Source organism: Pinus tabuliformis, chromosome Q (genome assembly GCF_031772625.1).
Source record: "Pinus tabuliformis cultivar Carrire ecotype Pingquan chromosome Q, CPIR1, whole genome shotgun sequence".
NCBI lineage: Eukaryota > Viridiplantae > Streptophyta > Pinopsida > Pinales > Pinaceae > Pinus > Pinus tabuliformis.
Window position 1 is genome coordinate 329766923 of NC_142296.1, and position 72089 is coordinate 329839011.

The 72089-nt window shown below is 37.7% G+C and overlaps 2 protein-coding genes across 4 annotated transcripts; both read right to left on the reverse strand.

Moving 5' to 3' along the window:
• Positions 1-11353: 11353 nt before the first annotated feature.
• LOC149219526 (uncharacterized) lies at positions 11354-34602 on the reverse strand. 3 transcript variants are annotated; one of them, XM_089384390.1, is made up of 8 exons: positions 34352-34602; positions 33846-33896; positions 31354-31631; positions 30868-31008; positions 30226-30334; positions 29949-30010; positions 12101-12204; positions 11354-11950 (listed from the first exon to the last, which is right to left on the reverse strand). In XM_089384390.1, the coding sequence occupies exons 3-8, from the start codon at positions 31444-31446 to the stop codon at positions 11848-11850; spliced, it is 612 nt and encodes a 203-aa protein (XP_089240516.1). In that variant the 5' UTR covers positions 31447-31631; positions 33846-33896; positions 34352-34602; the 3' UTR covers positions 11354-11847. The 3 variants fall into 3 exon arrangements, with proteins under 3 accessions (XP_089240516.1, XP_089240515.1, XP_089240514.1); XM_089384389.1 differs by having other exon boundaries at positions 33832-33896; XM_089384388.1 differs by lacking the exon at positions 33846-33896.
• On the reverse strand, positions 22101-24653 carry LOC149219527 (uncharacterized). The gene is made up of 2 exons (XM_089382613.1): positions 22559-24653; positions 22101-22434 (listed from the first exon to the last, which is right to left on the reverse strand). Exon 1 carries the CDS (start codon positions 24479-24481, stop codon positions 22793-22795), a length of 1689 nt encoding a protein of 562 aa, XP_089238739.1. The 5' UTR covers positions 24482-24653; the 3' UTR covers positions 22101-22434; positions 22559-22792.
• Positions 34603-72089: the final 37487 nt, after the last annotated feature.

Consider the following 72089-nt stretch of genomic DNA (forward strand, 5'->3'; position numbering starts at 1 on the left):
TGTATAATCATCCCTAGTGGATCTGCTTCTCACAATGATCTTTCCCACCAAATCATTGTACAATCAACTCCATATAATATTAACAACTCGCGGTGAATTAGTCCTCTAATTCACTGTATATTAGTCCTTTAACAACAAACTTTCTCACAGTGATTAGGTCCACCATCATGATTGTACATTAGCCCTTAAATGCATGGTATGCATAACTCCTAGATCTCAAACTTCTTGTCTAGATCTTGATTTCTGTGATAAGATACACGGTCAATCCTCTTAGATTTTTGTCCAAGCCTACCAAACCCATGGAACCCTTCATCTAGACCATCACTGCCCTATTTCCATGTTTGATCTACTACATCACTCTATTCAGACCTTAAGCGCTCTAGATTTGTCCTTCAGCAACCTTGATCTAACCCTTGGAACCTCATATTTGATCCTTTGTTTACCATATTTAACCCTCAACCTTCCAGATTGAAGCTCAACACATTTGTCTTAGCAGCGTCAAGCCATACTAAGCCTTAACCACCTTGCGGCTTTCTCTCACCCGCACCAGGATACTAATATGTGTCTCAACCCTCCAAAATATGCCCTCTACATTATTACATCCAAACTAACTAGCTTGTGACTCATCTCTCCCTTCTGTCTATAGTCTTGAGGAGTCTCAACTCCTTTCCAACTGCCTTAAAAGCCTTACACTCTACCTACAACAAGAAAACTAGGTCTTCGACCCTTCTCCAATACTCAGAACAAGACTTGAAGTTCCACAACCTTACCTTAGAAAACTTGGGATGCTCGCATTAGCTTTCCACCTTCATTAGGGTATGTGGCCTCATGAACAGAATTCATCCCTCCTATGGCACACTTAGCATGAGGGCTATATCTCTCTTGCACACTATGTTTTATGAACCTCACCCTAAGTTTCCTTGGGTCGCTTAGGAAACCTTAATTAAAGGAATTATGAGGTCAAAAATGGGTCTCAAAACAAAAAATGTACTAACAAAATTAAATTTAAAAGAACCAATAGGATTCAAGATGATGATGTCATCTCCAGGGGAGAATATTTTGGAGGCAAAACAAGAAAACTACATTTTTTAATTTTATTTTTGTTTTATCACCTTGTAGGTTTACTCAAATGTCAAGTGCAGCCACCTATTGGATGCGGAATTAAATTCCACATCCAACAAGTCCACACTCGTCATACTTCTGAGTAGACCCACATTGAAAAAAATTGAAAATACATGAAAAAAAGTGTGTTCAACACATTTTTTTTATGTACAATTTTTTCGATGTGGGTCTACTCGTATGCAAAGCGAGTACTCGTTGGATGTGAAATTGAATTCCACATTCAATGGATACAGTTGAGTAAACATTCAAGGAGATAAAAAATAATAATAATAATAATAATAGTTTTCTTTCTTTTTCTTTAAAAATCCATAACTCTTATTTTATTATTTTAACTATTGTTTTATTATTTTTCTTAGGAGACCCATTTTAGACCTCAAAATTCCCCCAATACTAGATCTAGGGTATTAGTCACTTTGACCCTTGAAATAAATAAATATTTTTCCTTTTGGTCATAAACCCACACTTTCATTAGAGCAATTTTGAGATCTAAAATGGGCCTCCTAAGGAATATCATAAAATAATAGTGAAGATAATAAAATAAGATTAGATTACCTTGTCAATTTTTGGAAGGAAAAAAAGGAAAAACTATTTTTTCAACTCGTATTTTCAAATTTTGAGCAGGGGCACTCGTTTGATGCGGAATTGCAATCACGTTTTTTCATGTATTCCACATTTTTTGTCTAGTAGGGTCCATCGAAAATATGCAACATGGGTACTCCTTGGATTGAAAATTAAATTTTGCATCCAATGAGTGCTCTCGCTTGAAATTTGAATAAAATCAAAGGGAAATAAGTTGAAAAAAAATAGTTTTCTTTAAATTATTTTTTACCTTTTTACTTTTTTACTCCAAAAATGATGAATCATCCCCCATGGTTGACATCATCATATTGAATCCTATTGGTTCTTATAAAATTGATTTTTGTTGTACATTTTTGTTTTAAGGCCTATTTTACCTCAAAATTTCTCTAATGGGAAAAAAAACCCCACTTTTGGGTAAATCGCCCAACAAACAACTTATTGGTGGGTTGTCCTCTCTTCGAAATACTTTTCGAGCTACCCAAAATCTAACACTCCTTCTTAGTGAGGAAGAAATTTCCTTCACACTTCTAACTCCGTGACTTTACTTGCATGCCCATGACCGTCCTCGCATGAGTCATGATTTTCCTTGAGTAGCCATATCCATCTGTGTATGTGTCACGACTTCTTTCTACTAGGCATAGCTTTGTCTTGCATGGTGTATAAATTTCCTTACATGCAATATGCTTTTCCAACATTATCCATGCTTGTCCTCGCAAGATCTACAATTTTCTTTACACCACATGAATATTCTCACATGGTCCATGATTGTCCTTGCATGGGCTGAAAACTCCTCTATCTCGTTAGAACCTGAACATTCAGACTTCCATAGGGTAGGAACTCTTTGAATCTAGACTCCCTTTGAGTCTACACAACCTACACTGGCTCACTTTGCTTCCTGCACACTCTGATCTACATGCTCAACAAAATAGCTTTGATACCATGTTGATTTTCCTTAGGCCCTAGATCTGTTCTAAGGCTAATCACACACACAAACACACTAGGAACCCTCAATCTACTAGCACTTTATAAGCATAAATCTTTAGCAGTGAAATCAATTTAGTACACAGAGATTTAATCCCAAAGCTTGATCATTTTATTAGTCAATCAATAAAAGAATCATGGGGCTCTCATACCAAGGATCATGGTCATCGATCACCAGTACAACTAGTATACATAGTATACAACACTAGGGCTTGCAGTCCACAACATTAGATCTGCAATTTGCCCAAAGAAAAATAAACAAGAACAAACACATAGCTTACTTGTTGAAGTAGCCCATCTAGGTCAGCGCTTTCTGCACTTTTTTTCCTTGAACCTTGCATATCATTTTGCCTCCTTAGGTCAACTGCTCACAAGTGTATTTGCTGCTACAAAATACATTGTATACCCATCCCTTGTGAATCTACTTCTCACAGTGATATTTCCCACCAAACCATTGTACAATCAACTCCAAATAAGATTAAAAAATTACAGTGAATTAGTCCTCTAATTCACAGTATATCAATTCTTTAACAATCAATTTCCTCATAGTGATTAGGTCCACCATCATGATTGTACATTAGCCCTTAAATGCATGTTGTTCATAACTCTTAGATCTCGAGCTTCTTGTCTAGATCTTGATTTTAGTGATAAGATGCACAACCAATCCCTCTTGGATTTCTGTCCAAGTCTACCAAACCCATGAAACCCTTCATCTAGACCATCATTACCCTGTTTTCATGTCCAATCTGCTACATCACTTTGTTTAGACCTTAAGCGCCCTAGATTTGTCCTTCAATATTCTTGATCTAACCCTTGGAACCTCAGATCTAATTCTTGGTTTACCAAATCTAACCCTTGACCTTCCAAATCTGAAGCTCGGGACATTTGTCTTAGCAGTTTTAGGCCATACTAGGCCTTAACCACCTTGCAACCTTCTCTAACCCACACCAAGCTACTAATTTGTGCCTAGACCTTCATCTCAAGGCCTCGCCCCTCCAAAATTTGCCCTCTACAAGATTGTGGCCAACATAACTAGCTTGCGACTCATCTCTCCCTTCTGCTTATAGTCTTGAGGAGTCTCAACCCCTTTCCAACTACCTTAGAAGCCTTACATTTTACTTGCAATAAGAAAACTAGAGATTCATCCCTTCTCCAATACTCAAAACAAAACATGGTTAGGTCTTTAAGTTTCACGACCTTGCCTTAGCAAGCTTTGGTTGCTCGCATTAGCTTTCCACCTTCATTAAGGTTTGTGGCCTCATGAACAAAACTCAGCCCTCCTATGGCACACATCACAAGATGGATACATCTCTCTTGCACACAATGTATCTTATGAACCTCACCTTAGACACCTTATATACTTTTCCTTGGGTCACTTAGGAAAATTTCTAGATATAGGGTTTTAGCCTCTTTGACCCTTAGAATAAATAATTATTTTTCCTTTTGGTCCTGAATCCACACTTTAGGTCCAAACCCCCACTTTTGGGTAAATCGCCCAACAAACAACTTATTGGTGGGTTGTCCTCTCTTGGAAGAATCAAAGTCCTCAAAAGAACAAGAATCAGAAGAAGAAGAACCACACACTCTGTTTTGAAGAGATCAATTCGGGAAAGAACGCAGTGAAAGAGGTATAGTCCATCTTATTTATGTTCAAATTTTGATTTATCTTATTATTGATGATGATCCTAAAACTGTCAAGGAGGCAATGGATTCAGAGGATGGAAAACTCTGAAAGAAGCTCATTGTTGAAGAAATCGCAGCTTTAGACAAAAGTGCTGCTTAGAATTTGGTAGAGTTGCCAGTTGGAAGAAAACCAATTAGAAACAAATGGGTATTTAAGAAGAAGATGAATGCAGAAAGAAAAGTGGAGAAATACAAAGTCTGGTTAATAGCGAAAGGTTATTCCTAGGTGTCAGGGATTGATTTTGGTGATATTTTTCCCCTGCTGCCAAGTTAGCTTCTATTATATTACTTGTATTTGTTGTTGTTTATTTTGATTTTGAGGTAGAACAGATGGATGTGTAGACAACATTCCTACATGCGGATCTGGAAGAAGAGATATACATGAAGTAGTCAAAATGCTTTGCAGTGAAGGGTAAGAAAAAACGAGTATGCAAGTTAAAGAAGTCTCTATATGGGTTAAATAGTCACTAAGAATGTGGTATTAAAAATTCAATACATATATTCAAGGACTTGGCTTCACAAAGAGCAGAGCGGATCATTCTATGTACTTTAAATTGATTGGTGATTGTGCTATTTATTTTGTTTTGTATGTGGATAATATGTTGTTGATTGGAAACGACAGAGAAATTATCCAAGATGTGAAGACCCAATTAAATTTGGTATGAAGGATCTTGGTGCAACAAACTTTATTTTGGGCATGGAAATTAAATGAGATCAGACAAAGAAGAAGCTCTAGTTAAACCAAAGGAAGTATGTAGAAACAATTTGCAAAAGTTTAATATGCAAGATAGCAAACCAGTGAAAGTTTATAATCCTGTAAGTGTAAAGTTATCTGCAAAACAGTGTCCCAAGACACAAGAAGAGGAAGATGACATGTCTCAAGTTCCATATGCGAGTGCAGTTGGTAGTTTTATGTATGCAATGGTCTAACCAGACCAAATATTGCACATGTAGTGGGAGTATTGAGCAAGTTTATGTCCAAATTAGGGAAGGAGCATGTTGGGTTGTGTTATATTCTTTCCACAACTAGCCTCTAGGGGGTTTGACGAGGGTGGATAGCCACCCTCTACGAGGTCCGGGACAACGCCCCAATAAATAAATAAAAATAAAAAATAAAAAATTGGACCTTATATTAGGTGGGCGAACCTACCTATGGTTTTGTGCATGGTTTTCGAACATGGTTTTGGGCACGATGGTTTTCGGTCATGGTATTGGATGCTTCGGCATGTATAATAACATTGAAAGGAACATAATGAAAAATCAAGCTGGTAGTCACGATTTTGGGATCCAAAGGAAAATATCTGTATATGTGTTTTATGTGTTATGCTCTCGCATTATTTATTTTCTGCGTTTTAGAATTCGTATGCAGGTAATTTCTGTACGGGTTTAAAACCTATAGAGCATTAGATAGCAGTAAAGCAGGTTTTTTGGTATCTATGTGACACTAGTGATTATGGTTTGTGCTACCAAGGAAAACCAAAATTGGATAGTGTGTTGGGCATACATGGCTTTGTTGATACAGAGTATGTTGGATATTTGAATCAGAGAATATCTTCAAGTGGGTATGTGTTTAACCTATTTAGAGTAGCGGCTAGTTGGATGAGCAAGAGACTGTCTATAGTGGCACTTTCAACTACAAAGGTTGAATACATGGCAGCCACTCACAAACAAGGAAGCAGTTTGGTTGTAGAGATTGTGTTTAGGGATAGGGTTGGTACAACGAGATATAAGGATAGATTATGACAACCAAAGTGCAAGTTGCTTAGCGAAGAACTCTGCTTATCATTTGAAGATAGAGCATATTAATGTTCAGTATCACTTTGTGAAGGATATGGTTGAAGACAAAAAAGTGTTGTTAAATGTGGACACTTTGAAGAAAGTTGTATATGTATTGACAAAGTCTATGAACACTAAGAAGTTTTCTTGGTGTAGAAAAGCAATGGGCGTTGCATCCCTGGAATGATGATTGTGTACTCCTGCGACCCCCTGTGTGCAAAGAAAACAAGAAGTGGGAGAATGTTGCGTATGTGTTATATTATTTGCATGAGTAATTGCAGTCATTGTAACATTGCGCAAGGGGAGGGGAAGAGGTCACAAGGGGGGCACCAGGCCCCCTACTGGGGTGAACTAGGTTCGAAAGAGCGCTTTGAATTTTAAAAATAAAAAATAGCCAAGCGCAAGGATGGTTGGCAGATCCACCCATGGTTTTACACATGGTTTTTGCACATGATAGGTTTTCCCGTGGTATTTTATAGATCCAATCAATGGAACTACAATTATGTTATAATCCAAGGTTAATGGATTTGGGTTTATGAATGCTTAGGCATGTATATAATGTATTGTAACATTGAAAAGAATATAATGAAAAATCAATCTAGTTTTTCCAGTTTTGGGTTTTAGAAGAAAATTTGTGTATATTTTATGTTCTCGTCATTGTATATTTTCTATTTTTTTTTAAGAATACATTTGCAAATAATTTATGTACAGGGTTAAAACCTTTAAGAAAAACATTTGTTTCAAAACTGTCATAATGACCCCATCTAAAATATGATATGGGTTGAACCATATCAAATGAGACCTACATTAGTTAGAAGTGTTCCTGGGTCAATTTTATAAGGTTTTGTAATGTAATGGTGAAACCTATGTTGTGAACATTATGTTGCACGGGGCCCATCCCTCCAAAAAAACATTTACCATCATTTCGGTGTTTAAGGGACTTGGGGAACTCTAGGAAACATCCTCAAATTGTTGGGGACTTTATTGGGGTTTTGGGAACTTGCTAACTACCCCAAAGACATTTCAAGCAGGATGTTAGGGACAAGAATATTCCAAACATGTATTTAGTTTTGATAATCGACATTGATGAATGGACAATTATCATTTTTCCCACCCAAGTTTTTTGTATTATACACTAAATTTAAATCTATTGTACAAGTTGCAACTCAAAACATGGGTTTTGTCTAATGGGTTTTGATTTTGGTTTCTAGTGATTTAACTAATATCTCTTCAGCAACATTACAACAAACAAAGCCTCCATGTCAACCAAAAAATGCAACATTTCAAAGGGTTGATCTTTTTGGTCATTGTTATTGTTCTTCTCAGCTTTTGTATAGGGTCTCCAAGTGTGCCATTCAAGTCCAGTTCTTCCACCCTACCAACCTCGAGCATTGTCAAAACAATCTTATAGTAGTGACTCAGACTGAGTGCTAAATGTTTGAATAAATTCCCATTCAATCACGTTAATTTGAAACATGAATCTATCTCTTTACAAAAATTTAGTGTTTTGTGGTGGTTTTCAACATAGTTGTAAAAATATACAAAACCTATTAAAAAGGGAATGCCTTTCTAAGCTTTAACATGATCATCATTAACAAGAAATATGAAAAAGAAAAGTTGCTATGGAAGACAAATCTTTGTCTCATACACCCTCCATGGACCTTATTGTTAATTCAAAATAGTTACATTATCTAAGGGTCAATAATGAAATGTCACTCAACCATTTTTAAGTTTCCCAAGTTCTCTCAGAACTGCAAAGTGGTTTTCACCATAGTTGTAAAAATCTGAAAAACCTATTAAAAAGGGAATGTCTTTCTAAGTTGTAACATGATCATCATTAATAAGAAATATGAAAAAAGAAAAGTTGCTATAGAAACAATTCTGTCTCATAGACCCTCCATGGACCTTATTGTTAATTCAAAATAGTTAAATTATCTAAGGGTCAATAATGAAATGTCACTCAACCATTTTTAAGTTTCCCAAGTTCTCTCAAAATTGTGAAGTGTAAGGGTTCTGCATAATACTATATAGTATAGCTTATTATACTTATGAGCATCTACAAATGTGTTGTGGTTAATTCTAAATATTTAATATTATCTAGATAGATATTATTGCCATCCCTAGCCTCCCATTTCCTAAAAATTTTGAAAGTTCCCTCTATCACAAGAATGCATCCCCCATCCCCCACCACCTCTGTCATTTCCTTCTCTTAAAAATCAATACAATATAGAATGAAACATATAAAATCAACTTCGATTAAAATAAATTATACAATAGTCTTGAATATCAAGTGCAACTATAATAACATAACGAGCATATATCCATCTTAACCACAAATCTAACATGAGTCGAAAGGGATCAAATTTCTTCAAGTGCAAATTTATTTTAGAGTTCCTAGTTTTTTTGTTATTAATATATTTTTAAGTATACGTCAATATTAATTCATATTTAAATATTTTATTCATAACCCACATTGGACACAATCCTACGAACTAATTAAATATGCATAGCATATTTTTTTTCTTTTTTATTAGAGCTGATATTGCTTTTCTATTTAGAGAATATTTTATTTTTATTTTAAGGACGGACAAACTTACACATCGCCTTCACTCTAAATTGTAAAATGAGCCTCTCAACCCAATGAAACACTTAAATGGAAGGAATACTTGTCTTTGTAAAAAATGAAAATGGGAAATAGTTAAGAAACCCAAAGCCTAATACCGTGTCCTCCACCACAAAATTCAGCCATTTTTGCACTGGGTAGCGAGGTGCTCTATAGTCCAATATAGGGACATGTTTTTATGAACAAACATAACATTAGAAGAATTAAAGAAAGAAATTAATTAATTAACTAAATATGTACATAGACCAGCCAAGATCCATCTTAAATTAGGGTCTATCAAGCATCAAGAAGGAGATATTGTCACAAATAAACGACATTACATTACATTGTAATTTTTTAATAAAAAAATAAAATAAAATATAAATAACGAAACATGTACATTAACTAACCTAGATCCATCTTAAACCCAAATCTATCAAACATCTAAAAAAAATTAAATTTCCTAATATGTTAATATTTTAATCATTTAATATGAATAAATTAAATTAATACATTACATATTAAAAAGTGTCAAGATACTTGATATATCTTCTAAAATAGTTTATATCATTTACAAGAACCCCAACGTAACCAACAACCAACTCTGTTCAATAGAGTGTGGGACAACATATCTTTGCTGTCGAGGTGAAGGGCATTAAAAATGGTAGGCCTTTTAACACAGTAACCAATAACGTATCCATGTAACAATAATAAAGAGAAGTCAAGCGGTCTGTAGTCAAATGATAAAGTCAAAACTGCCTTTAATTAATAGAAGTCATGAGGGTTGTGGTCAAATGATAAAGTCAAAACTGCTTTTAATTAGTATGTCAATAGGGTTATGGTCAAATGATAAAGTCAAAAATTCTTTTATTGTGGAGACCCAGGTTCAAAACCATGCCGAGTGAGGAATTATAGTCATTTTGCGAGAAAGCTGTAAATAATGCTTACTGAGTTAAAGTAACCGGTCCAATTAAAAGAGAAGTTTTGTGCATAAACAATCACAAATAGGTAAATCTGCATAATGATCAATAAATGGAACTCACCCAACTATCGCGAGGATTAAGACGCGAGGATTTCTTAAGATGATCCATTCTCATTGTCGAGCTCGTTGCCATCGCTGTTGGTTGTGGCTTACAACCTTTTTTGCAACTTTATATCCTACTTCTAATACCAATGTACACTACTCTAATACCAATGTACAAGAGTCAATGAGACAATGTCCCTAGAAGCAAGTCCATGTCCTCTCTTCAGCGAAGGCAAATTAATGGCCTTGTATGATTCGGCATACATTTTGGCAGTGGTAATTTAGAATGGTCCCAGGTCACTGGGACTGCTATAAGAGAAATGATGAGCGGGTCAACTGCAACAACTGAAATTCATCAGCAGCCAACATTGAACTTCCAAGCAACACCGAAAAGTGAGTGCCTAATAAGCATGGAGTAATGTTTGAGCCTTGTGCTTCACCAGCTCAAAATAAATATCTTATGCATGCCTTGTACATGACTATGGTTTTGAAAATCTACAGTTGACTAGCTTCTGTACTACAACATCAAGAAGAAACATAATTTTGGAATTAAAAATGGGAAAAACTCACATATCACACCAGAGCTTAGATGTTCTACAGGACACCGATCATTAACATATCTTATTTAAGATGTTGCTCTAATAGTTAAATAAACTTCTTGTGTTTTGTTTATGAACATGTAGCTTTGCAGGAACCAAAAATTGGCATTAAATTGGATTAAAACAATGTCTTTATTATATCTTGCACAATGGTCTGGGCCTGAGAATGTCAATAACAAACTTCTTTAGGCATTGTCTACCATATTTGCTGTTAGTTCTGAGATGTAATGTCGATCAATGAACCCTGAAAAATACACAATTTTGGGAGAACTGAATTGAAGGTATAATCAAGTTGTATGATAACCTTGGAACCTTCAGAACTCATATATCATAACCATAATAAATAAAAATACAAGATATGCTCTCATACTGTTAGCTGCCCTTTAGGGTTTTGCTACCTCTGCTTTGCAAGAAGAAAACAATTAAAGTATAAACAATATCTCACTGCGCTGACAAATTACAATAGTCTATGCCCATCTATATAAATGAATATAATATACATGGGACAAATCATCTGTAGATGAGCCTTGAAAATAAACTTCCAATAAGCATGGAGTAATGTTTGAGCCTTGTGCTTCACCAGTTCAAAATAAATATCTTATGCATGCCTTGTACATGGCTATGGTTTTGAAAATCTACAGTTGACTAGCTTCTGTACACATCATCAAGAAACATAATTTTGGAATTAAAAATGGGAAAAACTCACATATCACACCAGAGCTTAGATGTTCTACTGGACACCGATCATTGACATATCTTATTTAATACGTTGCTCTAATAGTTAAATAAACTTCTTGTGTTTTGTTTATGAACATGTAGCTTTGCACGAACCAAAAATTGGCATTAAATTGGATTAAAACAATGTCTTTATTATATCTTGCACAATGGTCTGGGCCTGAGAATGTCGATAACAAACTTCTTTAGGCATTTTCTACCATATTTGCTGTTAGTTCTGAGATGTAAGGTCGATCAATGAACCCTGAAAAATACACAATTTTGTGAAAAAACTGAATTGAAGGTATAATCAAGTTGTATGATAACCTTGGAACCTTCAGAACTCATATATCATAACCATAATAAATAAAAATAAAAGATGTACTCTCCTACTGTTAGCTGCCCTCTAGGGTTTTACTACCTCTGCTTTGCAAGAAGAAAACAATGAGTATAAACAATATCTCACTCCGCTGACAAATTACAATAGTCTATGCCCATCTATATAAATGAATATAACATACATGGGACAAATCATCTGCAGATGAGCCTTGAAAATAAACTTCCAATAGCATTATGATCAAAATAAAATTGAAGCCATTGCTCCAATAAGTTAAACTACCTTGGCAACTCCAGAAGCCTTAAAGAAGAGATTACGGACCAAACATTCCATATGGCCTTGGCAACACTTGATACATTTCAGGACATTTTGAAGGCCAAATGGTTGGAGAAGAGAAAACAAAGCATTATGGAACACTCTGAAGGAGACACTATACAGCAACAGCCACATCTGCCCGCTGGCTTAACACTTCAAAGCGTTTACTTCTTTCCATAGCATCAACTAACCAATTTATCCCATCTTTGATCCCCATCCTGTAGCAAGAATATTTGTGCAGAACCCATGATATTAACAATAAGCATCCAGAATTTCAATTATTTGATTTTCTCCAGAAGTGGCTGTTTTAACTTTCAACATAGAATCAGGCAAGCCACATGGAGAAGTTTTACATTTGAGACTCTTACCCATCATATGCAGAAATTGCTTGAAACATATATGGCCTTTCATTCAGCTCCTTCAAGTCCAGATATCTTGCCAGCTCTTCAGCAGACACAGCTCCTGGAAGATCCTGTGATGAACATATAACAATAGCTATTTTAGGAAGTTGAATAGTGCAAAAGGGGCATCAATATCACAAACTTAGTAGACCTGGCAAAGATGGCCAGAGAATCCAATTCACGGCCTAATCAATTAATGCACCTAGAAATTGAAACAATGAGTTGTTTTCAGCAAGGAATAACTGTCTTGTACAGATTGCAGCAAAGAAGTTGTTTATCATATATTTATTACAACAGGATAGGCAGCAGCGAAGCAGAGCGAGGCACAGCACAGCAGCATGGAAACCGAAAAGAGCTTCAGGAATTCACAGGTATGCTCGAATCTTACTTCCCAGGAAGAGCTGTTAGCTTTCCTATATGAAGAGGCCAGAAGAGAAGCTGGATCTGAGATGCCCAAGTCCTGAAGAAGAGCAATTGAGAGCCACTGGTCAATTTGGATCCCATGAGAATGGCCAAGGAACAAGCCACATTGATGTCCAGAGACCTCATCTGCAAGCTTATGGGCACTATTGACCTCCAAAAAAACCCTAAAGGTTAGATACTGGAAATCTGGAAGCCGAAAGGAAGCTTTGACATTTCCCTACTGGGGAAATGATACTTCCTGGCGATATTCACATCAATGGCTAAGCAAGAAAGGGCTTTTAAAAACAGGCCATGTTTATGAAGCACTGGACAACTGGTTTTGACACAAAAAATGAAGTTCAGAAAAAAAATGCTGGTTTGGCTACGTATGCCAATCCTCCCCTTTGAATTTCAATTTACAGAATTAACACAGTTTTAGATCCACTGGAGATTGTATCAGGTCTTACTTCAATCATCCCATATAAGTTTCTAAAGGGAAAATCAAATGGCTACCTATGCCCATAAGTGTAAACCTAGAAATTCCTTTGAAATTGGGTACTTGGGTGCACAAACAGGATTTGGATTATGAAAACATCCCTTTCAAATGTAGGAGATGTCATGACTATGGCCATCTGGAAACTAAATGCTCCTGCCAAGCCAGGTGGTGAAGGGTTTTGAAACCTAAACTCAAAATACAGGAAAAACCCTGAGAATCCCCAGAGCTTATGTTTGATCATTGGCCTATAAGTCTGAACCTTTCAAAAGGAAACATGGCAAAGAACATCCCTTTCAGATTTAAATTATGCAGTTTCCACACAAGGAATTTGAAAGTTGCATCCAGGGGTGGAAGAATAGGAACCATGAAGTGAAGAGCTCCAAACTGTTTATTATGTCAAAAAGCTGCGTCACTTGAAAAGCATATTGAAAAAATGGCACAAGTCAGTAATTGGGAATAATTTATGCTGGAATTCTGACCTAGAGTCAGAGATGCAAAATCTCCAAGAGGAATTAGAGTCTAGAGGACATCCTCACGACTTCCTTTCCAAAGAACATGAACTGACCAGTAAAGAGAGAGAAAAGAGAGAACTGAACTTCTAGAGGCAAAAATCCAGAGTCCAATACTTCCAAGATGGTGACAGAAATATTGAAAAAAAAGGTCACACAGCTTGTAAAAAGGGGAGGTCCCATAACAGGACCCACAAAATCATTAATGAGGAAAACAGGGCTATAGAAGAGCATTAAGACCTATGCAAAGAAGCACAACATTTCAAGCTCTCCTCTCAGATGCCAGTTTCAGTCACGGTTATCAGACCCACAACAGAACTGGCTGAACCAGCCAGTCCGACCGTTTTGAGGCCCTAACTAGTCCGACCGGTAGCACAGAACCAGAAGAGGTTGGTTTGGTACCAAAGTGGCCAGTTTCTGTACTGAACCAGCCTTTTTTCATGTAACCAACCGGTTCCATACAATACATCTAAGGACCCTCAAAAATTTATGAGTGGACAGACTAATACTCAACCCTAGGGCCCTACTAATGCTATGTAATTAATGGTAATGTTAAAAGTAAAAGGATTTCAGGATTTTCAGGATTTCAAGATTGGAGGGATAGCAACATTTCCATTAGATTCTGTCATGTAGGATGGTTTGGAACTAGCATTCAATCAATAGCACCAAACTCTCTTGTACTTTGATGTTCATCACATTTATTGTTGAACTCTTCTGCATCCTAGTAAAAATGTACCCATCACACAAACAAACTCTTGTTTTGACATGTTAAGCTTTTTCTATCTTATTTTAATGTTTAGAGGGTGATATTGATTATGAGAATCCCAATATAGGCAATGATTTTGGTGATATGTAGGTATTTTTTGCAGCATGATTTTTTTTGGACTCTAGAGGCCATCTAGAGCCTCTTTGTTGATATATTTTTGGTTCAGAGATGGATTACACTTGGTGCTATTTTGGTTATATGCACCCTTGCTTGCTATATATATGAGAAACTTTGCATATTTGTGTATAATGGTTTGGATTCATATGGATGCACATGAATATATATGTTTTTTTTTTCATGATTTGTATTTTTATGTATTTTTGGCTGGCAGTTTTTTTTCCTGGTTCTGGTCCAGTTCCTAGTTTAGGGGTCGACCGGTTCAATGACCAATCTGGTTCTGATAACAATGGTTTCAGAAACCAGAGTATTGAGAAAATTCTTAAGCTCATCCCGCGGCACTAATAATGTTGCAGATTGCCTCAGCCGACCACCGATCATGGCATTAACCACCGTGGTCAACTCTTGTGGGCACGAGACCTCTGATTGGTCACTTCTCTACAAAAGCGACCTAGTATTCGGCCACACATACCAGACACTCTTGGAGGGTCAGCAAGTTCCAGATTTTCACCTCCAGGATGCCCTATTATGCCACCTAGGACACCTTTGTGTTCCTTCAAGCGAGCGTGCCAAGATGATTTGGGAAGCACACTACAGTCGGGCCACTGGGCATTTCGGGGTCGAGAAAACAGTGGCAGTACTGCATAAGTATTTCTATTTGCCGAATCTTCGACAAGATGTCGAGAAGTACATCAGATCCTGCACTGCCTGCGCCATTGCCAAATCGACCATCAAGAAGCAAGGCCTTTATACTCCGCTACCTACCCCTAGTCGACCTTGGGAATCCATCTCCATGGATTACATGTCGGGCCTTCCTTCTAGTAAGCATGGCAACGACTGTGTTTTTGTGGTCGTCAACAAATTATCAAAGATGGCCATTATGGCTACCTGCAAGAAGAATATCACAGCGGAAGCCACTGCTAAACTCTTCCTTGAACGAGTATGGGTACACTTTGGGATCCCAAAGTCTATCATCTCAAATCCGAATAGCAGGTTCTTCAGTACATTTTGGTCCAATCTCTGGTCGATGATGGACACCAAGCTCACTAAGTCCACAGCGATCCATCCCGAAAACTGATGACCAGACAAAGGTCGTCAACATGATGATCGTACACATTCTGCGCATGTACAGCTCTAAGCATCCATGCACATGGGATGAGAGCCTCCCCTATGTCTAGCACAGCTATAACCGGGCTCTCCACAGCTCGATTGGCCACATCCCTTTTCAAGTGGGCTTGGGATTCCAGCCACTATGTCCCATTGATGTGGCCATGCCATTTGCAGCTACTCAGGCATATTCGGCTCATGTCCAGTCCGAAATCGATAAGGCAAACAACTTCATTGAGCACATCCAACATATCCGCCAGCAAGTCCATGACATTCTGGAGAAATCAAATGCCAAGTACAAGCAGCGACATGATCAACATCGGGTGCCACACAAGTTTCAGGTGGGCGACAAAGTCTGGTTGCATTTGCAAAAAGAATGCCTTACCAGAGCCTATCAGAAACTCAGACCACTCTGATATGGTCCTTACACCATTACCAAGGCTATGGGAGACAATGAATTTGAGCTCAGCATTCCCCATTCCTTGGCCTACACCCAGTGTTCAATGTGGACTGCCTTCGACCATACTTCCCACCATTGCTAGACACATCAGACATTGCAAAACAACTCACACCTACAGAGTTAAATCCAGATTGCATGGAACAAGCCACAACTGATCAGATCATGGACATGCAGATCAAGAACACTCACCAACAAAAGATCCAACTGTATCGAGTTGTCAAAGCAGGCCAACTCCTTCACCAGGGCAAGTGGCTCACCAGGGACCAAGTTCAGCAGAAGCTTCCCCATCTCATGGAGGAACTCAACGCAATGGGGAAAATTGCTTCCTAAGGGGGGAGGAATGATCCAGGTAGATATTGGTGGCCACCCGCCAATTCCACTTGGACCCCCACCATTGTTTCTTTCAATTTTTCAATTTCCTTAATTGTAGCACAATTTACTATTTTTAGCAGTTTTTCGGATCCTAAACTTTCGGAGCCATTTTGAGGCCCTAAACGACATTTTTTAACAATCTTGTACCAACGATTTTCTATCTAAAATCGCCTTTTCCATCGTAGTCCTCAGAGAGATCTTTCCAACGGGGTATCATGCACGTCAAACGAAGATAATATGACCAAGTCGCGACCTCGGGAAGTTGGTTGTCCAACTAACCCCAACAGGGCCCATAAACTCTTGGTGTTACATCTCCTCGGGTTAGGGTTTTGGTTGTTTAGGGTTTGCTCTTATTGTTCAATAATAAAAAGGCCCTTGAACCTCATTGTAACACAATTCAGAGGCATGTAGCCACCACATCTCTTCTCAGAGATAAGCTACCATCCCCGAGCTAGTCTTATTTCCATTCTGTTTGTAAGCATATTTCAGTATTTGATATTAATGAAATGAAGTGTTATTTCTACTGCATCTTTGTATTTATGGTTATATCTGTAATTTGTTGTGTTCTTGTTTAAATCCGGATCAGATAATCGTGCCTATCTCATTTAGGATTACAAGGTTCAAGGTGTTTTTGTACAAATCTTTGTTTGTGCATCAATAGAATAGCACCACTTCCAAATTGATCTAAGAGTGGCCATGCCTAAAGAAATTAAATAATGCTTTCATTCTCAAGAAATATAGGGCATGAGTTTCTCTTTAAAAAGAAAGTAACAAAGAGATTTTATGAATACCTCTTCCAATGTAGCTGTTAACACCTAATCAGCAGAATTGGGTGAATATAATGTAAATAAATAATAAGTAATATGAACAGTCATCGGGAGATGAAGTGAACAGTCTCTCCCTCGTGTATATAATAAAGACCAACCTGAAGGAATGATATACGAATCAATTTGTTTTGAGGAGTTACTGCCTGGCCCGACATGGTATCAAAGCCAGCTCCCAAAATTAGTTGTAACTCCCTTCTGCCAGTTTCTTGCAATCTATCCACTATTTTCCTGCTGCCTAAATTCAGAAACCATTACTGCGCGGCGGGACGGTTGGCTGCATGGTTTTCCGCTGTTGATCTTGACCACCTGTCTTCCTCACCTGGGCAGCACTCTCTCCCGAAGGAGACTGGAACTTCAGCTCCATCTGGAAATCGATGCCAAGCCCTTGAACATTTCACGACAGATATAGAATGCGCCTGCGCAGTTGGATTCGAACTCACGACCGGGGAGCGAGCGTTTCGCTGCGTTAATCTCCATGACCGTGAGAGTTTCGGAGCTGCATTCTCTAGGCGTCCAGGGAGCTACAATTTGACAATCCAGACTGCACCGCATACGCCAATTTTTTGAAGCCTCTCGCCCATTTCGTGGTGTGGAGCTCATAATTCTATATCCACGGAATTTATGACTAAAGATCTAGGGGTACGTTTTTATTTTAAATCGGTTTTACATGACGAGATATTGTTGGATATGGTGATTTCATTGTAACGTTGGTCCGACTTGCTATCATTGTATTTACGCTAATATGGTGATTTCATTGTAACGCTAGTCCGACTTGCTATCATTGTATTTACGCTAATATGGTGATGTCATTGTAACACTGGTCCGACTTGCTATCATTGTATTTACGCTGATATGGTGATTTCATTGTAACGCTGGTGATTTCATTGTATTCACGCTGCTATCATTGTAACACTGCCCCACTTGTGTATGCGTTGAAGTTTTTTGGCATGTAAAATGTGTTGAATGCCATGTGTCAAATAGAGTTTTTTAAAAACTAGGTCGTGGGTCAAAGCACTGTGGCATGAAGTGTTGAATGCGCTGTACAAATTTGTGTATTTACAGTCTTGGGTATTGACATTTGCTGTCAAGTTGAGTTTGTTGTCCAGTCATATCAGAATTATATTTTTTCCCATTAAGAGTAAAAGTTTTGCAGCAGAAGTTTTTTTGTTACAGTATGCATTCAATCATATCCATTGTGGGAATAGTTCTCACTGGCAAGGAAAACTATCCTGAGTGGTCCTGGATGATAAAACACACCCTCATTTTCAATGAGTTGTGGAAAGGAGTGTGCATTGGAGACGGAGACAAACAACCAAAACAACCTACATCAAACAAAGAGCTCGCCATTTGGGAAAACAAGAACAACAAAGCCTATGCATTAATTGCAGCATCTGTAAGTGAAGAGGTGAGTCGCCATATTACGCCATTTTCAACTGCTTTCGAAGCCTTACAAAAGCTGAAAGAACTCTATGACTCACATTATGCACTTGAAGTTGTTCAACTCATGATTAAACTCTTCACTCTTGAACTGCAAAATAATGATCCTCTTGCTCTTGCATCTGAAGTAAAGTCTATAATGCATGATATCCAAGCCACTAAAATTGATTTGGATATTCCTCTTATCGCTTTTCTCAAGGCACTTTATCCTACTTACTCCAATTATCTTGAGTCATTGCAAGCAAATGGAAATCTTAAAGACATTACCTTTGACTCTCTTGTGAAAAAATTCGCTGAAAGAGAGAGCTTTTGGAAAGAAGACAACCCCTGAATCTTCTGAAGAGGTTGTGTGCCTTGCTCATAAAGAAAAGCATCCTTCTCAAGATTCTTCAAGAGGAAGAGGTGGTTGAAGAGGAAGAGGAAGATATTTCAGAGGCAGGGGGGGCAGACACTCTCAAGGAGAAAAGGCAGATTTGCACTGCATACGCTGCAAAAGAAATGGATCACATGAGGCCTTTACATGCAAGTTACCATGGGACAAAATCGAACAGCAAAGAAACCAACAGAAAGGTAAAACTGATGATACAAACAAAGGTAAAGCACCTGAATCTGCTCACTATGTTGTGGCACAATGTAATATTGGAGTAAATGAAGATTTATTTAATGCTTCACTTGCTTCTTGGAAAAATGATTGGTTGCTTGATTCAGGAGCAACCTGCCACATGACTCAGAAAATATTTTTTTGAAGAATTTACTGACAATGTTGATGGAGCAGTATACTTTGCAGACCAATCAAAAATCAAGCCATCAGGGCTTGGCACAATCAGACTTAAACTGCCTGGTCTTCCAGACTTTCTTCTGCATCATGTTCTATATCTCCCACAGCTCAAGAGAAATCTGTTGTCCTTGGTCCACATCCGCCAGCAAGGTCACTCCATTCATATGTTTGATGGCAAGCTTGAGGTAAGAAAAGCATCTAACCACTCACTTGTCATGAGGGGAATAAAAGAAGAAAGGCTTTTCAAGCTACAAGGAACCTCTGCTCGTGCACAACATTTCTCATACAATTCTCATTATGAAGAAGGTACACTTCCATCAAGTTGATTATGGCATGCTAGATTTGGACATTTGATCTATGACAGCCTCTGCTTGTTGAAGAAAAATGGTGTTGCTGGTTTGCCTACAATTCCTAAGAAACTTAAGCAATGTGATGCTTGCATTCTAGGAAAGCATAGCAAACAGTCTTTTCATGATTCACATTCAAGAGCACATAGAAAACTTGAACTCATTCATTCAGATTTATGTGGTCCAATGCCTATTCCTCTACAAATGGAAATAAGTATATGATGACATTTATTGATGACTACACCAGAATGTGTTGGGTTTATTTATTGAAGAACAAATCTGATGCTTTTCAAACATTCAAGAACTTTCATAAATGGATTGAAAATGATGCACAATCTCATATTGGGTCTATTCGCACCGATAATGGAAAAGAATACACATCAAATGAATTTGAAAACTATCTTCGCCAACATGGGATCAAACATCAAACAACTGTGCCTTATAATCCCCAACAGAATGGTGTAGCTGAAAGAATGAATAGGACAATCTTAAATATGGTATGATCCATTCTCTTCTTCAAAAATGTAAAGATAATGTTTTGGGCTGATGATGTTCTATGTGCTGCATATATAAAGAATAGATGTCCATATAATGCTATTAGAAACAAGACTCCATATGAAATGTGGTATGGACATGTTCCTTCGGTAAAGCATCTTAGGGTCTTTGGTTCCACATGTTATGCCTTGATACCAAAGGTACATAGAAACAAACTTGGTGCTAGAATTCATAAACGTATCTTCTTGGGGTATTCAAAGTCAAACACCTTCCAAAGCATACCGTCTCTAATATGAAGTAAATAAAAAGTTTGTTGTATCTAGAGATGTAATTTTTCTTGAATCATCCAAAACTGACAATGTTGTTGAGCGGCAACTTGATCGCTTGGATAGATTCGCAAAAGCAAAATCATTTCAAGAATTTGATAATCAGATTCCACATCTTGAAGGGGGGATTCCTATACTAGATCAACATGTGGAATCTTCTTCTGAAGAACACTCTCCCCTGCATGAAACTCCAACAACGGATGATGCTTTAAGTGATGTGATTGATAGAATTGGGAGACTCAACCTTGATTCAGTCCCAACTCAATCAGCGGAGCAGCCTGGACCATCTGAGAAAGGTCCCCCAAAGTGGCTGACAAAGACACTTGAAAGTGTTCATCCTGATGAGGTTGGAAAGACAAGAACTAGAAATTCAAACCGACAAAATGGAGGTGATGTAGATGACTCTAATTCACCTGTTGATATGGATGTTTCTTATGATTGTGAATTGAACTTGTCTACAGATTTTGAACCAACTTCCTTCAAAGAAGCTGCTTCTCATGATGAATGGAAAGAAGCGATGCAAAAGCAATATGATGCCCTCATAAAGAACAGCACTTGGAAGCTGATTGATCCTCCATTAGGAACCAAACCAATTGGTTGCAAGTGGGTCTACAAGAACAAGTATAAAGCTGATGGCTCACTTGACAAGCACAAAGCTAAGCTTGTGGCAAAAGGTTTTGCACAGAAGAAAGGGGTCAATTATGAGGAGACTTTTGCCCCCACAGCAAAATGGGCTACCATCCAGACACTCTTTGCCCTAGCAGCTCAGAACAATTGGAAAGTCCATCAAATGGATGTAAAAACTGCTTTCTTGAATGGAGATCTAAAAGAGAATGTTTTATGTCCCAGCATGAAGGATTTGTTGTGAAAGGACATGAACATAAAGTATGCAAACTTGTGAAGTCCTCGTATGGCCTCAAACAAGCACCGCGAGCCTGGTATGAAAAACTAACTGAGCATCTTCTAAAACTCAATTTCAAACATTATGATCTTGATGATGCAACTTTATTTGTCAAGAGAGTTGGTAAAACCAATGTTGTTAAAAGCGCGATCGGGATTTAATCGGCGCCGGGAAAAAAGCGGAAAAAATCGTTAAAATCGGGAAAAAATCGGAAAAATCGGGAAAAAATCGTTTGGCACAAAAATATTCATTTTTTTTCATTTTTTTTCAATTTTTTTAATATCTAAACCATCTACAACATAAAATAAATACATTGACACATAAATATGATAAAAAAACTAATATATAAGATGTTTAATATCATTTCTAGCGCTAAAATCACACATAACATTGAATCATGTCCTGAATAGTAAGTCCTGAGTCCCAACTCAGCCTCAAAATATCAACAAAAAATATGATAATGTATCTCATCATGTCATAATGTCATATACAATAAAATGAAAGTCTAAGACTCTAATCCTATTGATTTCCTCTGCCCCTCTTGCGAGAAAATGTCACTGCTTTCCCTTTCCCCCTAGATGAAGATGTCGGTGCCTGTGGTGGTGGAAATGGCAGTGGAGTCTGACGTGCTCTAGAAGCTGAAGAAGTAGCTGTAGAAGTAGCAGCTACTGTAGGTAGACAGAGACCACGTCCTCTAGTGGTAGCCCGGGTAGGCGATGTCACCTCCTCCTCCTGCTCCTCCAACTCCTCCTCCTCCTCCTCCTCCTCCTCCTCATCCTGCACTAACCAATCCTCAGTGGGATCCATGAGAGGCCTCTCGGTCTCAACCCTCCATTCAGCAGTGGTGTCAATCTCATCCAATGAGATGGCATCCATATCAGGTGTCTTGTCTAGTTGCCTCACCCACAATCGAAGATTGTAGTAGACATAGACCATGTCATTAAGTCTACGGGACTCCAACCTGTACAAAGTTCATGAAATAATAATTAATAATTAATATTATAAAAAAAAATATTGTTTAATGAATTCAAAAATTTATTTGGAAATTTGCAATATTTTAAATGTTTAAGTGTTAAGTTGTTAACCTATTGCGCTTCTTGTTGTGTATTTTTTCAAATACACTCCAATTGCGCTCACATCCCGAGGAGCTGCATGTTTGGCTGAGGATACGTATGGCAAGCTTTTGCAAAAGGGGTACTCTGCCACCATACATCTTCCACCATGCGGCTACAACAAAATTACAAATAAACATAAGAAAAAAATGGAATTTGAAGAGACAATGAAATTTGAAACAAAGTTACAAAGTACAAAGTTACAAACTAAAAAATACCTGGCATTTTGACTGTCCTATCAAAGATAGCCATATCAAAGCCAAATGTGCCACCTGACATCTTATACGTCTCAATTTGTTTAGAGATCTCCATACGTTGTTCTGGAGTTCTCACCATCTTCTGGACACAGGTTAATAATCCATCCATGATTTCAGCATCAAAATCAAACCCACATGCATAAGAAAATGCAGGGTTCAGGAAAAGCCCAGCAGCATGAATGGGACGATGGAGTGTGTTGTTCCATCGCTCATCAATGACGTTCCATAGAAGGAGTTGTCTCTGGAACCCATCATCTCCCTTGTCATCATAGTAGGACCGAATGGCTTCTTTGGCCCTGTCCATGGCTTCATACAAATAGCCCATTGCGGGCTTCTCACCATCTACCAACCGAAGAACCTTTACCAAAGGTTCAGTGACAGCGCACACCTCCTGCACTCCCGCCCAGAAGTCTTCTTGGTATGAAACAAGTCTGCAGACGGCCTCTCCTTCTGGTTTGCGGCTCATTGGCAAAGAACGCCACTCCTCTGAAACAAACATTCTCTTCAAATCCCACATAGATTTCAAGAGGGATTGAAGAGATATGAAACTCGTCGCAAACCGTGTAATGGCGGGGCGCACCAACTCTTTGTTGTTGGTGCATTTTCTCATCAAGCTAAGCACAGATGTGTGATTGTAAATAAATTTTGTGATGGTTTTTGATGAGTCAACAGCCTCTTTGACAAAGGGAATTTTCCCTATGTCCTCTAACATCAAATCAATACAATGGGCAGCACAAGGTGTCCAAAATAAAGTAGGATGCCTGTCCATAAGCATTCTACCAGCAGCAACATAATTTGCAGCGTTGTCCGTTATGACTTGGACAACATTTTCTGCACCCACCTCCAAAATAAACACATCCAGCAAATCACATAAATTTTTTGCATCTTTGATTTGATGAGTTGCATCAATAGATTTGATAAACATAGTCCCCCTGGGACAACTAACCAAGAAGTTTATAAGGGTTCTCCCCTTTTGGTCAGTCCAACCATCTGACATAACAGTGCATCCTGTTTGTGCCCAGGATTCCCTAAAATCCTCCAATCTTTGGGTGCAGTCACGCTTTTCATCTTGAAGAAGCCGGCCTCTGAAATCATGAAGAGAAGGGATTTTGTACCCCGAGCCAACACTGGCAATAGCATCAACAGTAGGTTGGAAAAATGGATTATTCCTTACAATGCTGAAAGGAATATCACTCCAGAGGAGAAATTTTGTCATCAACTTGTCAGCTTGTTCTTTTTCAGTTCTTTTCATCATTGAACCGATAGTTGGTTGTGCACCAGGTGTGGTTCGAGGAACAAAAAATGATGATGTAGCTACTGGATTGACTGACGCTGCAGTAGAACCAGTGCCACTTGGCCCACTTCCTTCAGCTGACCTTTTTAGTTGCCTTTTGAGTTCTTCTTTGGCCTCTTTAGAGTGCTCTAATTCTCCCAATGCTCTCATGGCTTTTCGGATAATTTCAGCATTTGTATTAGGACAGGGCACCACATCACGTCCAGGGATTTTTGCAAGGTGGAACTTCAACCTGTACACCCCCCCGAATATCTCCTTTCCACACAACTTGCAATACAAGTTTTGTCTATCATTCGGAGTTTTAGGGTCACCATATTCCCAGAAAGGATCCAATTTCCTTGGCATGTTTGTTTTTGAATTTTGAATTTGCAAACCTATGGAAAAAATTAAAAATAAGGATTAGGAAATAGGAATTTAGGATTACATAATACAAATTACAATTTAGCATTTGCAAAATTACAAGTTAATTATTTCCAAAATCCCAATTTCTAAACCCAAGTTACCCAACCAAATGCCAATGGCAAATGCAAAAAAACAATGAAAAATCAAAAAAAATAAACAATGTTTAAAGAAAATGAGAAAATAAAAATAAAAAATTGGTTCTCATAGTCATAACAAATAACCCATCCCAAATCAATGAAAAATTTCCAAAAATTCTTTAAAAACAATGAAAAACAAAGTTTTTATAGAAGCAAAACAAAAAAAAATTAATCTACATACCTGGTTTATGGACAAATTGGTGATCTTGGCTTGGATTCCTCCTAAAATCGCTTGGATTCGCTCCCAAATCCGACGGCAACCCTTCAGCTCCTCTCCCTCACTTCTTCTCCTCCTCCTCCGCGCGGACTGCTCAATGAAATAAAAAAAAAATCGAATTTCCATATAAAACGCCCGCTGCCCCCGTGCCCTGCGATTTTTTCGCTAAAAATCGCGATTTTTTCGAAAAAATCGCGATTTTTTGAAAAACTCTAAAAAAAAGTGGCGATTTTTATCGTTAAAAATCGCGATAAAATCGGATTTGCGAAAAAATCGCGATTTTCCGATAAAATCGCGATTTTATCGCGATTTTAACAACACTGGGTAAAACAGTTGTATATCTTGTGGTATATGTAGATGATCTTTTGATGGCAGGGAACAATGAAAGCTACATTGCATCCATAAAGAAGGAATTGGGGAAAAGCTTTGAAATCACTGATTTGGGCTATGTTCATTACTATCTTGGTATTGAAGTAACCCAACATCCGAAGTCCATATTTCTTTCTCAAAAGAAATACATTGGAGATCTGTTGAACAGGTTTGGCATGACAGAATGCAATCCTCTTACTACTCCAATGGAACAAAACTTAAAGCTCACATCTATTGAAGAAAAAGAATTTGAGGATGCAACAAAGTATAGACAGCTTGTAGGAAGTCTCAACTACCTAACTACTACTAGACCAGACATTTCGTTTGTTGTTGGAATCCTCTCCAAGTTTATGCAAAAGCCTTGTGAGGGACATTGGTCTGCTGCAAAAAGAGTTCTAAGGTACTTGAAGGGAACTCAAGACTTTGGAATCAAGTATACATAGGTGGACGACTTCAACTTGATTGGATACTCTGAGACTTCGATGGAGACAAAGAAACTGGGGTATCTACGTCAGGATATGCTATGAGTCTTGGATCAGAGGAGAAAGATCACGCAAACAATCAGTTCCAGCAGATTCCACAACAGAAGCAGAATACGTGGCAGCAGCGAAAGCAACAAAAGAAATTGTGTGGCTCAAGAAAATTCTTGAAGATTTGCAGGTAAAACAAGTACAATCAACTCCACTCATGATTGACAATACCTCTGCAATAAAGTTGGCTAAGAACCCAAAGTTCCATGATCGAACAAAGCACATCAATACTAAATATCATCTGATTCGACATCATGTTGAGGCCAAAACAATCCATCTCTGTCATTATTCCACTAATGAGCAAATTGCAGACATCTTCACCAAAGCGCTTGGAAGAGAAAAGCTTGAACGATTCAGAATGATGCTTAGCCTCACTAACATCCCTTTAGATTAAGGGGGGAATGTTGACACCTAATCATCAGGATTGGGTGAATATAATGTAAATAAATAGTAAGTAATATGAACAGTCATCGGGAGATGAAGTGAACAATCTCTCCCTCATGTATATAATAAAGACCAACCTGAAGGAATGATATACGAATCAATTTGTTTTGAGGAGTTACTGCCTGGCCTGACAGTAGCAATACTACTTTATGGCTGCCAAATTGACTCTAAAAATCCAAACCTACAATTTAAGCTTAACAATATGCACCAAGAATTTCCACTACACATCAACAAAGTTGTACATCCATTCTCCAATAGCCTAGACAAAGGTAAAGCAAATTTTATTCCAAAGCTTGGAATCACTTTCAAAGTTTCAACTCATACCCTAAGTCACCATGTTCGGTGAACAAAATCCTTGAAGTTCGAAATTTGCCGAATTTTAACACTAGCCGAATTTATTCGTTTCAATTCATCGAATTCCAAGGCGATCACAAACACGAGCCTTGAGCTGAACTCGAACACAATTTTGAACATGAACATAATAAAAAAAATGTGTTAGAATCAATTAAGTTTGGCTTCCTGTTCAGTAAATCTCAGCGATTGATAATTAAATAAAAAAATTAAAAGTCAAAACCCTAAATCTACACTGCGGTGCGTGCGCTCGCAACCTCGCACTCCATTCTCAACCACATCCACACAGCAACGGCAAATGCATTACGCAAGTTGACTTAGCTTGCAACTGTGATTCATGGAAAACACAAACGCAAACAGGCTACAGCATCGGCTCGCTATACAAAAAAAAAGTAAACATCATACACTATTTATTGATTCGATTGATCGATTTGGCTCTCATTTCCTAACCACTGATATGCAATCATGTTTTGTTTTTTACGAAGATCATGCCAAAACAATTATTACACAAATATTTCAACCAGCATTACTAACAATGCGGTCAGGCCCAACAAATAAACAATGAAAGGAAAAGCCAAGTTAGGTGAGAAAGTTAGGTGGGAAATATATGAAGTTGCCAGTTGTGTATAAAAATATATTGGACCATTCAATGAAGATGTGGATGTGTGCAGTTTTCAACAATTCAAAGAAGTGGCGACGACTCACAAATAATAAAAAGGCCAGGAGATAGTTTACACCTTTGGGTATAACAAAGTAGTGGCATGACCCTAGTGCACTATTTTTATTCAATGCTTTGTTTACTGACATATGGCGTTCTTGGTTTTACTACTAGCCAGTCTCCTAAAAATGAATTCTTCAAAATATATGTATTCAAATTTTTAATATGTCGAACTCTATCGCCAAAATTTTGTGTCGAACTTTTTGAGAACTTCAAAGTCACCGAACTCGAACACAAACACGAATGCAATGACTTAGCTCATACCTTACAAATGGAGAGAGAAAACCCTTATATAGGTTGTGTTCAATTCCTTTTACAATATACCAAGGTTTCCAGAGCATGGAGCAGAGCAAGAGTGTCAAAAGTGTCATTTTCCCAAAAACCTTGGGAGTGGCATGTCTCCGAAGCATCTATTTCATATGTATGTTTGTGTGTGTTATAATGCATTTATATTCAAAAAACATGGAGAATGCCAAATTAGTTGTAGAATATATTATAAACATGAATATTTGTGCTACTTGTAGATGGATCCTACATTATTATGAAGTTAGAAAAGTCATTCATAGTATGTTAATGATTAATCATTCAAGCCTCAACTATCTAGTGTGTGTGTGTGTTATAATGCATTTATATTCAAAAAACATGGAGAATGCCAAATTAGTTGTAGAATATATTACAACATGCATATTTGTGCTACTTGTAGATGAATCCTACATTATTATGAAGTTAGAAATGTCATCCATAGTATATTAATGATTAATCATTCACCTCTTGTATAGACTTGCCTCTACCTCAATCCTCTAGGAACATGAATCATCACTACCTTAAAATATGGTAGAAAAAGCTTAACATGCCTAATCCAAGCCTTGAAATATGGTAGAAAAAGCTTAACATGCCTAATCAATGATTTTGGTTTGAGTGAAGGGCACAATTTTGCTAAGACCGTGATAAAGGAGTTCAACAATCAACACCACAAACATCAAGGTACATAAAGGGATTGGAACTTTCAATTAAATGCTAATCCCATACCCTCATATATGATAGAATCCAATGAAAATGTTGCAATCCCACCAGTCTTGAAACCCTAAAAACTATGAAATCTACTTAATATTGAATGGGATATTAAATTCTACTTTCTCCATATGAAGTGAGGATTAATTGTTTTCCTAGACCCATTAATTCTCCAAGAAATGACAATAAGATAGTACATTTCAGATCTCAACAAACTTCTTACTAAAAGTAGAATAATTTGTTGAGATTCCCTTTACTTTCCTAAATGAAACAATAAAATTGTCATCCACCATAAGGAAAACAATACAATACTATTTTTATCTTAACTAACACTATGAGAAAGATTTAAATATACTAAAATAGTGAGTTAGTTATGCACAATTTCTTAAGAGAGGCAAAAAGCTAACAACCTCCTTAATATAGTCAATTGACTTTGACCTCTAGAATGTCCATGATCTAGGGAGATTGCTCCACTAATCGCTAAAACCATCCATAAGTGGATGCTCCATGCAACAACTAGCTTAATCAAACCCAATGTCCAAACATGTATGAGCCCCTCCATCCAATGATTGGTCCATGAAGACCCATGGCTTTGATGATGTCATCATTTGAGCTCTATACAGTACTACACAGCTCCATATGCCATGTCAAATGCATTTGATATTGAATGATAGCGAAGCCATCACATGAATAGGAAAAGGGGGCCCCATACCCTTGCCACATATGCACTCATGGATGATCCATATGATTAAATGAACTAAGTGGTGGCCAATGAAGATAAGGGAGTGCAGCTTTAATATGGTGACTCCATCTTTGGCATATTAAATGAACTGCTGCCATGATACTCCAACACAACTCAAGCATACCTCAACTGCATGTCTCAAGAGTGGCACTAAAATGAAAGCACTACGATTAAGGCAGTTCTTAAAAACTATCCAGCTAAAATGTAATCATCTGAAGTTTCCAAAGTATGTGGAGTGGAATCAATGGGGTTTTACCATTCATCTTCTCACAAAGGAAGACTATCGGGAGCATAGGTCCAGAAGCTTTATCTGTCTGAGATGTCTGTACCAGCATGCCTCCTGTCCACGGAGAGAATGCGTGCACCAAATAGGTTCAGAGTTATATTTAGCCATAAGTCTCACTTTACTACTGCTGTATCAGCAGTCATCTGTTAGCATTTATAAATGAACTACCAAGTAGCTGAGCTTTCTGGCAAGTGACTCTCCACTCTCAGTCTACCACATGGATGAAGCTAACACTTCTTGAGTCTGGTGAGCGTGCAAACCCTATATTCCTGAAAGTATGAGGATTCATAATCTCCTCTTAGCCCAATATAACAAGGATAACCTACCTAACTGCATGAAGACATCATCCCCCTATTACAGAACACTAAACCAAACCTATAATTTTATATGAACATCTGCTATATCTTTTATAGCAAAGTCTAACTGAGAAGTTGCAAGTACTGCTCATTGGTTCCAACCAGAGGAAATTATATATCACATTCAGATGGTAATGTATTAGTAAAATAAAGATGCTTAATCTTACACTTCAATTAGAGTTAAATGGGAACATAGATAATGGAAAGCATGAATTGCAAATCAAATATAAATTGGAATATCTCACAGACCTGCTTATTTGCATAGATCAAAATTGGAGCACCTTGCAGATCTTCATGCCTCAGTACCTTTTCTGCTTAGTTACACAGAATAGGTCAAATAACAAAACAAAAATGTTAAAGGCTAGCCATGAACCATCCCAAACCATACAAATACCAATAGGTATCTCATTGAGGACTCATATCATGCCATAGTCAGCACCCCAATACTAGAGTGTGGCTTTTGAAGAAAAAAAGAACAAGAAAACGATAAACCTGTAAAAAAGGATTAATGAACTCTGACTCTCACCTAAAGCAGACTTTGTATCTTCAAAACGTGACTGGCATGCTGCATCAACAACATATATTACTGCATGTGCCTCTTCATAGTATTTTTCCCAAATTGTACGTAGGCCTATCTGTCAAGTGAAAGATGAAACATTGATTACTTGACATGGTACTACAAGAGATGGACGTCAAGGACTCCCATGGAAGTCCACTGTAGCTAAATGTTGGAAACAAATTTCCATTATTTGAAGAATGGACTAACTTATAGACCACTTCCATTGAATAGTAGAGCAATGGAACCAGAAAAACAAAATATAATACATAAGTTACTTTCTTTGATAAGTGTGCAACAATGGAAGTAAAATCCTCCTTTCATGCACACCTAGGAACCAAAATATAGAGAATTGGTGACATAGTTACAATTATTCAAAAATAGATATATGTGCTGCCAGTTACAAGATAAAAATCTCACTGAAAGAGATGGTTCAAGTTAAAAACTAAGAACGGTATTGTAAGTGTTACATGAAAAATAAGCTAGGAAAATACACTTCATCAGCAAACTCTTTTTACAATTATTCTTAAATATATTCTTCATTGCTTGTTTGAAGTTTGAAGTTATTATATTAACTTCCAGGTGAATTTATATAAAAGATTTTAAACATACCTGACCTCCTAAGTCCCAAAATACAAGCTTTGATTTCAAAGCCTCTGTACGACCAATGTTGAGTCCAACAGTTGGAACAATTCGATCTGGTGGGAGTCCTTCAGAATCTGAATACATTGTTTTCAGCTTTTCCAGCAATGTCTGTCATCAAAACATGAACACAATCCAAGACAAACATCCATAAACCATAAAATAAGAACATAGCCTTAATCAGAAGTTCTTAAACTGGACAAAGCAGTTTAAGATAACAAAAACTTAAAAAGGAACATCATCAATATATTACTCCTAATCTACTGGGCAAAACAGTAAGATCAATAGAATCTTGTCTGGAATCCTATCATTCAGTTCAAATGCAACTCAGCGGAACCTTTTACCAGTGGATATGGATCTTTAACCAAAACACATAACCAGGGTGTTTGTTAAGGCCACCACATCACTAGAAATGGAGTCTAAAATTGAATTAATTAGGAAAGAAGGAAAATGTACAGTTTTGCCAGCTTTATCGATGCCGAGAATAAGAACATGAAATTCTGTTTTACTGAAGAGGTACTTCCACAGTCCATAGAACAATGAAAACATCCCTTTTCGTCAAGATACTCTATCACCTTCTGCTTTCAGCTCTTAGCTTCTAGACTTCATGCAGAACTCGTTTATAAGGTCCAACACGAAATTTCTTGTCCAACCATGGTGTGTAATATTCCAGCTCCCAAAAACAGGAGCACTATAAGGATGCGTGAGAAAGCTGAAGAACCTCTCCCTTTAATCTGCAATACATAAAAGCAGAGAGGCAAAAGAAGTTTAAAACAAAATATCAATACAAAGGAAACGACTAAATTTTTCATCTTTAAATAATTACAATCAGCCAACAACTTAATTATCAAGAAGTAGAGATTAATTTGTAATAATACATGGAAACATCTACACTTCCCATTTGCTTGCACACAAGGTAATCGAAATACAAGTGAGAATTATTTTCACATGTTTCAACTTTCAATAAAAACACACCTAATGGAATGACCTTTTCATTTCTTTCTCCTAATTACTAGTTAGAAATAAAACTTTATAGCCAACCGAGAAGCAAAACTGGGAGAGTTGTGACTTGAGCAGTGCATTCTATAATGTTTTGCAACTCTTTAAAGGTAATAGCTGTGCATCCTGCTGCTTTTCCACATTTTCCAGAATCAATACTCACCTTCACCAACAAAGCTGCCTTATTTCAGTCTAACATTATACTTGCCAAAATCAAACAGAAAGCTTCTTCACTGCCACTTCTCTTCTTCAACTTGTGGTACTGCATAATATGCCCACAGTTTTCAAGCATGAGTCACTTCATTTCGTATGGATAGAAATGCATTTCCAGGCCATACCGATGTCAGCGGGATGCATTTCCAACACTAAATCTGCCTATTTTGACTTGTTTGGATTCAATTTTCAATAGAATTGAACAAAAATGCTGGCAATTAATGGTAATTTTAAATTTATAAAGTAAATGATATCATTTTACTCAAAATTTTAACATTACCATTAATTGTTTCAGGATTTTTGAGAGTGGCACCAACCTCATCGGACTTCATATGGAGAAAGTAAAATTTCATATCCCATTAAAAATTCAGCAGACTTAATAGTTTTTAGGATTTCAGACTTGGCAGGACTGCAGCATTTTCATCGGATTCTATCGTATATGAGCCTTGAGGGGATAGCATTGGCATTTAATCAAAATCACCAGTCCTTTATGCAACCCGATGTTGGAGATGTTGAGTGTTGAACTCCTCTGTCATGGCCTTAGCAAAAACGTATCATTCACTCAAGCTAAAATCATTGATTAGGCGTGTTAAGCTTTTTCTGCCATATTTTAAGACTTGGATTAGCAGTTTCATCAAAATTGTGCACCTCGATTTTGAAGAACATTGATCTCTCCCAGAAAATACTTAGTCTTTGCTACCTCCTTGAATAAACAAAGATCGAAGCTAAAATAACTCAGATAATTTTCATCTGAACTGCTGTTCTTCTCTACAACTAACAAATCTGTCATCTCAATGCCCCAGCTATTTTCGATGGGTTAAACATATGGGCACTTTTCACATAAGTATTCTACAAGGTTGCCGTTTCCACTCATATTCCTCTCTCATCCAATTCAAATGGGATTCTATTGCAGTTTTTAGCTTTCATGTAGTGGCACAAAATTATGCCTGGCTAAAGGATGAATCACCGACAAGAAATCACCTGAGAAAAATAAAACTGCCATCATGAAGATCGTCAATCACCCAAAGCTAACATATTAATTGTTGAGTTTATGAATTAATTACAACAATCAAGTCTTGATTTACTAAATGTGAGACAGCTTGTGCCGCAAATACTGCTCAGGGAATAGTTTGATTCGGTATTAACATAGATCACAATAGCTCATAAACACCTTAAAATTGTCTAAACACGATTGATTTTGATTTTGATCTGGCAAATATCATGGCTCAAACTTTACTCCATGATTATTAGGCACACATCTTCTCTCTATGGTTTGGGAGGTCTGCTACCTACAATTTTTTGATGATCACAAAATTTTATATCATCTCCTAAAGGCATCATCATTGACATGCACATCATGCTCTGCTAAACGTGTATTCTTGACAAACAGAAACATAATGCTCACTAATGTAATAGGAGGTAGAGAGAACTGAAACAGCTTTTCCTAATGTTTTTACCATCCGGTAGACATGAGTCCAAACCCTGTCAGGCCGCAGAACATGAAAATGCACTTACAGACAGAATCCAACACTGTGGATGGCCATAGATAGCAATATTAAGGTTTAACATGGAACGAAATTCTCAACAAGGGATATGCCACTTTTATTTTAATAACATTCCAATTAGACAACAATCTCAAAAGAGGAGATCCAAAAAGCACACAGAAACAATGAAAGCATTACAAAGACAACGATCTCAAAGGAGGAGACCCAAAAAGCATACAGAAAAAATGGAACCTGGATCCCACAAGCGCTCGTTAATCAATTCTCAGGCCAACACCATGGGACCTGCATATCCAGAGCAGGGTCCTCAATCAACTCCACATAGAAGTCTTGCAATTCATTATATCATCTAAAACCCCATCTGGGACCTCCATATCCGAAGCAGGGTCCTCAATCAACTCCACAGATAAGTTTTGCAATTCATTAAATCATATAAAACCCCATCTACTGAGTTCCATGGAGCAATGCTAGCCCGTTAAAATTACACCCAGATTGAAAACTTCAAAACCCAGTAAAACCCAAAAACTATCGTATAATTGCAGAGTATTCCCAACTTTCTACTTAATTCATCTCAACAAATCCAGTATTTAAAGCATGGCCCAGAATTGCAAGCGGCTCAGTTAACCAAGCAAACCAACAGCACAAGAAAATACCATGCGTCCAACCTTCCATAAGTTTTGAAAAATCACAAACTCACGGATCAATTCTACAAGCAACAAGAAGAATAAACATGGGAGGACCTTGTGCAGCAGATCGTGTCAAGATCGAAAGAGAACGCATGCTTCGAGTCCCCCAATGATTCTGCAGTGGTTCGAGCTCTCGCCTGTAAATTTTGATGCGAAGGAGATCTAATTCGCAACCGATGATAAATCTACAGAAATGACGATGATGAAAGGTAGCAGATGAAATCTGAGCACATATATTCCATTGGAGGCTTTACGGAAATCCGTGTAAAGACTTCTATGCCTCGATTTTATCAAGTGAAAATAAATAACTATTTAACAAATATAATCTCTTATGGTTTTGTTGTGACTATGTCTTAGAGAAGAGGATCGCAGGGCTACGTTACGTTTTCTAAAGTTTATACGAATGGGGTTTTACTATATTATTACATATAAATTTTTAGGGGTTTAAGGGATAATTTAATTGGTCAATTTATTGTTATTAATGATTTTGTTAATTTGGCTTTAAGCTTAACATATTGAACCAAAGTTGAAAAAAAACATTTTCAAAATTACAATAAGAGATATAACTTTTCAAGCTCATGGTTTTGTTGATTGTCTATGGGTCAAATCTCTTTGACGTCTTTGGGGTTAGGCCCCACATATTTCTCTTTGACGTCCTTGGGGTTAGGCCCCACATATTGCTCTTTGACGTCCTTGGGGTTAGGCCTGACATATTGATAGGAGATATAAATTCTGAAGCTCATGGTTTTGTTGATTGACAATGGGTCAAATCTTTTTAACGTCCTTGGGGTTAGGCGCGACATATTGCTCTTTGATGTTCTTGGGGTTAGGCCCGACATATTGAACCAAAGTTGAAAAAAAAACATTTTCAAAATTATAATAGAAGATATAAATTTTGAAGCTCGTGGTTTTGTTGATAGTGTATGGGTCAAATCTCTTTGACGTCCTTGCGATTAGGCCCGGCATATTGCTCTTTGACATCCTTGGGGTTAGGCCCAACTTATTGCTCTTTGACGTCCTTGGGGTGAGGCCCGACATATTGATAGGAGATATAAATTTTGAAGCTCATGGTTTTGTTGATTGACAATGGGTCAAATCTCTTTGACGTCCTTGGGGTTAGGCCCGACATATTGCTCTTTGACATCCTTGGGCTTAGGCCCGACATGTTGAACCACCGTTGAAAAAAAACATTATCAAAATTATAATAGGAGATATAAATTTTGAAGCTCATGGTTTCGTTGATTATCAATGAAGCTACTCAAAATAATGGTAATTAAAGTTTATTAAAATTAAAATAAATAGTGGTAATTAATGTTTATTAAATTTAAAATTTAAAAATATGTCTGTAGAATCTATCACATAAATATTTTAATGGCTAATTAAAGCATTTATATCATGGATATGTAATATCTTTAAATAATGAGTCTCCATTTAAATAAAATTAAAATTGTTATAATATTTTTTTAAATATAAAATTATTTGATTTATTTTAAAATTGTATTTGTGTTTAAAAAAAATATTCATAAATTATTATAATTTTCATGAACTAAAAAGTTAGGAAAAATAATATTTTAAAGTCTTGATTTAAAGTGGGTTTATCTGTGACAAACAACATTTTAGAAATGTGTTTATTTTTTACAAACAACATTTTAGAAATGTTTCAATATCTTATTTTCTCTATAGAGTTTGTTTTTAATTTTAGTAGTGTTAATTTTCTTCTTTAGAAATGTTTCAATATCTTATTTTCTCTATAGAGTTTGTTTTTAATTTTAGTAGTGTTAATTTTCTTCTTTAGAAATGTTTCAATATCTTATTTTCTCTATAGAGTTTGTTTTTAATTTTAGTGGTGTTAATTTTCTTCTTTATGCTAATTATAAAATAAATAAAACACTTTTGATTTTGTAAATAATAATTAATCATGTGCTTTTAGTATCCTAATTTTTTTTATCCTCTCATTTTTCCTTAAATTTAGATGTAATAATATTTTTACCATTATCATTATTTTGTAAAGTGGCCTTATTCTTATTTTCCAATGATTTAACCAAGACTTGGCATCTTTGTGCCACAGATAGTTTGGACTAGAGTTCGAAGCAATTTTAAGAATCCTCTTGTCTTCCATGTTATTTATCTTGTTCTTATACATTAGGTACATCCAATATAATGTTAGTAATTATTTACATTTGATCAAATTCAAGCCTTGTTTTGGTGATTTAGTGCTTTGATCCTTAATTAGAAATCATCATGATGAGGCTCTTTACAACCCATTGAGTTCCCTAAGCTCTTCCAGAGGCTCCAGTGAGCTCTACTCATTCAATATTGTGTGAAAGGATTTAATTCATGATATTTGGATTATTAAACTAGCATACCCTTGGAGTAATGGAAAGGAAATATCAAAGTGAGTTTGGATGGATATGTTGTTTGAATATTTAAGTAAATTTTATAATTCTAGGTGGAAAATGGTCTTTAGATGCTTAAACTAGCATACCCTCAAAGCAAGGGAAAGGAAATGTCAAAGTGAGTTTTGGTGGATATATTGTTTGAATACGTAAGGAAACTTTATAAGTCTAGGTGGAAAATGAATATTTAAAGAGGCCTTGGGTTGGGCCATGCATGACTGGTGTCTAACTCTCTACATCCAACCATCTCGAGCTTATTAATGTGAATATTTTGTTGATGGTAATGGATTGTACGTATGTGTTGTGAGTTGCCAATTCAAATCAATGGACAAATTTGAGAGACTTATGTCTATTACAAAGGAACAAAAGAGTTTATATTACAAAAGTTTACAAAGTTTGCTAACACATTCTACTTTTTCATACATTTTTCGGTTAAACCAAAAATGCATACTAGTAACTAAATGAGAATCTATATAAATCATACTTTCCAAATCATTTCTCACTTTGCACTTTTACTAATTCCTCATATTTTTTAAACACATAATATCATCCCAAAATTCCATGAAATTGATTAATTATTTACTTGTATGGATCTAGGAGTGCATGAACCATCACAAGCTTCAACATGTATAGATCAAATTGATGTTCATAATTAATTATGCATTATAAAGAAGTACAAAAATTATAACTTGTTCTTTGTGGCATAATCAACAATTCAACACTAATAAATCAAATTGTATAGTTTTAAAATAAACACCAATGTCATTATGCAAGAATCAAGTACATTATGCTTTTGGCTTACAACTCCTCGCAAGGTATACAAAAATATGTAGTAGTTGAAAGGAATTCATCTATCCGTGCAATTTTACAAAGATTGGTGGCAATTGAAGGGAAGTTGGCAAATAAGAAGTTAGAAGAAATGACAATGAACATGCTCTTATCTTGTGTTGCTTTGTTATCAAGATGAAATCATTTCAAATGCTATGGTGCTCAAATTGGATTGTACTTCTACTTATTTTAAATACAAAAAAAATCCTAAAGTAACTTTGATTAGTATGTTAAAATAATACAAACTAATTTTATATACAAAAAGATATACAACATTGAATAAAGAAAAGGGCCTTAACCATTGACGGTTGAAGATTTGACTCGAAAGTGAGTCTGAAATTCCTAGGTACATTAATTTAAGCATTGTACATGCATATTGTGGGTATACGTGGGGTAGCCTCTGCATCACATACATATTTTTCATTAATGTTTCAATTCTTACTTAAACTTTGCAACCATTACAACTAAATTTTTGATATATTATGAGAAATAATTCATGAAATGCATGCATATTTAATAGATACATTTCTAGAGTTTAGTTGTTCAATTGCATATATATATATATATATATATATATATATATATATATATATATATATATATATATATATATATATATATTCCCTACTACTTAATAATTCAATATATAATTAATATTTAGCTACATTTCTTTATTCTAAATGTTTGATTTAATATGTATTAATGACGTTGTTATTCAATGTTGACAAATAAAATAAGTTAACGGTGATTGTTTTTGTTCATTTTATTGTTTTAATTAATAATGTTAGAGATTGGTTGCTTTTCCGTTTTATAAGAATACTTATGGCAAATCACAAAAATTCAAGAAGCTTGGCTAAACAGATAAATCTAATTTTGATTCATCCTAATTATCCAATTTATCTCATGTGTCTAAATATTGAGTTGCTTTCTATATTAAGAGCTCTTTCCAAGTTCATGATTCATATCCATCAAAGAGACACAATGATAACGATAGGAGAAAATTAGCAAAAACGAGGTAAACATCTTGTTCCAAACATAGACATTAAAGGGTGTCATCAATGTTGTATATCTTTTTGTATATAAAATTAGTTTGTATTATTTTAACATACTAATCAAAGTTACTTTAGGATTTTTTTTGTATTTAAAATAAGTAGAAGTACAATCCAATTTGAGCACCATAGCATTTGAAATGATTTCATCTTGATAACAAAGCAACACAAGATAAGAGCATGTTCATTGTCATTTCTTCTAACTTCTTATTTGCCAACTTCCCTTCAATTGCCACCAATCTTTGTAAAATTGCACAGATAGATGAATTCCCTTCAACTACTACATATTTTTGTATACCTTGCGAGGAGTTGTAAGCCAAAAACATAATGTACTTGATTCTTGCATAATGACATTGGTGTTTATATTTTAAAACTATACAATTTGATTTATTAGTGTTGAATTGTGATTATGCCACAAAGAACAAGTTATAATTTTTGTACTTCTTTATAATGCATAATTAATTATGAACATCAATTTGATCTATACATGTTGAAGCTTGTGATGGTTCATACACTCCTAGATCCATACAAGTAAATAATTAATCAATTTCATGGAATTTTGGGATGATATTATGTGTTTAAAAATATGAGCAATTAGTAAAGTGCAAAGTGAGAAATGATTTGGAAAGTATGATTTTCATTGTGATTTATATAGATTCTCATTTAGTTACTAATATGCATTTTTGGTTTAACCGAAAAATGTATAAAAAAGTAGAATGTGTTAGCAAACTTTGTAAACTTTTGTAACTCTTTTGTTCCTTTGTAATAGACATAAGTCTCTCAAAATTGTCCATTGATTTGAATTGGCAACTCACAACACATACCTACAATCCATTACCATCAACAAAATATTCACATTAATAAGCTCGAGATGGTTGGATGTAGAGAGTTAGACACCAGTCATGCATGGCCCAACCCAAGGCCTCTTTAAATATTCATTTTCCACCTAGACTTATAAAGTTTCCTTACGTATTCAAACAATAGATCCACCAAAACTCACTTTGACAAGTGGCCTTATTCTTATTTTCCAATGATTTAACCAAGACTTGGCATCTTTGTGCCACAGATAGTTTGGACTAGAGTTCGAAGCAATTTTAAGAATCCTCTTGTCTTCCATGTTATTTATCTTGTTCTTATACATTAGGTACATCCAATATAATGTTAGTAATTATTTACATTTGATCAAATTCAAGCCTTGTTTTGGTGATTTAGTGCTTTGATCCTTAATTAGAAATCATCATGATGAGGCTCTTTACAACCCATTGAGTTCCCTAAGCTCTTCAAGAGGCTCCAGTGAGCTCTACTCATTCAATATTGTGTGAAAGGATTTAATTCATGATATTTGGATTATTAAACTAGCATACCCTTGGAGTAATGGAAAGGAAATATCAAAGTGAGTTTGGATGGATATGTTGTTTGAATATTTAAGTAAATTTTATAATTCTAGGTGGAAAATGGTATTTAGATGCTTAAACTAGCATACCCTCAAAGCAAGGGAAAGGAAATGTCAAAGTGAGTTTTGGTGGATATATTGTTTGAATACGTAAGGAAACTTTATAAGTCTAGGTGGAAAATGAATATTTAAAGAGGTCTTGGGTTGGGCCATGCATGACTGGTGTCTAACTCTCTACATCCAACCATCTCGAGCTTATTAATGTGAATATTTTGTTGATGGTAATGGATTGTAGGTATGTGTTGTGAGTTGCCAATTCAAATCAATGGACAAATTTGAGAGACTTATGTCTATTACAAAGGAACAAAAGAGTTTATATTACAAAAGTTTACAAAGTTTGCTAACACATTCTACTTTTTCATACATTTTTCGGTTAAACCAAAAATGCATATTAGTAACTAAATGAGAATCTATATAAATCACAATGAAAATCATACTTTCCAAATCACTTCTCACTTTGCACTTTTACTAATTGCTCATATTTTTAAACACATAATATCATCCCAAAAGTCCATGAAATTGATTAATTATTTACTTGTATGGATCTAGGAGTGTATGAACCATCACAAGCTTCAAAATGTATAGATCAAATTGATGTTCATAATTAATTATGCATTATAAAGAAGTACAAAAATTATAACTTGTTCTTTGTGGCATAATCACAATTCAACACTAATAAATCAAATTGTATAGTTTTAAAATATAAACACCAATGTCATTATGCAAGAATCAAGTACATTATGTTTTTGGCTTACAACTCCTCGCAAGGTATACAAAAATATGTAGTAGTTGAAGGGAATTCATCTATCCGTGCAATTTTACAAAGATTGGTGGCAATTGAAGGGAAGTTGGCAAATAAGAAGTTAGAAGAAATGACAATGAACATGCTCTTATCTTGTGTTGCTTTGTTATCAAGATGAAATCATTTCAAATGCTATGGTGCTCAAATTGGATTGTACTTCTACTTATTTTAAATACAAAAAAAAATCCTAAAGTAACTTTGATTAGTATGTTAAAATAATACAAACTAATTTTATATATAAAAAGATATACAACATTGATGACACCCTTTAATGTCTATGTTTGGAACAAGATGTTTACCTCGTTTTTGCTAATTTTCTCCTATCGTTATCATTGTGTCTCTTTGATGGATATGAATCATGAACTTGGAAAGAGCTCTTAATATAGAAAGCAACTCAATATTTAGACACATGAGATAAATTGGATAATTAGGATGAATCAAAATTAGATTTATCTGTTTAGCCAAGCTTCTTGAATTTTTGTGATTTGTCATAAGTATTCTTATAAAACGGAAAAGCAACCAATCTCTAACATTATTAATTAAAACAATAAAATGAACAAAAACAATCACCGTTAACTTATTTTATTTGTCAACATTGAATAACAACGTCATTAATACATATTAAGTCAAACATTTAGAATAAAGAAATGTAGCTAAATATTAATTATATATTGAATTATTAAGTAGTAGGGAATATATATATATATATATATATATATATATATATATATATATGCAATTGAACAACTAAACTCTAGAAATGTATCTAGTAAATATGCATGCATTTCATGAATTATTTCTCATAATATATCAAAAATTTAGTTGTAATGGTTGCAAAGTTTAAGTAAGAATTGAAACATTAATGAAAAATATGTATGTGACGCAGGGGCTACCCCACGTATACCCACAGTATGCATGTACAATGCTTAAATCTAATGTACCTAGGAATTTCAGACTCACTTTCGAGTCAAATCTTCAACCGTCAATGGTTAAGGCCCTTTTCTTTATCTCTGCGTAGTTATGTATAGACTAACCAAGTCTAACCCTTAACTCACCTTTTCCTTTATATCGGAACTCAATCACCCCTTATAAACCTTAGTTTAAGCCTTACCCGTGCTTTAGGCCTTCATAGTATTGTTGCCGCATATATATAACAAACCCCTCTTTCAACCTTGGTTACACATATTTTAACTCATAAACCTTCTATTGACGCTCTTTTCCTTCATAAACCATTTACAAAGGAAAACCCCACAAAACATACCTTTTTGCCTTTATACAGCCTCTGCACACTTTCTGAGGTTACACCTTTATCGCAATCGGGCTTCGGGAGTTCCACGGACCCTTTACAATTCACCCTTTCACATCCGCCGATGCGATTAACATATCGTTTTATTTTAAGCTTCTTCCTTTTAAAACCATGACAACACATTTAATCGGAGTACAAGGAAATATACGGGAAGCCAAACATAATACATAAGGCCCGGACCTCAAAATTTATACATCCGCAATTTTATTTATCGTCAGGTTCATTCTTCCACCCGTTGTTATCGCAATCGAACTTCGCAGCATACAAGGGTCCGGGTTCTTACCTTTGAATTTCTCTGATGTGACAACACTCAACGATGCAATATATCGCTATCGCAACATTCCCAAGTCCACTCCCGATATCATATAACGGAGCGATGCAATGCTCCCTTGCGATTTAATCTCGTCCGTCGATCTTCCGGATCCGACGGCTCCTATGCATCAACGCTTTACTTCTCTATTTTTCCTTTCTACTTAGATTTTTGCCTTTCTTTTAGTGTTTCACTGTGGTTTTTTGGTTTCTTCCATGGTTCTGGGTTTTCCACTGTTCTGCTACGCGATCCCTCCTGAGCTTAACGTCGTGTGATTCTTTCATCACCGTCCCTCCAAAGTATTATCTGGATCTTTCAAATGGATTTTGCGGTCCATCCTGATTCCGTTGAATCATTACTCGTCTCCGATTTGGCCGAACTCTGCCTGCACCCATCTATTATACAGAATTCCATGATTCATTCATAATTCAACGTTCGATATTCAAAACACACATTTGTATAATCTTGGAATTAAATCTCTGTCTATGTAAACATAACAACTGATTACATAATGGGTCTCTCTGTCTCTCAGGCCTATTCTTCTAATATCAGTGGCCTCTTTTTCACACTCTACCCACAGGCTTACAATCACACTCTCCCTAGTTGGCTGGCTGGCTAGCTAACCTATCCCACCTCTCTCTTTTTTCCTTTTCAATACATTATTAGCAGTTTCTTTACAGTTGAGGAACTGTTCCTCAGTTACTTTTCAGTTGCTCAACAGTTTCTTCAAACTAGTTCCTAACTAATCCTAACTTGATCTGCTTTCCTAATTTAAAACTAATAATGGCCAATCCAACCTTAATTTTAAATGAACCATTAATTAGATTCCCTATCTACGCTTGCTAAGAAATAAATATTGTTTTACATGAAATTTTAAAATGGCCCCTTCTTGGCTAACAACTAGACCTTTAGGTCCGACTAGATACTTCGGGCTTGATCTTTGAGAGCCAATGCTACTGCATCAAACTCCCAAAATTGAAAACATTCATGATCTCTTGATCATGTGCCTTCATAAGTTAAATTAAAAACCTCTAGAGTCCCAAACTTTTGTTTGTTGTTGTCCATAAGCTTCATTGTCTTCATCTCTCTTTGGTTGTAACCTTCTAGGCTTCCACACCTTATGTTGTAGTGCTCCACTGTCTTTACCTTCAACATTCTTCACCCTCCATCCAACTTTACAATGGATTACTTGCTTGGCTCTGCTATAGCTTTTCTTAGTTACTCGCATCAAATCCCATAGTTCATCTATGGCCTCTTGCAGTTCAATCCTCTGTTGATAACAAATCTTTCTTTTATTACTCTGCCACTACATCTCACTGCACGTTGTCCTTTCATATTTAAACTGTTGATTACTTCCTTCATCTTTTTCTGCTTCAACTTCTGTTATTATTCTTGAGATTGCTCCAGATACTGTTGTAGATATTGCTGCCACCCAAACTTCCTAAGTATCCTTGAAGTTATCTTCCTCTGCAATATCCAATTGCTGCTCCTTGTCTACAAATTTACTTTCAAAAAGTAAACTGCTCTCCAATTCCCTGACTGCAGTAACATATTCACTCACATTACTCTGTATATTAGTTAACATCACATAGTTTAGCAAACTAATATCTGCTTTTGTCTCAGTCAAAACTTGAGACATTCTTCTGTCAATGTCTGCAATCCCTTTCTCATGCTCAGATGCTTCCAGCAAATAGTTCAGCAATTCACTTTCTACCTAAATCATTTCAAACACCTCATCACTATGTTGCTTATCAATTCCAGAATAAATCTCCTCCTTTTCCTTGACAACATTCCATAGTTGTCCTTCAGCTCCTTGACTAATCCTGGTAGTCAGTTCAGTATCCTTCAGTTCTAAGACTGATTCTTCTTTAGCACGAGACATATTTGTCCCATCCTCCTGTACATTTCTATTCTTCTCTTTGTCATTGTTACGTTACACTTTCATCTGTCCTTCTGCGCTGACTGAATCTTCCTCATTCACATCTCTACCTATGCATTCTTCAAAAAACCTCATTTCTTCATCAAAATTACTAAAACTTAAATCATTTACCTGAGGTCTCAATTCATGGCTTGACTCAGACTCTCTTAATAGATTTTCTAACAATAAAATCTCTCTGTTAGCTTCTTCAAGCGTTAAATTTGTATGCTTGACATCTTCCTTCTCTTCTGCTTGCTTTTGGCTACCCATATAAGCCAAACTCCCCTTGTTTACAACTTTAGTAGTATGCTGAAAAGCAATATTCTCCCCCAACTGTGTATAAGCTTCCTCATGAGACCTAACTGTCTCATCCTTCTTCTTTAAAACAGAATTCAAATTATGTCTCTCCTTTTCCTCTTCTTTGACAATACCCAAAGATCGTCCATCATCCTGTATTACATCTGCAAACATACACAAATTGTTAATTTCAAAAGCATAAGACTCAATAGCCTCAACTGATGTTTTGGATATCATTTCTCCATCTTCAAGTTCACAAGGAACTTGTTCTTCTCTAGCAACTTTGTTTTGTTGTAGTTCAACTCCTTTGAGCTTCTCTGACCTCAATTGAACATCCATTATCTGCTCAAGCTTCCTAAGCTCCTCTATTAACTGAGTATTCACCTGCTGCTCTCTCTTCTTTTGTAGCCTATGCCATTTTACCTTCTTTCTCATTATATAACCATACCTTTGGTCTTTCTCTTTCCTCTGTAACAGTTCCATCAGTACTTCAAGATGGACTCTTATCTTAGCCTTCTCCCTCTCATATTCTTCATCAGTCAACTGCTTCCATATGCCATTTGCCTTGGCATCTTCTTTCTTCACTTTTCTTATGTTGTGGTCTTCCTCAGAACCTCTACTATGACTATCAATAGCCATCTTCTTCTCCTCTCTCTATGAGTTCCTCATTCATTCACTATGAGCTGCACTAAAACCTTCGCAACAACAAGTCCTCCTTGTTGCAACTTACCTCACCAAGCTTTTCCCTGTACTTAGTCCTTTGGCAAGTACTTGGTTCTCTATCTCTGGAACCTCCTTTGAGCACTTCCCTCTGCTCCTTCTAGGCTTCAACTCATCTGCACCTCTCAAGAACACAATTGTCCTCTTGTATTTCAATCAACATGAAATACTTGGTTCTGACCACTTCTTCTTTTACTTAGAAAGTCTTACCAGCTTCCTTCCTTACCTTAACAATTCTACCACATCCTCTGTGGAATTACCTTTGTGAGCTGCAACAATACCTCTGCAGTAACAAGTCTCCTTCTTGCTACATATGCTTCACTAAGCTTCTCTCCTCTGGGCTCAGTCTTTCAACATCTCTCTGGTTATTTCCTTGAACCTCTTACTGACTAACAATTCTACCCAACACTTCTTTTGCTGGAATTGTTATCTCTAAGACAACTCTACCCACAATCACAATTGTGGAGCTGCCTCAACAACTTCTACCCAACCACAGTTGGAAGTCGTTCTCAGTTTCTCTTGAGCACTCTTTGCTCTTAGGCTATTGTTGCAACCTTCTTACTTCCCTTTACTATCACCTACATATCAATGTTATTCAAACCAGAGATCAATCCCAAGCTTTCAAAATCTTGCTTCTCAGTTCCCTTTTGAGAATACTCTTATCCTCCCTGTCCAACCTTCAATTGGATTCTTCAGGTTCACTACTACTTCTTTTTTTTTAGTCCTTTCATTCACTTTGTTCCTTAGAACACATACAACTTTCCTTGTTTGTCTGCTGCTATCAATCTTTAATCTGTCATTAACCTGTAAAATTCAAACCAAAGTTAACATAAAACACTACCTACATGATTTCACAAGGTAGTCTGCTTCCACTCTTCAACATTCGAATAGATCTTCATTCTTCCCAAGAAATCAACCATTGCTTTGTTAGATTTTATTGTCTAACTTTCCTTTTTGCATTTTCCTCCACCTTTTCAGATTTATAATCTGATTTCTTTTCCTCTACAGACCTCCTGTCTGTCTTCTTTCTTCAAAAAACATAACCTGCTAAGTTTCCTCAAAAAGCTTTAACTGCTCTGATACCAATTGAATGTAGGGGCTACCCCACATATACCCACAATATGCATGTACAATGCGTAAATCTAATGTCCCCAGGAATTTCATACTCACTTTCGAGTCAAATATTCCACCGTCAATGGTTAAGGCCCTTTTCTTTATCTTTACGTAGTTATGTATAGACTAACCAAGTCTAACCCTTTACTCACCTTTTCCTTTATATCAAAACTCAATCACCCCTTATAAACCTTAGTTTAAGCCTTACTTGCGCTTTAGGCCTTCATAGTATTGTTGCTGCATATATAACAAACCCCTCTTTCAACCTTGGTTACACATATTTTAACTCATAAACCTTCTATCGGTGCTCTTTTCCTTCATAAACCATTTACAAAGGAAAACCCCGCAAAACATACCTTTTTGCCTTTATACGGCCTCTGCACACTTTCCGAGGTTATCCCTTTATCGCAATCGGGCTTCGGGGGTTCCACAGACCCTTTACAATTCACCCTTTCACATCTGCCGATGCGATTAACATATCGTTTTATTTTAAACTTCAGCCTTTTAAAACCCCGACAACACATTTAATCAGAGTACAAGGAAATTGTTAGGCCCCTATACTACTAGTGTAACCCCTTATTGTTATTAGTATAACCCACTTATTATATTGATGTACCCATGTAGTGCCCATATTGTTACTATTGTGCCCCATAGAAGCCCACTATTGTTATTATTGTGCCCTTACATTATTATTGTTATGTCGGCTCTGATTATGTTATGACCCCTTAGACTCCTATATATAGAAAGGAGGTCTTTTCATTTTTATCATCCAAGAATTGTTCATTTATGTAATGTAAAGGAGGTTGCCCCCTCGAAGAGGCTGAATTCTAAGGCATTGATCTATCTTTTCTATCTTTTCTTGAGTTGGTTTCATAATAGAAATATATGGGAGGCCCGACATAATACATAAGGGCCAGACCTCAAAATTTATACATCCGCAATTTTATTTACCGTCGGGTTTGTTCTTCCACCCGCCGTTATCACAATCGGACTTCACAGCATACAAGGCTCTGGGTTCTTACCTTTGAATTTCTCCGATGCGACAACACTCAGCGATGCAATATATCGCTATCGCAACATTCCCAAGTCCACTCCCGATATCATATAATGGAGCGATGCGATTCTAGCGATGCGATGCTCCCTTGCGATTTAATCCCGCCGTCGATCTTCCGGATCCGACAGCTCCTGTGCATCAATGCTTTACTTCTCTATTTTTCCTTTCTACTTGGATTTTAGCCTTTCCTTCAGTGTTTCACTGTGGTTTTCGGGTTTCTTCCATGGTTCTGGGTTTTCCGTTGTTCCGTTGCACGATCCCTCCTGAGCTTAACGCCACGTGATTCTTTCATCATCGTCCCTCCAAAGTATTATCTGGATCTTTCAAATGGATTATGCGGTCCATCCTAATTCCGTTGAATCATTACTTGTCTCCGATTTGGCCGAACTCTGCTTGCACCCATCTATTATATAGAATTCCATGATTCATTCATAATTCAACGTTCGATATTCAAAACACACATTTGTATAATCTTGGAATTAAATCTTTGTCTATGTAAACATAAAAAATGATTACATAATGGGTCTCTCTGTCTCTCAGGCCTATTCTTCTAATATCAGTGGCCTCTTTTTCACGCTCTACCCGCAAGCTTACAGTCACACTCTCCCTGGCTGGCTGGTTGGCTAGCTAAACTATCCCACCTCTCCCTTTTTTCCTTTTCAGTACATTATTAGCAGTTTCTTTATAGTTGAGGAACTACTCCTCAGTTACTTTTCAGTTGCTCAACAGTTTCTTCAAACCAGTTCCTAACTAATCCTAACTTGATCTGCTTGCCTAATTTAAAACTAATAATGGTTGAGACAGCCTTAATTTTAAATGAACCACTAATTAGATTCTCTATCTACGCTTGCTAAGAAATAAAAACTGTTTTACATGGAATTTTACAATGGACCATTCTTGGCTAGCGACTAGACCTTTAGGTCCAACTAGATACTTTGAGCTTGATCTTTGAGAGCCAATGCTCCTGCATCAGTATGTGCATGTGAACATGTGCTTAAATTAAGGATACAAGACATTGAATCACATTCCATTAGTCATAGTGATAATGCATGAAAATGTATATTCATAAAGATTGTTAAAGCCTACATAAAAATAAGAATAGCAAAATTTTGACGTAAATGGAGTAGCTAGCACTAGTTGTTTCTTTTCTCATAATCGATGTTTGACATGCAATCTACAATAAGCTCATTTGTTCAATTGATTTGAGCCCTTGGACATCACCTCCGCCGGTCTTGCTAAGTATACAATTTGTCTTATACCAAACCATATTCATTGAGTGCCCATCCATTATTGTATATAACAATATACATCCTAGCTTATCATTATCTCATTTTAAATCCTAAAAATGATACACATTTCCCAATCTCGCCCAATTCTAATGGATCTATTGATTTTGTTTTTTCCAATAAAAAACTTATGTATTTAATATTTTTGAGGAGAAATCGAAATATACTTTTACTAGATTTTCAATTAAGGATCATTTTCCAGAGTGTCTTCAATCTAGACCTAAGGCATATGTAATTTTACTTCGTAAAATTTTATATGGATTTTCACTAACCAACGAGAGCAAACCTAAACAAAATTGACTATGAATCAAATAGAAACATTGATAGTTATGCATAACAATATGTAAAGGAGTGACTTTTAGACCTCAACAAAGGGACATTATTCCTAATTATTGCTCACATAGAATGCCTTCCTGTGGTGAGAGAGTTGTTTTTGAGAGTTGATTTGCTTTGCAATTATATTTCTTGTAGAAGTGTAAAAAATAGACTTCCACAAAATGGTTTTCTTCTCCAAGTGCATTTTTATTATTGTTCATCGACCCAGACTAGTGATTTTATTTTTCCCATTTTCCCAATCCATCAATAACTTTAAGTCTCTCAATACCTACAACTTGCTAACAATCTTTTCAATAGCTACCTTCATCATAATCCAAAAAGCATAGAACTCTACTTCATTGTTGGTTCCTTGACCTACTCCATATTTCTTGAAAGTCTATTGGTTTTGAAATCTAACTCATCAACCATTCCTATTCTCCTATTCATGCATCTATCCACTTGAATAGGTCATGTTGTGTATGTTCCTATACTATTGGTTGAGGATGCCCACATATGGAGAGTATCTACTACCTTGGGATGATAGTACATACAACGTGGTGATCCATTTCCACATTGTTCACGAGGACTTAGTCATGGAACTATTTGAGGAATTAGTTTGTATATGTCCCTTGTTTCTTTATTGAGGCTATTTCACATCCATCATGCTTGATCACACATGGGACACATTTTTAGGAGGGTGAACATGTGGACAAGTACTCACTTGTTATTTTTGGAGACTAGACATGGTCAATCCATCAAACAAAGAAGGTGCCCAACTAGTTTGTTCTATTTTTAGGATATATTTGTAACTAACTCCATCTTTTATCATTGTTTGACTTGTCTATTAGAATTAATTAGATGAGAGCTTCTTTATGTTTGTTTTACCTGAGTATTTTATGATAACATCTTGTAGAAATTCTGATGTAGATTTGCAAATTCTCATGAATTTGTAATCAAAATCACAAGACAAAAACCTACTCTACTACTTTGCAGAAAGTAATTCACAGTTTAGGACATCAATCACAGACATGCAATGAGAAATAACACACATGCACGCAGTATTTTTCCCGAGGAAAGCAATTTGTTAAAAAATCCAATGCCCTTGCATTGATTTGATGAATAGAGATGTATTACAATTGCTTTGCTCAACTGAGCACAACCTGCAAGTGAATAGCCTATTTGTCTGTGTAGAAATTTTGAATAATAAACACTTATTCACAGAGATTACCCCGATTATACACTATTGCGGAATACATGCATAATACATAACCTCCTCTATGTTGGTCATCAATTTAGCAGCATAAAAAACGATGAAACATCAATCGCATGCACACATTAACACAGTATGTAACCCGGGGAAAGCATACAGCTGAAAACCCCACACTATCTGTATATTATAATGATTGAGAACATGTAACAATACATAGTACAATACTCCTCACAAGTACTCAGTACTATCTCCACCTGTTACACACAAAACTAGCTCAGATCCGAACAAGTCACAGGTTCAAATCTCCTCCGCTGCTTTGCCTGCCTCCACTGCGCAATCTGCAAGAGAAATCACGTGAGCACAAGCTACAATTGCCTTGATATTGGCCCACACTGCGCAGTCCTCATTGGCATTACTCAAATCCATGCATGTGCAAATCTCATGCACAACTGATAGTCACAACTCACCCTTTCACTTACCTCTAACACCTGTGTTAAACTATCCATGCACTGAGTTAACTGATGTATTCTTTAGTTTCTTTATGAGTTAATAATTAGTGAATTAATTAATAGACAATTCACACAACTCATCACTAGTGTATTCTTTAGTTAGACTAAATACAACTAGTTCAACCAAGTCAAACTGAACACAACTCCATCAACTCCACATCCAACTCCACAGAACTCACATGCATGAGTTCTAACTGAAGTCCTCCATGCAATAGCTCAACTAACACATAAGAAACCATGTGATTCCTTTTTTCAGCTGCATGTGCCACATCCGTAGCTCGAACTGAAGTGCTCCAAGAGAATAAGATAATGTTTAAAGTCCAAATATTACTAAGGGCTAATAATATTTGACTGTTTCTATTTTTAGCCTGGCAGCCTAAAAATAGACTCTGATCACTCCGCTGTGAACCAAAAATAGAAGCCCATCTATTTTTCCCAACATGACCAATCATCCATAAACAGCATCCTGCAACTCATAGACCATGATCCATATGTCTAAAAATAGACTTTGTGCCAAAAATAGCCTGCGGGCCCACTTAGTGAAGGCAACTTCTTTCCACTAAGCTCCATCATCTTGTTGCATTCTCAACACTCCCTCTCAACAAGATACGGATTATCAGCAACCCCAATCCTTCAAATCTGGAATGTCATGCAACACATTTGGCTGGTCCACTTGCTCCATCAACACTTGGAACAAAAACACTCCCAACTGACCACTCTGTTGGGCTAGGAACATACTCTGATGCTGAAGCTCTACCTGCTGCTGACAAGTGCTCCCTCTCTGACATCTGCACTACTGCAACATCTCCATGCATCTCGCACCATTGCACACTTCTCTGTGCCACCTAGCACTGTGCAAAACACTTGTGCCTCTCGCATTGCTGCAGCCTACTAGCTATGCACTGTCCTAGGATTCCCTACACTATCGCTCTCTCTGCTGCTCCATCCGCATCTGTCTCTACCCAATCAGTCAGTTCCTGCTACTCCACATCGGGGATCCTGTAGCAAGGTCTCATCCAAGAGGTTGGGTACCTCAAGGATCCTGCCCCTCCTCCTTGGGACGATCAATCCACATCACCCCACCTCCTACCTGGAGGTATGGCTGCATGCGATCCCTCAGCCCACCTGGCTCAAAGTTTCCCCCTAGTAGAGGTCTCTGCATGAGTAGATGTCTCTACTCGATCTCCTCTCAGCTTCCCTTGTTGTGGCTGCTCCACAACCTCCTGAAGTTGCTGCACCAATCGTGGCTCCTCCACAATCGTTTGAGACTTCTTCTGGCTCTGCATGTTGAGAGGTAATATACGCTCCCTCTCAACCACCAAGTCTCCAACAGTTGCCTCGCTGCTCAAGGCTTTGCATGCATCTTGAACCTCAAGAGCATACAGGTCCTTGACCCATGAACCAATCTGCTTCACCTGTCTAGTGATGATGTGTCTAAGGAAAACCTTTCCCTCACTGAAGACTACATCATAGCCTCTGTCTTCCAGCATCGCAATCAACACCAAGTTTCTCTTCAGTCCTAGTACATACTTGACATCGGTCAAGGTAAGGCGAGCTCCATGCTCCCTCTGAAAAATAATCGTGCCTACACCTCAGACACTATACTTCTCATTATTACCCATCGCTATGAGTATCTGGATATCTTTCTCCTCCAAAGTACTGAACAAACTCTTGTCATCGGTCATGTGGAAAGAAGCTCCACTGTCAAGAAACCAACCACTTCCCACCATGGATGAAACCATGCATGCGAAGAGTGTGAAATCCAACTCAAACTGTGAAGCAAGTGCCTCACCTTCAGATCCTTCCCCGGATCCCTTCTTGGATTTCCTCCATGGACAATTTGAAGAATAATGGCCCCCTCATGACAACGAAAGCATCACACTTTCGATTTGTCAACCTTCTTCCCATCATTGGAAGAACTGGATTCGGAAAGAGAACCCTTCTCCTTCCCCTTAGCTTTGATGTTTCTGAGTTTATCCTTGAGCGCCATTCCACCAGCTCAAAACTCAACCGCTTTTGATCTAAAATTCGTGAGAACAAAGTATTTCTTATACAGAGATTGACTGTATGGGCATTCACCGGATATCTCACCTTCCAAAAGAAGGATGAATCCAGAAGCTACCTAGCCTGATTACAGACTCTGCCTGAAGAAATAAAATGTAAAGACTTTCTGAATAATAGATCTGATGATCAATCCCGCTTTGATATCTTGTAGAACTTTTTCTACAAATCAACCAACTCCGATACCATGTAGAAATTTTGAATAATAAACACTTATTCACAGATATTATCCCGATTATACACTATTGCGGAATACATGCATAATACATAACCTCCTCTACGTTGATCATCAATTTAGCAGCATTAAAAACAATGAAACATCAATCGCATGCACACATTAACACAGTATGTAACCCGGGGAAAGCATACAGCTGAAAACCCCACACTATCTGTATATTATAATGATTGAGAACATGTAACAATACATAGTACAATACTCCTCACAAGTACTCAGTACTATCTCCACCTGTTACACACAAAACTAGCTCAGATCTGAACAAGTCACAGGTTCAAATCTCCTCCGCTGCTTTGCCTGCCTCCAGTGCGCAATCTGCAAGAGAAATCACGTGAGCACAAGCTACAATTGCCTTGATATTGGCCCACACTACGCAGTCCTCATTGGAATTACTCAAATCCATGCATGTGCAAATCTCATGCACAACTGATAGTCACAACTCACCCTTTCACTTACCTCTAACACCTGTCTTTGTTGAACTGTCCATGCACTGAGTTAACTGATGTATTCTTTAGTTTCTTTACAAGTTAATAATTAGTGAATTAATTAATAATCAATTCACACAACTCATCACTAGTGTATTCTTTAGTTAGACTAAATACAATTAGTTCAACTAAGTCAAACTGGACACAACTCCATCAACTCCACATCCAACTCCACGGAACTCACATGCATGAGTTCTAACTGAAGTCCTCCATGCAATAGCTCAACTAACACATAAGAAACCACGTGATTCCTTTTGTCAGCTACATGTGCCACATCCGTAGCTCGAACTGAAGTGCTCCAAGAGAATAAGATAATGTTTAGAGTCCAAATATTACTAAGGGCTAATAATATTTGACTGTTTCTATTTTTAGCCTGGCAATCTAAAAATAGACTCTGATCACTCCACTGTGAACCAAAAATAGAAGTCTATCTATTTTTCCCAACATGACCAATCATCCATAAACAGCATCCTGCAACTCATAGACCATGATCCATATGTCTAAAAATAGACATAGTCTAAAAATAGACTTTGCGCCAAAAATAGCCTGCGGGCCCACTTAGTGAAGGCGACTTCTTTCCAATAAGCTCCATCATCTTGTTACATTCTCAACAGTGTGCTCACTAAGAAGCTCTAACATAGACTTAGTAAATTTCTGCCTCTTCTTGAGCCCCTATTTCCTTGCGAAATTTCTTGAGAAATTAAGCCCCTATTATTTAGGAATTTCTCCAAAATGGATTGCGCAATTCCCAAGGTTGATCATCTAACTACATGCAACACTTGTACACTAAAGAATAGTCTACAATTGATGTTACATTGCCTTGGAATCTCCACATCAACTGGGTAACTTGAATTCTCTACATGCATTAGCTATTTTGGGTTGATTTATCAGTTAACTAGATGGTCACTGAGTTAGACTGAAGTCACACTACACAACTGACCTTCCACTAGTTCCTCCAAAAGTTGGAACTAGTTTAATTGAACTCAACTTAATATAACTGAATTAGATTTCTACAAATTAGTAATCACTCATGCTTAACTAAACTCAAGCCCTCAAACTCGAATTAACTGAGTTAATTCGGTGACAAGAGTCGTGTCACCTCAATTAACTTCCTCCAAGATTTCTACTAATATGGAAATTCGAATTATCTCTAATTTGACCAAGGCAAAGTCAAACTGAGATTTTTTTGTTGCATTTTTCAACACTCCCTCTCAGCAAGAAAGGGATTATCAGCCACCCCTATCCTGCCCCTATGGAACTCAAACTTCCCTCTTGACAAGACCTTTGTCAAAATTCAACATCATGTTCCTATGTCGAAATGTATTGTAGCAGCATTATCTACCTTTGCACACAGTCCCGTATATGGTGATACCAAATATTTATATGCTTGGATCGATTGTGAAATACAAGATTCTTTGAGAGCTTGATGCAACTCTGATTATCACAGTAGATTATAGTTTGATCCACCATCTGACCAAATAATCCCACAAGTATCTTTCTCATCCAAATCGCCTCACATGTTGCTTGACTTGCAGCCATGTATTCTACTTCTACTGAGCTAAGCACCACAGATATTTTCTTCCTACTATACCATGAAATAGCTACGGGCCCAACACTGAAAATTCCACTTCATGTACTCTTTCAGTCTGATGGACTTTCCGCCCAATATGCATTTGTGAAGCCACACAACTTCACTCCCTATGTCTATTTGTACCATAGTCCAAATTGGCAAGTGCCTCTGAGGTACCGTAAAACATGCTTAGTTGTCTTCCAAAATAATTTGATTGGCCTAACCATAGCTTGACTTAGTTGGTTGACTACATAGCACATATCTAGTCGTGTGTTCACAAGATACATCAGTGAACCCACTAGTTGTCGATAAATGGTAGCATCCACTTCTCCACCTGAAGTGGCATCCTCCTTACTGCAGTTGGTCGCTAGAGGTGTCTCCATGGGTTTAAAACTCTCCATGCAGAATATTTGTAATATCTCATTTGCATACTTGCCTTGAGACACAAATTGTTCCCCATATCCTTGTCATACTTCCAACCCAAGGAAGTAGTGCATGAGACCCATGTCCTCATTTCAAATGCCCTTGCAAGGTCCTCCTTGCAAGATTTGATAAGCTACTCACCACCAGTTAAAATCAAATCATCAACATATAAGACAATAATAAGAAATTTACCTTCTACCAAGATATGATAGAGGTTTGCATCCGCTTCACATTTGGTGAAACCCAAACCAAAAAGATAGTTGTCGATCCTAGTGTACCAGGCATGGGGTACTTGTTTGAGACCGTACAATGCTCACTTGAGTCTGCACAGATGAGACTCCCAATAAAATGTCTTAAAGCCTTCTGTTTGCTCGATGTAGACCTCCTCCTCAATAACCCCATTGAGAAATTATGTTTTTACATCCATATGGTGGATCTTTCACACCATCTGCAAAACTAATGCAAGAATTGATCTAATGGATGAATACCTTGCTACAGGAGCAAAGGTCTCCTCATAGTCAATTCCATCAACTTAGGTTTTGGCTGGTATAAAGACACCAGGGCCTGGTTAAACCATTGGGAGATCGACAAGAATGTTGCATTGCAAAACATTAATAACATTAAAAATATTGTTACTTCTAAGTTCAAAGAAAATGTGGTGTGAGAAAGATTTAGCAGCTAAAAGAAAATTAAGATATTATAAGGAGGTTATCAACCCCACCCTAAAAGATCAAAAGTATCTCTCTATTTTAACTAGCTCAAAGAAGAAAATTAGTATAGCCAAGATTAGAACGAACTCTCATGAGCTCCATGGTGAAACGGGTCATTGAGCAGTTCCTAAAACACCATGGATGGAAAGGTTTTGCCATCTCTGTGAGAATATGAACATTGAGGATGAAAATCACTTCCTCTTAGAGTGCCCTTGTACAACCACATTAGAGCTCAGTTTCAAAATCTTTGTTGCAATACTAACCTTCCTAGCCTTTTACGATGCCAAAATTATAGTGAGCTCGGAAGGCTTCTCTCCAAGCTTTTTGAGCATAGGAATAAAATCTTAAATCAAACTAAATAATTTGTTTCTTTAGGTCCGATAAACCAAAGTTTGGTCTCAGTGGACGTTAACCATCATCATCAAGAGTACCCCTTGGCCATAAATATGGCCTTATACTTCTCTATGCTTCTGTTTATTGCATGATTAACCTTAAAGATCCATCTTGAACCCACAACTAATGTATATGTTGGTCTTGGGACCACTTCCCAAACATTGTTCTTTACAATGGATTTGTATTCCTCCACCATTGCATCAACCCATACGGGTTGCTCTACTTCTTCCTCGAAAGAGGATGGCTCAGTCTCTATAAGCTCAGTCATTAGAGCCATGTAGTTAGTGTATCGATCAGGTGACCTTCTCTACCTACACAAATTTGAAGGGTCTCCCAGATTCTCCCTCGCATCCTACAAAAGTCTATCACGTTCCCCAGTTATCTTTCTACCTTCTTTGGATGATTCTGCTTGAGTGGATGTCTCCACAATGCCTCCTCTCTGATCCTCCATTTGTGGTTTCTCCACAACTTCCTAAGGCTCCTCCTTTGTAGTTAAAAGCTCCTCTTCTAGTGGGATGTGAAGCTCGCTCTCAAGAGAGCACTACATCGTTTTCTCCTCATCAAAATTTACATCCCTTCACACAACTGTGATTCTGAGGGATGGAAAGTACACATGGTAGTTGTGAGAAGTTTTAGTGTAACCCACAAATACACCCAATTATGTTGTCAGCTCAAGATTCTTCCTTGATTCTTTGCAGACATGGTAATAAAAAAGGCTCCAAAAACCCTGAAGTGCGACACATCGAGATTTCTCCCCCAGAAAGCTTCATTCGGTGTGATCATGCCCAAAATCCGATGAGGACTCCAATTCTTCAAATAGACTATTATGTTGCATGCCTCAGCCCACAAATGCAGAGGTATGCCTTGGTTATGCAACATAACCCTCGCAACTCCCACAATGATATGATTATTTGTCTCAGCCACCCCATTTTGTTATGGGTTGTGGGGTGTTGTTATCTCTTATTGAATGCCTTCTTTCGCACAATTTTTTTTGAATATATTCGACACGTACTCACTGCCATTATTGCTCTTGAGAGCCTTCACCTTATTTCTAGTTTATTTATCAACCAGTGCCTTGAATTTTACAAACTTGGAGAATGTCTCATCTTTCTTACGCGTGAAGAATATACAACACTTCCTTGAGAAATCATCAACAAATATAGCATAGTACTTATTTCTGGTAGTGGAGGTTGTCAAGAAAGGTTGTGCTTTGTTATCTTGATCATGGAATGTGTATTTCCCCAAGGTGCATCCTTTGCATACATCATGCTTGTTATAGACATATTTGGGCACTGCAACCCCAAACTCATATGTCCATAAACTAAGAGCTCTTTAGTCCCTAAAAGTGTTGTTTCATACCCTAAAGGATCATGGTCAACTGATTACACCATTTCCTAAATGTTCCACCTGAAAAACTACTCAGAACTGGCCAAAACTGGACCATACTGACTGCTCCATGGTCAGGGTGTGATGAATCTCACTTTGTACACACGGGGAGTGTGATGCATACTGAAATGGCCTTTTGTAGGGTGCGATGAGAGAGAATAGACAAATGGCAAAAACAGTTTGCTAAGTGGATGATCATGGAATCTTCCAGAAACTTCTCCTGTGACACTTGCCTCTCTGAATTCGCCCAGGGATGAGTAAGAGATCAATGAAATCTCCAAGTGGAACCAAGAACTATCAGTGGAATGACACTAATCAAAAACCTAGAGCTGACTCACACCCTTGCAAGACATCTATAAATGGATCCCTCATCTGAGAGATCTAGAGGCTGGAATTTTGTATTTTGTAAGGAAGTGTTGTTGGTTTATCTGTGAGAAGAGACATTGCATTGTTGGGTGATTTGCTTATTCATGAGGTGAAGAGGGCTTCTACACTGGGAGGATGATGCTGGATCAGACAATTGGGTTGTAATCATCTCTTTCACTATTAATAAATTTCTTTGAGTTTTCCTCCATATAATCGTGTGTTTATGAATCTTATCGTTTATGAATGCAATTGTATGGTCAATGTGTTTCTAATTCCGCATTGGTTATGATGTTTTAGATGGAGATTCTTTGATGTTTTTCTATTACTTTGACTCTACAGGTACTCTTTGAAGCGGGACAAGTAGGATAGGATTGGAAAATTCTATCAAGGGAAAGAGAAATCAAACTAGGATCAAAGTGGAAGATCCCGGTTGGTCCTCTTTTCTTCCTTCTTATCTATTACACTTAAAGGAAATCTCAAATTTCTTTGATTGTTTGTTTCTAAGATAGCTACCCATCTTAGTGGGAATAGCAGTTCGAATCGACACTAGTTTTCCCTGAAACAAAATGGAAAAACTAGTCAAAGAACTATCAAAAAATAAACCTGCCCATGAGCATAGTTTCTTCTGGTTCAAGCTCATTAAAAAATGAATCCACCTCCGGTAAATGACCTTTGTGATTGCATATTCAAACTGCGAGTCCCACTAAGATGGGTAGCTATCTTAGAAACAAACAATCAAAGCCTTTCGAGAGTTCCTTTAAGTGTGATAGATTAGAGGGAAGAAAAGAGGACCAACATGGATCTCTCACTTGGATCCTTGCTTGATTTCTCTCTCCCTTGATAGAATTTGCCACTCCTCTCCTACTTGTCCTGCTTCAAAGAGTACCTGTAGAGTCAAAGTAACAGAAAACCATCAAAGCATCTCCATCTAAAACATCATAAACAATGCAGAATCAGAAACACATTGACCATACAATTGCATTCATAAACAATAAGATTCACAAACACACGATTATATGGAGGAAAACTCAAAGAACTTTATTAATAGTGAAAGAGAGGATTACAACCCAGTTGTCTGATCCAGCATCATCCTCCCAGTGTAGAAGCCCTCTTCACCTCATGAATAAGCAAATCACCGAACAATGCGATGTCTCTTCTCACAGATAAACCAACAACACTTCCTTACAAAATACAAAATTCCAACCTCCAGATCTCTCAGATGAGGGATCCATTTATAGATGTCTTGTAAGGGTGTGAGTCAGCTCTGGGTTTTAATTATTCCACTAATAGTTCTTGGTTCCACTTGGAGATTTCATTGATCTCTTACTCATCCCTGAGCGAATTCAGAGAGGCAAGTGTCATAGGAGAAGTTTCTGGAAGATTCCATGGTCATCCACTTAGCAAACTGTCTCTACCATTTGTCTATTCTCGCTCATCACACCCCACAGAAGGCCATTTCAGTATGCATCGCACCTAGCTAGTGTGGCAGCTAGTATGCATTAAACCTTGACCATGAAGCAGTCAGTATGGTCCAGTTTTGGCTAGTTCTGAGTAGTTTTTCAGGTGGAACTTCTGGGAAATGATGTAATCAATTGACCATGATCCTTTAGGGTATGAAACAACACTTTTAGGGACTAAATAGCCCTTATTTTATGGACATATGAGTTTGGGGTTGCAGTGCCCAAATATGTCTATAATAGCGGCCCCCTAAAGCATGAGGTCGTAAATCTTCTGATGTCGAGTGAAATGCTTTATCATGAGGATCCGAGGTATTCGAACTGGAAGGTGACCTGTATAAGATACAATACAATACATCATCATCATATTATTCATGATCTATCTGAGGCGGGCATTCCCATGCTCAGTTTTATAAATTCATTTTCATGTACATAGGACAGACAATCGTCTGTTGTTGTAGACTGGTGATTCTTCAATAAAGAGTCATCTTGTTTTGCTTAGATGACTATCTGTGTAGATTCTGTGCACATTTGATGTCTTTATGTTCCTGAATATATCACAGCCTGGATGGATGAAGCTAGATCCAGGGTCTTCAAAACTCGTTCAATCTTCGTCCGATGTACAAGTCGATCCATGTGAAAAGATGTTCTGAAGTCGAACATGGAAAGACATCGCCTAATTACCAGCCAATAATGTAAGCTGTTAACAGACGCTAGAGGAATCACCGATAATGATGTAGACCCTTAAGGTACTACAGTGCAATTCACGTGGTGTGAATATATGAGCCAATGTCGAACACCACGCATAATCTTTCAGTCGAAGGTCATTGATGTAAACCTGTCGCCGGAAGTGAGAAACTTGCCATTGAGGCATGCAAGCTTCAAACTACTGAAAGGGTTGTTTCTAAGTCAACTTCTTGGATAATGAGCTAATGTCGACAAGAAGAGACATTTCGTAGGAGGGCCTTGATGTATCCCGCATCTATGACGCAAAACGAAGCAAATGATTTTTTCTGGAGGTGAAAACGATCTGATGATATAAGGTTCAGGAATGGCGGTCATGAAAAATGAAGGGTGGAGGTATCACAGTGGATGAGGCGTTTGCTGGATGGTGAATTCTCTGAACATATTGGCGACACTGATATGGACTGGTAGCGTTAACCCCATGGATGGTACGGAGGACCAATGGTGATCGTGAATGGCAAAACCCAACCCAACTCAATCATGGTGATGGAGTGAAAGTGTCATGTTCAAGAGCGACCGCTATCAATAAAGTTCTTCAAGTTTTCTTCCCTTTTTCCCTAGTCATTGCTGACCAATACCTCTTTATTTTTGTCAAGCTTGAGGAGGATAACATATGCTTGGTCTATAATTTGCCCTTCGGGCAAACCTGTCGCTTTGTTTTTAGCGAGCCTAGCGTCAGTGAGACTCGTTCTTGTCTGGGTGGACAAGTTTGTCGCTATTGTTTTAACGAGTTTAATGACAAAGATAACTCGGTCCTTTTCATGTTTAGAGAGTTTGAAAAGGGACGAAAAGGAAACTCCAACAGTCCTTTTTCGTGGCATAATTCCTTGAGTCTAAAAAAGTATAAAATAATACAAAAGGGATGACTTTTTGATTTCTTTAACGAGTCGATAAAGACAAGCGCTCGATCTTTTTGTTTAATAATCCCTCAGGTCCAAAAAGATTAAAATATATGGGAGGGATGGTGTTCCCTTTACTTTAACGAGATGGAAAGGCCAATGGCTCGACAATCTTTTTATATTTAACGAGTCTAAAAAGAGTTTAAAAGGGACTCATTTTTGAGGAACGAGTGCTTTTTGCGGGTAGCAACCGATTCCAGGTAAGTTTGGAACTTCTCAAAACATGGCAGTGTGAAGAGGGTGGCAATCAGAATCACTCGTCGTAGTTGTTCCTCAAAAGGGTAAACAATCAAGTGGAAGCATATGGTCGGCCGAATGAATGGAGGTGATGGTAGGAACACAACCAAGCTTCAAAAGGGCTGATAGCAAAGCGATCACAAAGGTTATTTACCAAAGGTGGTTTCATTTTTTAATGAGCTTGAACCAGGAGAAACTATGCTCAGTAGCAAGTTTATTTTTTAACGAGCTTGAACCTTACGGGAACATTGCTCTTTGATATTGGTCAATGATATTCAGTTTACCATTTAACATGTTAGATTCTTTCTTCGGTCGTTCAACCTGCTCAATTGCTCCATCAAATTGATTAGAAATACACATATACATGCCTGAAAAATGAATTAAAACTAACATTTTACTTGGAGTACGTGAATAGTAACATAAAAGTAGTTTTACCTCTCATTTTTACCATTTCATTTCAAATTTGGGATTTTGGAGCTCTGGAGTGGTTTTCCCCTTCAAACTTCATTAGCTGATTTCGGGAGATCCGGTGGACTATTCTCTGTGCCGTCAGGACCAGGTAGGAGCTAACCCTGAGCTCTTCATTTTCATTCCATCTTTTTCTGATTTTGAGCAAGTTTTTCCTTGGTTCTGGGCCCCTGGGGTTTGAAGAACTCATTCTCTGTCCATCGCACCTGGTCTATATCAAAAGGTGCGATGTATACTGAGCTGGAGATTGGCCAGTTAGTATGCATCTCACCTTGCTAATTGGTAGGGTCCGAGTAGTCTAGTCGTTTTCTTTGATTGGAATCAACTAGCAAAACCCCGCCTTCCATCTAATGTACCATTCTGAATCATGGTACATGTTTACAAAATGATTGTGTCTGGCACTATCATAGATGAAGGGGATTTAGTGAGTATCCTTTCCTCAACTGATCGGAAAGCACTTGGTTCGCCATCGCTTTTGCCTGAGAAACAAAATTTGTCAGGCTTCAACAAAGGAACCAGTCAACCATTAGGTATCCTTCCAAAGTTACCAATAATTTTGAGAAAGAAAATCGTTCGTTTGAATGTGATGGTGGTCCAAGGGACATTAGATTACAATCTACTCCCTGTACTCATTGAAGCTATTGTTTCCACATTATTTCAAGTGATGTGTTTTCCACATGAAGGCAGACTGGTACAGCTTGTCGACCAGCTTTCATTTCCTGGTTCAAACACAACTATGAATCAACCATCATCCCTAAATGGTCTCTTCGCGTCAATGATGTCTCTTCAACCTTCATTCCATCCACCTAATTACCGGGAGTAGTTCGATGAATGTAACTAAGTTTAGGGGTCATGTACCTTAGTCTGCTTCAGTAGGCGAACCCAGAGGAAAAGAGAGATTTTCTTGAAAGGTCATAATGATTGGATTAGAGAAACATTCCTGGTAGGTTATGTGATCAATCTGAAACAAATATTTTCTTGTATATTATGTGATCGGAAGCTCACACCATTCACCTTCATCCATTTCGATGGACAAAGCCAAGGAAGAGTTTTTCTCTGCCGACAGAAACAATCCTGCCTAACCGCTGGAACTTCCATATGGTAACCTCGAAACTCTCCTTTAATTGAAACACTTGGGGGCACACAAACCTTTATATGTAAGTGAAAAACGACCTTTGATTTTGTTTAGTTTGTAGGTTCTCAACCCTTTAACCTCGTACCTTGGTCATTTCTAGCCTACATAAAAAGGCAATGAGCACATGTTATAGTAGTGTTCAAGCTCATTAAAAAATAAATCTACTAAGAGACATCTTCAAAAGACTGGTAAGAGCAATGTTCCCGTAAGGTTCAAGCTCATTAAAAAATAAACCTGCTACTGAGCATAGTTTCTCCTGGTTCAAGCTCATTAAAAAATGAAACTACATTTGGTAAATAACCTTTGTGATCACTTTGTTATCAGCCCTTTTGAACCTTGGTTGGGTTCCTACCGTCACCTCCATTCATTCGGCCGACCATACGCTTCCACTTGATTGTTTACCCTTTTGAGGAACAGTTGCAACGAGTGATTCTTATTGCCACCCTCTTCACACTGCCATGTTTTGAGAAGTTCCAAACTTCCCTGGAACTGGTTGCTACTCGAAAATACCACTCGTTCCGTAAAAACGAGTCCATTTTAAGTTCTTTTTAGACTCGTTAAATATAAAAAGATTGTTGAGCCATTGGCCTTTCTAGCTCGTTAAAGTAAGGGGAACGCCATCCCTCCCATATATTTTAATCTTTTTGGACCTGAGGGATTATTAAACAAAAAGATCGAGCGCTTGTCTTTGTCGGCTCGTTAAAGCGATCGAAAAGTCATCCCTTTCGTATTACTTTATACTTTTTTGGACTTAAGGAATTATGCCACGAAAAAGGACTGTTGGAGTTTCCTTTTCGTCCCTTTTCAAATTCTCTAAACATGAAAAGGACCGAGTTATCTTTGTTGTTAAACTCGTTAAAACAATAGCAACAAACTTGTCCACCTAGACAAGAACGAGTCTCACTAACGCTAGGCTCGCTAAAAACAGAGCGACAGGTTTGCCCGAAGGGCAAATTATAGACCAAGCATATGTTATCCTCCTCAAGCTTGACAAAAATAAAGAGGTATTGGTCAGCAATGACTAGGGAAAAAGGGAAGAAAACTTGAAGAACTTTATTGATAGCGGTTGCTCTTGAACATGACACTTTCACTCCATCACCATGATTGAGTTGGGTTGGGTTTTTCCGTTCACGATCACCATTGGTCCTCCGTACCATCCATGGGGTTAACGCTACCAGTCCATATCAGAGTCGCCAATATGTTCAAGAGAAGTCATTCAGAGAATTCAACATCTAGAAAACGCCTCATCCACTGTGATACCTCCACCCTTCATTTTTCATGACCGCCATTCCTGAACCTTTTATCATCAGATCGTTTTCACCTCCAGAAAAATCATTTGCTCTGTTTCACGTCATAGATGCGGGATACATCAAGGCCCTCCTACGACAAGTCTCTTCTTGTCGACATTAGCTCATTATCCAAGAAGTTGACTTAGAAACAACCCTTTCAGTACTTTGAAGCTTGCATGCCTCCATGGCAAGTTTCTCACTTCCGGTAACAGGGTTACATCAATGACCTTCGACCGAAAGATTTTGCATGGTGTTCAACATCGGCTCATATATTCACACCACGTGAATTGTACTGTAGTACCTTGAGGGTCATCATCATTATCGGTGATTCCTCTCGCGTCTGTTAACAGCTTACATTATTGGCTAGTAATCAGGCGATGTCTTTCCATGTTCGACTTCAGAACATCTTTTCACATGGATCGACTTGTACATCGGGCGAAGATTGAACGAGTTTTGAAGACCCCGGATCTAGTTTCATCCATCCGGGCTGTGATATATTCAGGAACATAAAGACATCAAATGTGCATAGAATCTACACAGATAGTCATCTAAGCAAAAGAAGATGACTCTTCATGCGAAGAATCACCAGTCTGCAACAGCAGATGATTGTCTGTCCTATGTACATGAAAATGAATTTATAAAGCTGAGCATGGGAATGCCTACCTCAACTAGATCATGAAAATAATATGATGATGATGTATTGTATTGTATCTTATACAGGTCACCTTCCAGTTCGAATACCTTGGATCCTCATGATAAAGCATTTCACCTGACATCAGAAGATTTATGACCTCATGCTTTAGGGGGCAGCTGTTATAGACATATTTAGGCACTGCAACCCAAAACTCATATGTCCATTAACTAATGGCTCTTTAGTCCCTAAAAGTGTTGTTTCATACTCTAAAGGATTATGGTCAACTGATTACATCATTTCCCAAAAGTTCCACCTAAAAAACTACTCAGAACTGGCCAAAACTGGACCATATTGACTGCTCCATGGTCAAGGTGCGATGCATACTGGCTTCCACAGTAGCCAGGTGCGATGCATATTGAAATGGTCTTCTGTGGGGTTTGATGAGCGGGAATAGACAAATGGCAGAGAGTTTACTAAGTGGATGATCATGGAATCTTCCAGAAACTTCTCCTGTGACACTTGCCTCTCTGAATTCGCCCAGGGATGAGTAAGAGATCAATGAAATCTCCAAGTGGAACCAAGAACTATCATTGGAATGACACTAATAAAAAACCCAAAGCTGACTCACACCCTTGCAAGACATCTATAAATGGATCCCTCATCTGAGAGATCTGGAGGCTGGAATTTTGTATTTTGTAAGGAAGTTCTGTTGGTTTATCTATGAGAAGAGACATTGCATTGTTGGGTGATTTGCTTATTCATGAGGTGAAGAGGGCTTCTACACTGGGAGGATGATGTTGGATCAGACAGCTGGGTTGTAATCCTCTCTTTCACTATTAATAAAGTTCTTTGAGTTTTCCTCCATATAATTGTGTGATTATGAATCTTATCGTTTATGAATGCAATTGTATGGTCAATGTGTTTTTGATTCCGCATTGTTTATGATGTTTTAGATGGAGATGCTTTGATGGTTTTCTGTTACTTTGACTCTACAGGTACTCTTTGAAGCGGGACAAGTAGGAGAGGAGTGGAAAATTCTATCAAGGGAAAGAGAAATCAAGCTAGGATCAAAGCGGAAGATCTAGGTTGGTCCTCTTTTCTTCCCTCTTATCTACTACACTTAAAGGAAATCTCGAATTGCCTTGATTGTTTGTTTCTAAGATAACTACCCATCTTAGTGAGACTAGCAGTTCGAATCCCCACAGAAGGCCATTTCAGTATGCATCGCACCTGGCTAGTGTGGCAGCCAGTATGCATCGCACCTTGACCATGGAGCAGTCAGTATGGTCTAGTTTTGGCCAGTTCTAAGTAGTTTTTGAGGTGGAACTTCTGGGAAATGATGTAATCAATTGACCGTGATCCTTTAGGGCATGAAACAACACTTTTAGGGACTAAAGAGCCCTTTGGCTGGCTTTCTTTCTAACTTTCTTTTTGGCTGACTAACTGACTGACAGGAACTTCAATGGCGGAGGTTTTAGCAGAATACACTATTCGTTTTGCCATTTTAGGATGCGCAAGCAGGCTCGACTGATAAGGAGAGGACCAGAGGGACGAATTCACTCACTATTCCGATGGTGAGGGGCTCGACTGATAAGGAGAGGACCGGAGGGACGGAGTCACTTGCTCGACTGTTAAGGAGAGGATGCGGAAGCAGGCTCGACCAATGCCCCCCCACCCAATAAGTAAATTGAACCTTTAGGGTGCGTAAGCATGCTCGACTAATAAGGAGAGGTGCTCGACCATAAGGTCTGTCAGGGGCTCGACTATTAAGGATGCGTAAGCAGGTTTATGGACATATGAGTTTGGGGTTCGAGTGCCCAAATATGTCTATAACAGCTGCCCCCTAAAGCATGTGGTCGTAAATCCTCTGATGTCGAGTGAAATGCTTTATCATGAGGATCTGAGGTATTTGAACTGGAAGGTGACCTGTATAAGATACAATACAATACATCATCATCACATTATTCTCATGAACTAGCTGAGGTGGGCATTCCCATGCTCAGCTTTATAAATTCATTTTCATGTACATAGGAAAGCCAATCGTCTGCTGTTGTAGATTGGTGATTCTTCGCATGAAGAGTCATCTTCTTTTGCTTTGATGACTATCTGTGTAGATTCTGTGCACATTTTATGTCTTTATGTTCCTAAATATATTGCAGCCCGGATGGATGAAACTAGATCCGGGGTCTTCAAAACTCGTTCAATCTTTGCCCAATGTACAAGTCGATCCATGTGAAAAGATGTTCTGAAGTCGAACATGGAAAGACATCGCCTGATTACCAGCCAATAATTTAAGTTGTTAACAGACGTGAGAGGAATCACCGATAATGATGATGACCCTCAAGGCACTACAGTACAATTCACGTGGTGTGAATATATGAGCCGATGTCGAACACCACGCAAAATCTTTCGGTCGAAGGTCATTGATGTACATCTGTCGCCGAAAGTGAGAAACTTGCCATTGAGGCATGCAAGCTTCAAACTACTGAAAGGGTTGTTTCTAAGTCAACTTCTTGGATAATGAGCTGATGTCGACAAGAAGTGACCTGTCATAGGAGGGCCTTGATGTATCCCGCGTCTACGACGTGAAATGGAGCAAATGATTTTTCTGGAGGTGAAAACAATCTAATGATATAAGGTTCAGGAATGGCGGTCATGAAAAATGAAGGGTGGAGGTATTATAGTGGATGAGGCGTTTGTTGGATGGTGAATTCCCTGAATGACTTCTCTTGAACATATTGGCGACACTGATATGGACTAGTAGCGTTAACCCCATGGATGGTACAGAGGACCAATGGTGATGGTGAACGGAAAAACCCAACCCAACTCAATCATGGTGATGGAGTGAAAGTGTCATGTTTAAGAGTGACCTGCTACCAATAAAGTTCTTCAAGTTTTCTTCCCTTTTTCCCCAGTCATTGCTGACCAGTACCTCTTTATTTTTGTCAAGCTTGAGGAGGATAACATATGCTTGGTATATAATTTGCCCTTTGGGCAAACCTATTGCTCTGTTTTTAGCGAGCCTGCCTCAATGAGACTCGTTCTTGTCTGGGTGGACAAGTTTGTCACTATTGTTTTAATGAGTTTAACGACAAAGATAACTCAGTCCTTTCCATGTTTAGAGAGTTTGAAAAGGGACGAAAAGGAAACTCCAACAGTCCTTTTTCATGGCATAATCCCTTGAGTTCGAAAAAGTATAAAATAATACAAAAGGGATGACTTTTCGATCACTTTAACGGGTCGACAAAGACAAGCACTCAATCTTTTTCTTTAATAATCCCTCAGGTCCAAAAAGATTAAAATATATGGGAGGGATGGCGTTCCCTTTACTTTAACGAACTGGAAAGGCCAATGGCTCGACAATCTTTTTATATTTAACGAGTCTAAAAAGAGTTTAAAAGGGACTCATTTTTTAGGAACGAGTGATATTTTCAGGTAGCAACCGGTTCCAAGTAAGTTTGGAACTTCTCAAAACATGGCAGTGTGAAGAGGGTGGCAATCAGAATCACTCGTCGCAGTTGTTCCTCAAAAGGGTAAACAATCAAGTGGAAGTGTATGGTTAGCTGAATGAATGGAGGTGACAGTAGGAACACAACCAAGGTTCAAAAAGGCTGATAGAAAAGCGATCACAAAGGTTATTTACCAAAGGTGGTTTCATTTTTTAATGAGCTTGAACCAGGAGAAACTATGCTCAGTAGCAGGTTTATTTTTTAACGAGCTTGAACCTTATGGGAACATTGCTCTTACCAGTCTTTTGAAGATGTCTCTTGGTAGATTTATTTTTTAATGAGCTTGAACACTACTATAACATATGCTCATTGCCTTTTTATGTAGGTTAGAAACGACCAAGCTATGAGGTTAAAGGGTTGAGAACCTACAAACTAAAAAAATCAAAGGTCGTTTTTCACTTACATATAAAGGTTTGCATGCCCCCAGGTGTTTCAGTAAAAGGAGAGTTTCGAGGTTACCATATGGAAGTTCCCGCGGTTTGGCAGGATTGTTTCTGTTGGCAGACAAAAACTCTTCCTTAGCTTTGTCCATCGAAATGGATGAAGGTGAAAGGTGTGAGCTTCCAATCACATAACATACAAGGAAATATTTGTTTCAGACTGATCACATAACCTACACGGGAATGTTTCTTCAGTCCAATCATTATGACCTTTCAAGAAAATCTGTCTTTTCCTTTGGGTTCGCTTGCCAAAGCAGACTAGGGTGCATGCCCCTTAAACTTCAGAACATTCACCGAACTACCCGCGGTAATTACGTGGATGGAATGAAGGTTGAAGAGACATTGTTGACTTGAAGAGACCATTTAGGGATGATGGGGTATTCATAGCTGTGTTTGAACTAGGAAATGAACGCTGGTCGACAAGCTGTACCAGTCTGACTTCATGTGGAAAACACATCACTCGAAATAATGTGGAGACAATAGCTTCCATGCTATATATATAGTCACGTCCAAGGAGTAGATTGTAATCTAATGGCCCTTGGACCACCATCATGTTCAAACGAACGATTTTTTTCTCAAAGTTATTGGTAACTTTGGAAGGATCCCTAACAGTTGATTGGTTCCTTTGTTGAAGCCTGACAAATTTTGTTTTTCAGGCAAAAGCGATGGCGAACCAAGCGCTTTCCAAGCAGTTGAGGAAAATTTTTTTTGGACCCTATATTAGGTTGGGCGAACCTACCTATGGTTTTCAGTCCATGGTTTTGGACGCGATGGTTTTCGGTCCATGGTATTGGATGCTTCAGCATGTATAAATATGTATTGTAACATTGAAAGGAATATAATGAAAAATCAAGCTGGTAGTCTCGGTTTTGGGATCCAGGGGAAATCTCTATGTATATGTGTTTTATGTGTTATGCTCTCGCATTATTTATTTTCTGTGTTTTAGAATTCGTATGCGGGTAATTTCTGTACAGGGTTAAAACCTACATTTGGTATCGGAGTTGTTTTGGCTTCAAGGGGACGCCTTTGTTGCTGAGGGGTTTCACTCAAGTCTGTGGTAGACCCTGTTCAGTGGGAGATCTGCGGGATCAATTCCAGTGGTGAAAGAAGATGGCGAGCAGTGGAAAGATAGAGATCGAGAAGTTCAATGGTCAGAGTTTTGAGTTGTGGAAACTCAAGATGGAGGATGTGTTGGTGGATAAAGATCAGTGGATCGCGGTATATCCAGGTACTAAACCAACGGGAATGACCGATGAAGAATGGAAGAAGTTGGATCGGAAGGCAAAGAGCACAATACGATTGTGTGTCTTAGATTCAGTATTGCTGAATGTATCAGGGGAAGCTACGGCAAAGGCTTTGTGGGACAAGTTAGGGACTTTGTACCAATCTAAGTCTCTTGTGAATAAACTGTTCCTGCAGAAAAAGATGTATAACCTGAGGATGAAAGATGGAGACTCGGTGACAGAGCATCTGAACGCATTTAATACTGTGGTAAGTCAGTTAGCGTCTGTTGATATTAAAATTTCAGATGAAGATAAGTGCATCAGTTTGTTGTTTTCTCTACCAGATTCGTGGGATAGTCTGGTTATTTCAATAGGTAGCAATGCAACTGCTTTGCAGTTTGATGAAATAGTCTCAGCCTTGCTGATGAAGGAGACGAGACAGAAAAATATGGAGAGCCAGAATGGTGATGCCTTGTCTGTACGAGGACGGTCCCAGAATAGAAACAAAAATAAGTCATCGAGTGGGAGATCTAAATCTAGAGGGAGATCTAAATCTCCAGGAAAACCTGTAAAGGTGGTGTGCTGGAAATGCAGAGAGGAAGGGCACTTCAAAAGGGACTGTAAATCTAAAGCTCCTGATAAAGGAAAGGGATCTGATGATGCTCCTTCTACAGAGGTGAAAACCACCTTAGATGAAGGTGGGGATGCGTACTTGACTTCTTCAAGTACACATGTAGATCATGAGGCATGGTTGATTGACTCAGGTGCATCCTTTCACTTCACTCCACATAGAGAGTGGTTTTGCGAGTATCAGAAATACGATGGTGGTGATGTCTTCTTAGGAGATGATAGGAAGGCTAGAATCGTTAGTCGCGGAAAAGTAAAGTTGAAGTTGCAAGGTGGAAGGGTTAGAACACTTCTGGGTGTTCTGCATATTCCTGCATTGGCCAGAAATCTGATTTCTGTAAGCAAGTTGGATGATGCAGGTGTAAAAATAGTGTTCGAGAAGGATACCTGCAAGATGGTTCGGTTAGCACTGGTATTGATGCGGGGAGTTCGGACTGGAACTTTGTACAAGCTGCAAGGTAGCACTGTTGTTGATGGGTGCAACAGTTCTGTGGTTCCTGAAAGTGGAGCTGAAAATCTAGTGGTCTCTGGAGAGAAGACCATGCTGTGGCATCAAAGGCTTGGACATATTGGAGAGAAGGGCCTTCGAATACTTCATGGTAAAGGTATGGTAGAAAGTATGAGCAATAGCTCTCTGGATTTTGATTTCTATGAAAATTGTGTATATGGGAAGCAGAATCAGGTGAGTTTCCCCTCTGGTGCTAAGAGGGCGAAACAGATATTAGAGCTTGTGCACAGTGATGTGTTTGGACCTGTGAAAGTTCCATCACTGGGTAAGTCTGTGTACTATGTATCATTTATAGATGACTTCTCAAGGAATACATGGATATATTTCCTTAAGAAGAAATCTGAAGTCTTTGACAGGTTTAAAGAATTTAAGGCTCTGGTGGAAATCAGACAGAGAAGAAGATAAAGGTGCTGAGGATTTATAATGA

Excerpts from the sequence above, each read along its gene's own strand:
- LOC149219527 (XM_089382613.1), bottom strand. The coding sequence starts at position 24,481 with ATGCCAAGGAAATTGGATCCTTTCTGGGAATATGGTGACCCTAAAACT.
- LOC149219526 (XM_089384388.1), bottom strand. The coding sequence starts at position 31,446 with ATGTTTTCATTGTTCTATGGACTGTGGAAGTACCTCTTCAGTAAAACA. Across the intron at positions 31,009-31,353 it reads TCGATAAAGCTGGCAAAACT|ACATTGCTGGAAAAGCTGAA; the intron begins GTACATTTTCCT and ends TTTTGATGACAG. Across the intron at positions 12,205-29,948 it reads TGATCTATGCAAATAAGCAG|GATCTTCCAGGAGCTGTGTC; the intron begins GTCTGTGAGATA and ends TGTTCATCACAG.